Below are 72089 nucleotides of genomic sequence, written 5' to 3'. Positions count from 1 at the left end.
TCTCTGTTGCCCGTATCTTAACTCGCACCAAGTCCTGTTCGCTGATCTACAATGGCTACCCGATTCACCAATGTCCCAGTTTTAAAATTCTTACCCTCATGTTCAAATTTCCAAGGTTTCGCACTATAACCCTCCAAAAACTCTATGTTCCTCCAACTGTGGCCTCTTGTTCATCCCCCACTTCCTTTGCCCCGGCATTGGTGGCCATGCCTTCAGCCATCTAGGCCCTAAGCTCTGGGATTCCCTCTCTAAACCTCTCTGACTCCCCACCTCACCACCCTCCTTTAAGACATTCCTTAAAACCTATCTCTTTGACCAAACTTTTGGTCACCTGTCCTAATGTCTCACTTTTTGGTTCAGTGTCAAATTTTGTTTGATAATGCTCCTGTGAAGCACCTTGGAACTTTTACTACATTAAAGGCAGTATATAATTGCAAGTTGTTGTTGTATTTGGTGATTTTTGCAGTGCTATTGATTACATTTTATGCAGATTTAGCATTACCATAAGACCATAAGAGATAGGAGAAAGAGTAGGCCATTTGGCCCCACGAGCCTGCTCCGCCATTTAATGCGATCATGGCTGATCTGATTTTTACCTCAACTCCACTTTCCCGCCCTTTCCCCATATCCTTTGACTCCCTTGCTGATCAAAAATTTGTCTAACTCAGCCTTGAATGTATTCAATGACTCAGCCTCCACAGCTATTTGGGGTAAAGAATTCCAAAGATTCGCCACCCTCTGGGAGAAGAAATTCCTCCTCATTTCCGTCTTAAATGGTGGACCCCTTATTCGGAGACTATGCCCCCTAGTTTTAGATTCCCCCATGAGGGGTAACATCCTCTCAGCATCTACCCCATCGAGTCCCCTCAGAGTCTTTATTGTTTCAATAAGATCTCCTCTCATTCTTCTAAACTCCAATAAATATAGACCCACCCTGTTCAATCTTTCTTCATAAACATAATTTAATAGGACAAAGTCAGCATGGCTTTACGAAGGGGAAGTCATGTCTGACAAATTTGCTTGAGTTCTTTGAGGACATAACGTACAGGGTGGATAAAGGGGAACCAGTGGACGTAGTGTATTTAGACTTCCAGAAGGCATTCGACAAGGTGCCACATAAAAGATTATTGCTCAAGATAAAGAATCACTGGATTGGGGGTAATATTCTGGCATGGGTGGAGGATTCGTTATCTAACAGGAAGCAGAGAGTTGGGATAAATAGTTCATTCTCGGACTGGCAACCAGTAGCCAGTGGTGTTCCGCAGGGGTCGGTGCTGGGTCCCCAACTCTTTACAATCTATATTAACGATTTGGAGGAGGGGACCGAGTGTAACATATCAAAGTTTGCAGATGATACAAAGATGGGAGGGAAAGTAGAGAGTGAGGAGGACATAAAAAACCTACAAGGCGATATAGACAGGCTGGGTGAGTGGGTGGAGATTTGGCAGATGCAATACAATATTGGAAAATGTGAGGTTATGCACTTTGGCAGGAAAAATCAGAGAGCAAGTTATTATCTTAATGGCAAGAAACTGGAAAGTACAGCAGTACAAAGGGATCTGGGGGTCCTAATGAAGAAAATCAAAAAGTTAGTATGCAGGTGCAGCAGGTGATCAAGAAGGCCAATGGAATGTTGGCTTTTATTGCTAGGGGGATAGAATATAAAAACAGGCAGGTATTGCTGCAGTTATATAAGGTATTGGTGAGACCGCACCTGGAATACTGCATACAGTTTTGGTGTCCATAATTAAGAAAAGACATACTTGCTATTGAGGCAGTACAAAGAAGGTTCACTCGGTTAATCCCGGGGATGAAGGGGCAGACATATGAGGAGAGGTTGAGTAGATTGGGACTCTACTCATTGGAGTTCAGAAGAACGAGAGGCGATCTTATTGAAACATATAAGATTGTGAAGGGGCTTGATCGGGTGGATGCAGTAAGGATGTTCCCAAGGATGGGTGAAACTAGAACTAGGGGGCATAATCTTAGAATAAGGGGCCGCGCTTTCAAAACTGAGATGAGGAGAAACTTCTTCACTCAGAGGGTAGTAGGTCTGTGGAATTTGCTGCCCCAGGAAGCTGTGGAAGCTACATCATTAAATAAATTTAAAACAGAAATAGACAGTTTCCTAGAAGTAAAGGGAATTAGGGGTTACGGGGAGCGGGCAGGAAATTGGACATGAATTTAGATTTGAGGTTAGGATCAGATCAGCCATGATCTTGTTGAATGGCGGAGCAGGCTCGAGGGGCCGATTGGCCTACTCCTGCTCCTATTTCTTATGTTCTTATGTTCTTATGTAAGAGAACCCTTCCATATCCGGAATCAACCTAGTGAACCTTCTCTGAACTGCCTCCAATGCAAGTATGTCCTTCCTTAAATAAGGGCACCAGAACTGTATGCAGTACTCCAGATGTGGTCTCACCAGCACCCTGTACAGTTGTAGCATGACTTCCCTGCTTTTATACTCCATCCCCCTAGAAATAAAGGCCAATATTCCGTTTGCCTTCCGGATTACCTGCTGCACCTGTTTGTTGAATTTTTGTGTTTCATGTACAAGGACATCCAGATCCCTCTGTACCGCAGCATTTAGTAATATTTCTCCATTCAAATAATATTTTGCTTTTTTATTTTTCCTCCCAAAGTGGATGACTTCACATTTTCCCACATCATATTCCATCTGCCAAATGTTTGCCCATTCGCTTAACCTGTCAATATCCCTTTGCAGACACTTTGTGTCCTCATCTGCGGCACCCCACTAGTTACAGATTGCCATTTTGAAAATGACCCTTTTATCCCGACTCTTTGTTTTCTGTTAGTTAGCCAATCCTCTATCCATGCCAGTACATTACCCCCAACACCATGAGCTCTTATCTTTTGCAGTAATCTTTTATGTGGCACCTTATCGAATGCCTTTTGGAAATCCAAATATACTCCATCCATTGGTTCCCCTTTATCCACCCTGCTCGTTACTTCCTCAAAGAACTCTCATAAATTTGTCAGACATGATTTCCACTTCATAAAACCATGTTGACTCTCCTTGATTGTATTATGAGTCTCCAAATGTCCTGCTACTACTTCCTTAATAATGGATTCTAGCATTTTCCCAATGACAGATGTTAGGCTAACTGGTCTATAGTTACCTGCTTTCTGTCTCACTCCCTTCTTGAATAGGGGTGTTACGTTTGTGGTTTTCCAATCCGCTGGGACCTTTCCAGAATCTAGTGAATTCTGGAAGATTACAACCAATGCATCCACTATCTCTGTCGCCATTTCCTTTAAGACCCTCAGATGCAAGCCATCAGTTCCAGGGGACTTGTCAGCCTTTAGACCCATTAGTTTACCTAGTATTTTTTCTCTAGTGATAGTGATTGTTTTTAGTTCCTCCTTCCCCTTTGCCCCTTGATATTCTACTATTATTGGTATGTTATTAGTGTCTTACTGTGAAGACAGATACAAAATATCTGCTCAATTCCTCTGCTGTTTCCTTGTTTTCCATTATTATTTCCCCAGTCTCATCCTCTAAGGGACCAATGTTTACTTTAGCTACCCTCTTCCTTTTTATATACTTGTAGAAGCTTTTACTGTCAGTTTTTATATTTCTTGCTAGTTTACTCTCATCATTTATTTTCTCCCTCTTTATTATTCTTTTAGTCATCCTTTGCTGCTTTTTAAAGTTTTCCCAATCTTCGGGCTTGCCAGTAATCTTTGCCATGTTGTATGCTTTTTCTTTTAACCTGATACCATCCTTGACTTCCTTAGTTGGCCATGGTTGGTTCACCCTTTTTGTGGAGTCTTTTTTCCTCACAGGGATATATTTTTGTTGCGAGTCATAAAATATCTTTTTAAATGTTTGCCACTGCTGATCCACCATCATACCATCTAATCTGTTTACCCAGTCCACTTTAGCCAATTCCGCCCTCATTCCTTTATAATTGCCCTTATTTAAGTTTAATACAGTAGTTTCAGACCCAAGATCCTTGCCTTCAAACTGGATGTGAAATTCTATCATGTTATGATCACTGCTTCCCAAGGGATCCTTTACTTTGAGATCATTAATTAATCCTGTTTCATTACCCATTACCAGATCCAAAATGGCCTGTACCCTGGTTGGTTCCCCGACATATTGGTCTAAGAAACAGTCCCTAATACACTCTATCAACTCCTCCTCAGGGCTATCTTTGCCAATTTGACTTGTCCAATGCATGTGAAAGTTAAAATCGCCCATGATTATTGCATTATCTTTTTTACAAGCCCCCCTTATTTCCTGATTTATATTTTGCCCTACAGTGTAGCTACTGTTAGGGGGCCTATATACTACTCCCACCAGTGATTTCTTTCCCTTGCTATTTCTTACCTCCACCCAAATTGATTCGACATCTTGATCTTCTGAGCCAAGATCATTTCTCACTATTATACCAATTTCATCCTTTATTAACAGAGCTACCCCACCACCTGTACCTTTTTTCCTATCCTTCTGAAGTGTTAAATAACCCTGAATATTTAGCTCTCAACCTTGGTCACCTTGCAACCACGTCTCTGTAATGGTCACGAGATCATACACATTTGTTTCTATTTGTGCCGTCAATTCATCTATCTTATTACGAATGCTGCGCCCATTCAGATAAAGAACCTTTAATTTTGTCTTTTTACCATTCTTTCCTGCCCCGGCCCCATTTGCTAATGCACTCTTATGTTTGTAGGCTCTGTCCCTTCCTGACACACTCTGTTTATCATTACCCCCATCACTTTCCTGTACTACTTCCTTGTCTTTTCTCTTTATCAATCTAAACTTCGCCCCACCTAAGCCCTCCCTCCCTCTATTTAGTTTAAAGCCTTCTCTACCGCCCTAGTTATTCGGTTTGCCAGCACACTGGTCCCAGCATGGTTCAGGTGAAGCCCGTCCCAACGGAACAGCTCCCTCTTTCCCCAGTACTGGTGCCAGTGCCCCATGAATCGAAACCCACTTCTCCCACACCAATCTTTGAGCCACACATTCATCTCTCTGATCTGATTTACCCTTTGCCAATTTGCTCGTGGCTCAGGTAATAATGCAGAGATTATCACCTTTGTGGTTCTGCTTTTTAATTTAGTCCCTAGCTGCTAAAACTCCCTCAGCAGAACCTCTTAGTACCACCCATGTCGTTGGTACCGACGTGGACCACGACAACTGACAACTACACCAGCTTATTCGTGCAGGTGCTGTTGGGCACAATAGCATATATTTGATTGGCAAACCCCCTTCTGTGTTTGGTTTGCGTTTACACATCAACGGTTGACCTGGTCACATCGATAATAATCGCAATTAACAGAGTTTTGGTGGGAGGCCATAGGATAGTAAATTCTTTGGAGACATGGTGGCAGATCCCATTGAAGGATTGGAGATGTCCAAGGTGATCACAGATGATGCAACAAAGTGTTCAAGGGCAGAGTCATGGGGGTGCATAACACAACAAGTTCATCAGTGGAATGGCCATGCTGAGAACCACATTGATAATTTGGTCGGAATTTTAAAAGATTATGGATATTTTCAGAATTATCAGTAGCTTCCGTAACTTTAGGATGTACTGATGTCAACACAGAGCACTGATAAGCTTCCTGCTGCAAGTTCATTGCTCTACCTACTAAGGAATTATCTTGTAGGGATATCTAGAGCTGACTGGGAAGTCTCCCAGCCCCCTGTGACTGGTCTGGCCTGCCAGATTCCATCAATGTACTAGGTGAGGAACAGTGCCGGGCTCAGCTATCTGATGACAAAATCTGCCAGAGAGGATCAACTTGGCTCTAAACTCCCATTATCAGGTGTGCAATCTTGAACCCAACTTGACCTTTAACAGATCCCATTTACATTCCCCACAAAGGGGATAGCCACTACTTGCTCACTGGACAGGTGTGAGCTTGAGTCCTCGCTGGACAACGGCAGGCACCAGAAACTCCTTCTAATCCACATGGTGAACATAGTAAGGTGAGCGAGTGCACTGGCAATATCCTGTTAACCACAGCATGGGCACACACCATTCCCTGTTGAAAACTGACTACACTATTTGGAGGTATATATCAGCAGCAACTAATTGCCTCTCTTGGTTGGGGTGGAGTTTGGCCAGGACATATTAAGATGCGTTAAACAAATATTTTGTATCTGTCTTCACAGTAGAAGACACAATAAGCATTCCAAAAATATTAGGGAACCAAGGGGTAAATACATAGAAACATAGAAAATAGGAGCAGGAGTAGGCCATTCGGCCCTTCGAGCCTGCTCCACCATTCAATATGATCATGGCTGATCCTCTATCTCATTACCGTATTCCTGCTCTCTCCCCATACCCCTTGATGCCTTTTGTGTCTAGAAATCTATCTATCTCCTTCTTAAATATATTCAGTGACTTGGCCTCCACAGCCTTCTGTGGTAGAGAATTCCACAGGTTCACCACCCTCTGAATGAAGAAATTTCTCCTCATTTCAGTCCTAAATGTCCTACCCCGTACCCTGAGACTGTGTTCCCTCATTCTGGACCCCCCAGCCAGGGGAAACATCCTCCCTGCATCCGGTCTGTCTCGCCCTGTCAGAATTTTATATGTTTCAATGAGATCCCCTCTCATTCTTCTAAACTCGAGTGAACACAGGCCGAGTTGACCCAAATCTCACCTCATACGACAGCCCTGCCATCCCAGGAATCAGTCTGGTAAACCTTCGCTGCACTCCCTCTATGGCAAGAATATCCTTTCTTAGGTAAGGAGACCAAAACTGCACACAACACTCCAGGTGTGGTCTCACCAAGGCCCTGTATAACTGCAGTAAGACATCCTTGCTCCTGTACTCAAATCCTCTTGCAATGAAGGCCAACATACCATTTGCCTTCCTAACTGCTTGCTGTACCTGCATGTTTGCTTTCAGTGACTGGTGTACAAGGACACCCAGGTCCCTTTGTACATCAACATTTCCCAATCTATCACCATTTAAATAATACTCTGCCTTTCTGTTTTTCCTTCCGAAGTGGATAACTTCACATTTATCTACATTATACTGCATCAGCCATGTATATGCCCACTCACTCAACTTGTCTAAATCGCCTTGAAGCCTCCTTGCATCCTCCTCACAACTCACAATCCCACCTAGTTTTGTGTCGTCAGCAAACTTGGAAATATTACATTTGGTTCCCTCATCCAAATCATTGATATATATTGTGAATAGCTGGGGCCCAAGCACTGATCCCTTCGGTGCCCCACTAGTCACCGCCTGCCTTCCCGATAAAGACCCATTTATTCCTACTCTCTGTTTCCTGTCTGTTAACCAATTTTCAATCCATGCCAGTATATTACCCCAATCCCATGTGCTTTAATTTTGCACACTAACCTCTTATGTGGGATTTTATCAAAGGCCTTCTGAAAATCCAAATAAACCACATCTACTGGTTCTCCCTTATCTATTCTACCAGTTACATCCTCAAAAAACTCCAATAGGTTTGTCAAACATGATTTCCCTTTCATAAATCCATGTTGACTTTGTCTAATCCCACTGATATTTTCTAAGTGTCCTGTTATCACATCCTTTATAATAGACTCTAGCATTTTCTCCACTACTGATGTTAGGCTAACTGGTCTGCATTTCCCTGTTTTCTCTCTCCCTCCTTTTTTAAATAGTGGGGTTACATTTGCCACCCTCCAATCTGCAGGAACTGTTCCATAATTTATAGAATTTTGGAAGGTGACAACTAATGCATCCACTATTTCCATGGCTACCTCTTTTAGTACTCTGGGATGCAGATTATCAGGTCCTGGGGATATAATGGCTTTCAGTCCTGTTAATTTCTCCAGCACTATTTTTTTTACAAATACTAATTTCCTTTAATTCCTCCTTCTCACCCTTGGTTCCCTAGCATTTAGAGTCATAGAGTCATAGAGTTATACAGCACGGATAGAGGCCCTTCGGCCCATCGTGTCCGCGCCGGCCATCAGCCCTGTCTACTCTAATCCCATATTCCAGCATTTGGTCCGTAGCCTTGTATGCTATGGCATTTCAAGTGCTCATCCAAATTCTTCTTGAATGTTGTGAGGGTTCCTGCCTCCACAACCCTTTCAGGCAGTGAGTTCCAGACTCCAACCACCCTCTGGGTGAAAAAGTTCTTTCTCAAATCCCCTCTAAACCTCCCGCCTTTTCCCTTGAATCTATGTCCCCTTGTTATAGTACCCTCAACGAAGGGAAAAAGCTCCTTAGTATCCATCCTATCTGTGCCCCTCATAATTTTGTACACCTCAATCATGTCCCCCCTCAGCCTCCTCTGCTCCAAGGAAAACAAACCCAATCTTCCCAGTCTCTCTTCATAGCTGAAGCGCTCCAGCCCTGGTAACATCCTGGTGAATCTCCTCTGCACCCTCTCCAAAGCGATCACATCCTTCCTGTAGTGTGGCGACCAGAACTGCACACAGTACTCCAGCTGTGGCCTAACCAGTGTTTTATACAGCTCCATCATAACCTCCTTGCTCTTATATTCTATGCCTCGGCTAATAAAGGCAAGTATCCCATATGCCTTCTTTACCACCTTATCTACCTGTTCCGCCGCCTTCAGGGATCTGTGAACTTGCACACCAAGATCCCTCTGACCCTCTGTCTTGCCTAGGGTCCTCCCATTCATTGTGTATTCCCTTGCCTTGTTAGTCCCTCCAAAGTGCATCACCTCGCACTTTTCCGGGTTAAATTCCATTTGCCACTGTTCCGCCCATCTGACCAACCCATCTATATCGTCCTGCAGACTGAGGCTATCCTCCTCGCTATTTACCACCCTACCAATTTTTGTATCATCAGCGAACTTACTGATCATACCTTTTACATTCATATCCAAGTCATTAATGTAGGGAAGTTATTTGTGTCCTCTTCTGTGAAGACAGAACCAAAGTATTTGTTTAATTGTTCTGCCATTTCCTTGTTCCCCATTATAAATTCTCCCGTTTCTGACTCTAAGGGACCTACATTTGTCTTCACTAATCTTTTTCTTTTTACATACTTGTAGAAGCTTTTACAGTCCACTTTTATGTTCCTTGCAAGTTTACTCTCATACTCCATTTTTCCCCTCTTAATCAATCTCTTGGTCCTTTTTTGCTGAATTCTAAACTGCTCCCAATCCTCAGGCTTGCTACTTTTTCTGGCAACTCTATATGACTCTTCTTTGGATATAATGCTATCCTTAATTTCTTTTGTTAGCCATGGTTGGACCGCTTTTCCTTTTGTGTTTTTACGCCAGAAAGGAATGTATAATTGTTGCAATTCATGCATTCGTTCCTTAAAAATTAGCCATTGCCTATCCACCATCATGCCTTTTAATGAAGCTTCCCAATCTATCATAGCCAACTCACTCCCCATCCCTTCGTAGTTTCCTTTGTTTAGATTTAGGACCCTAGTTTCGGATTGGACTACTTCACTTTCTATCTTAATGAAGAATTCTATCATGTTTTGGTCACTCTTCCCTAAAGGACCCCACACAACAAGATTATTAATTAACCCTTTTCATTGCACAATACCCAATACCCAAATGAGAGTGAGGAACTTAAAACAATATCACTAGAGAAAAAGTACTGGACAAACTAATGGGGCTAAAAGCCAACTAATCCCCTAGACTTGATGGCCTACATCCTGGGGTTCTAAAAGAGGTGGCTACAGAGATAGTGGATGCATTGATTATGATCTTCCAAAATTCTCTAGATTCCAGAACAGTCCCAGTGGACTGGAAGGTAGTACATGTTACCCCGCTATTCAAGAAGGGAGGGAGAGAGAAAACAGGGAACTACAGGCCAGTTAGCCTGACATCAGTCGTCAGGAAAATACTGGAATCCATTATTAAGGAAGTGGTAACAGGGTACTTAGAAAATCATAATATGATTAGACAGAGTCAACATGTTTTTATGAAAAGGAAATCGTGTTTGAGAAATTTATTAGAGTTTTTTGAGGATGTAACCAGCAGGGTAGATAAAAAGGAACCAGTGGATGTAGTATATTTGGATTTTCAAAAGGCATTCGATTAGGTGCCACATAAAAGGTTGTTACACAAGGTAAGAGCTCATGGGGTTGGGGGTAATATATTCACATGGATAGAGGATTGGCTAAAGGACAGAAAACAGAGAATAGGGATAAACGAGTCATTCTCAGGTTGGCAGTCTGTAACTAGTGGGGTGCCGCAAGGATCAGTGCTTGGGCCTCAGCTATTTACAATCTATATGAATGACTTGGATGAAGGGACCGAGTGTAATGTATCCAAGTTTGCTGATGATACAAAGCTAGGTGGCAAAGCAAGCTGTGAGGAGGACACAAAGAGTCTGTAAAGGGATATAGACAGGTTAAGTGAGTGGGCAAGAAGGCGGCAGATGGAGTATAATGTGAGGAAATGTAAGCTTATTCACTTTGGTAGGAAGAATAGAAAAAGAGAATATTGTTTGAATGGTGAGAAACTATTAAATGTTGGCGTTCAGAGAGACTTGGGTGTCCTCGTACAAGAAACACAAAATGTTAGTATGCAGGTACAGCAGGCAATTTGGAAAGCAAATGGCATGTTGGCCTTTATTGCAAGGGGGTTGGAGTACAAGAGTAAGGAAGTCTTACTACAGTTGTATAGGGCTTTAGTGAGACCTCACCTGGAGTACTGCCTACAGTTTTGGTCTCCTTAACTAAGGAAAGACATACTTGCCTTAGAGGCAGTGCAACGAAGGTTCACTAGATTAATTCCTGGGATGAAAGGGTTGTTCTATGAAGAGAGGTTGAGTAGAATGGGCCTATACTCTCTGGAGTTTAGAAGAATGAGAGGTGATCTCATTGAAGCATATAAGATTATGAGGGGGCTTGATAGGGTAGATGCTGAGAGGTTGTTTCCCCTGGCGAGAGAGTCTAGAACTAGGGGCATAGTCTCAGGATAAGGTATCGGCCATTCAAGACTGAGATGAGGAGGAATTTCTTCACGCACAGGTTTGTGAATCTTTGGAATTCTCTACCCCAGAGGGCTATGGATGTTGAGTCATTGAATATATTCAAGGCTGAGATAGGTAGATTTTTGGGCTCTAGGGGAATCAAGGGATATGAGGATTGGGCGGGAAAGTGCAGTTGAGGTCGAAGATCAGCCATGATCTTATTGAATGGTGGAGCAGGCTCAAGGGGCCTTATGGCCTACTCCTGCTCTTATTTCTTATGTTCTTACGTCCCGCAGCCAGCAATGAGATGAATGGCCAATCACTCCGCCATTGATGGTTTTGGTTGGGAGGAATGTCAAAGGGTCAGAGATGTGCAAGGTAATCGCCCACTCCAGGGCTTGAAGACATAATTTAGCTGACACTTCAGTGCAGTTCTGAGGGAGTGCTGTATTGTTGGAGATGGAACATTAAACTATGGTCCCATCTACCTGTTCTGGTGATCCCGGTGGACGCTAAAAATCTCATGGTATTGTTTGAAGAAGAGCAGCGAGTTCTCCCAGTGTCCTGGCCAAGCTCCTTCCCAACCAACACCACCAAAGATAGATTAACTGGTTATTCATCTCATTGCTGTCTGTGTGACCTTCATGTGTCCAAAATGGCTGCTATAATTACCCACATAACTACAGTAGTTGCACAATTGCATTGATTTTTATGTGAAACATGGTGAAGAGGACTCCAAGTTTGAGCCACTGCTAGGGTCGCAGAGCCCCTCAGGTAAGTGTTGTCAGGGATTGGGGATCGGGATGGGGGCCTGGGATGGGGGCCTGGATCTGGGCTCAGGATGGGGGGGAGGTTGGAAGCGGCGGTGATGTGGGGGTGGGGGGGGGGGTGTCAGAAGTGCCGATCGGCTCCTTTAATGTGGGATTGCAAGGAGCACTTCTGCTCCTCCTAGCTCCACATTCAGGTAAGTTCTTTGTTGCAGGTGACCTCTAGGGCTGGTTTCCCATGCTGGCACCAGCTGCCGCAGGGCAAACCAATCTTGGAGAGGGGAGCCCAAACAGGTGATAGGTCCCTTTATTTGCAAATGCTTCAGGTGAAGGTAAAGGGCGCCTCTTGTTTGTCCTCATCTGAGCGGGAAAGCGGAGTTGAGGTCGAAGATCAGTCATGATCTTATTGAATGGCAGAGCAGACTCAAGGGACCGTATGGCCTACTCCTGCTCCTATTTCTTATGTTACCCAATATGCCGGGTAAACTATCCAGGAGCAATGCCACGAGAGATCTGCTAGCAGTTATTACATACAGGCTAAAACTCTTTCATCAACATTCTCTAACTTACTGTAATTTATATTGTAGAAATAATTAAAATAAAAAAAAAACCATGCTGAAACAAACAAGATCAGAGCATGTTGGAAATGCAGAACAGCGTTTGAAAGAGAAAATAAGTTAATGTTTGGGCTGGGATCTTCCATTGGTTGTGCTAATGACTCTGTGATGCAGCTCCAACATTTTCTGTTTCCAATTGTAGAAACAGAGGAGCTTTCATTGAGTGCAGGGCCCTCCTTCTCAACCTTGCTTCCTTCAGCTTTTGATGTGAATCGAATGTTATAAGTTAACTGCAGCTAGCTATCCAGGATCTATGCACATCCTACTGTAAGATACTGTAAATTCAGTGGTATGAGCTTAGCTTGAACACTCCATTTCAATGCAAGACGATTGCAAAGGCTTTTAACCCACAGAATGTTTACGGAAAAGAAAATGTGCTTGAATTAAAGTATTCATTTGGCACGTGGTGGTGTTTACCATCTGGGAACAGAACCCTACTGTTGAGACACTAGAGAGGTAAAACTTGGAACATTTCTAAATAAACAATGTACCCAAGGACATTCCATTTGTCCCAAAAATGTCAGGGCTGTCTCTTGTTAAACAGTATTTGGTTAGTAAAAAATGTTGAGTCAAAATTTCAAAATTCTTCCTGCACTTAAAAGGTATAAAAGATGGTGTGTGTTTTGTGTGTACATTTAGAAGGTTGCATTTAAGGTAGGCAGGCTCTGTATGTTATCAAAGCATGAATAATTGGCAACATTTAAAAACAGTTAAATCAAAACATCCGGATTCCTCAGTAAACTGGTCTAGGTCTGAATTTGATAGATTTTTGGAAATAACATATAAATATTTTGATTCTACGAGTCGTCACCTGGTGGTGTGTGATTTGTCCAGCAGCAGGTCTGGTTTTCAAGTCCTCGAGTATTTAATGCCTGGGTTGGGCTGTCCTTGATGTCAGTAGTTATGCGAGTTGCTTTTACCATGTCGCTGCCCTTGGACGTGGTCCTGTTGCTATCTGCTGTGCTGGTTGCCAATGCAGCTCCTCTAACTTGTTATTCGAGAATACTGGGCATGAGAAAAGAAATCAATAACAGCATTAAAAACCTGCAGAGAGAACAATTCACAGTGAGTATCTTGTCTGCATTATTTGGGGAAGGATGGGGTGGGGGGGTTCTTTTTAAAAAAAAACATTAAACTAACCTTATTTTGTCTTTTTCCCCAACCCCCTCAAGAAACATTGTGTCGCTAAGCTGCCCAACCTGCACATAGATGTCCATGTGAGTCAAGCATTAATTTCCCTCCTATTGATAGGATACATCACCGTAGATAATATATTTCGTTTGGAACAGTTATAGGTTCAGGGTTGAAGTGACATTGTACCATACTGGTGATGTATGAGCTAAATGCTTGTATGAAATGTCTTTGCTATTTTAATGAAGGGTGCTAACTCATTTAAAATAGACAGGTTAAGGGTTCCATTCAAATTTTTGATGCAGGATTTTCAAATCAAAACATTAACATGTTCATCAATATTGTACAGCACCATTGCACCCTTTTTATTACTTGCACTGTACGTAAAATGAACTTTTAACGGTGCAGTGAAATCCTTTTAAAAACGATGTTCCGTGAGATGGGATTGCTGCTGTGACTGATGTTTTCATTGCCCTGATTCTCCTTGTTTTTTCATGACCAGATCATAATTATGGAAGATAATTATCGAAGCTCTATAGAAGGGGGAGAGGTTTCATATTCCCAACAAATCACCGCAGAAACCTATTCTGTTTTATCATCTTCCCCAGATGACTAAAAGTCTCGACTCTAACAAGTACAGACTCCACGCAAATCAAATTCACATTGATTTAACCTTTCAATGAGCTCTCACTAGCAGTCTGATGAGTTCTTGGTAGTCAGGTTTGTACTAAGCCCTGATAATGTAGGATCCTAAAGCTGCATGGGTTATAACTTTTTTTTATCATTTGTTATTGTTGAAATAATAAATGGCCACCAAAAGGAGTAGCTCCAGAAAATGAGTTAAAAAAGTCAATTAGGGGATATGTGTGAGGTCAGGGGTTATTATGGGGTGAGCCTCAGTTTTTATGTAAAGGATATTCAAAGAAATGGACATCGGGGCATATTATGGAGCAGATTTCAGGTTTTAAAATGAATACTTATTTTCAATAATATTATGGAAATTGTGTGTTTTACATATTAGCATTAAACAGGTAAAGCACACTGTTTAAATTACTGATTCCGTTAATTTTAGATGCATCATGAAAGTCAGTCACTATAAGGATACAAAGGTTTGATCATTGCAGCTTGTATGTGTGCTATTGGATGAGTTGTGTGAGGGCCACTCTTTTTTATAGAGTAATTGTTTGTAAGTGTTGCAGTTGACATTTACAGTAAATGTACGGATTCACAGAACTCCTGCGTGATGTCTAAAATGCGGAATTACCTGCACGCAGTGGAGAAGGTGCCTGATCGACGCTGCCAGGATGCTCTGCAGCCAACAGTACAGTCAGTCAGACGCTTGTACATCATCATGGCTACGGCATGTCAGGCGGTATGTAACGATGAACTAAGATTCTCATTGTATTCTTTCTCAATATGCTAACTTAAAACCTAAAGTGGACAATCTTTCCAGATATTTTTAGACGCGTGTCACCTTTGTCGTGTTTGTATATTTTTGAAATTTATTGCATTTTATCGGCCAAACTTTTGACCTTCACAGCCAGCTGCTTACGGGGACTTGAACCTGTGTCAGCTGTTCATCACTCAGCTGGTTGGGTTTGATAGACCTCCATAGAGACTTTAACCCATTGCCGTTGCTCATCACTCAGCTGGCTGGGTTTGGTAGACGCTCGTAGTGACTTGAACCTGTTTCCATAGTTCATATAGCTAATTGACAATTATGGCAAGTGATTGCTTATTGCAAATGATTGGTTATTGCCCAAATTAATTTAGAAGCTGGCACTTTCACTCCCTCCCAGTACATTGTAGGTAAAGTTTTATTATGTCGGCAGTAAGTCACACTACATATAGCAAGTGTAGAAACTTGCAGCAAAAGGTAAAGTCAGCGTTCCAAGTGGCCAACTGTGTTCCAAAGGAGCATGAATCGGACATGGGGTTGCAACAGTATAGTGCTAATTCTCTGACCTCACTCCCTTCAAGTTAGGCCACCTGCTGGGATCACTGGAGCGCTGAATTTATCCTCAAATCACTTGTTCTATTGATAATAGCGTTCTTATGTACATATGGTGACTTGAACCCGAGTCAACAGTAACAGATAGCCCTTATCACTATACAACTGGAACGGTTAAGGAACTGACTATTTAGAACAATATTATCTTTAATCCTTGCAGAATGGACCCCCACCCTTTTTTGACCCTTGTTAAATGAACATATCGCAGCCTTTTCTGGACAGCAGTATTATTTGACACGTCGACATTTTTATTTCTTTTTCAGGAACTTGTCTTCTTGAAGAACAACTGCAGTGCATTACAGAGAAAAGCAAGCTCGACAACTTGAAGTGTCAAATAATGAAACGCCACCTTTTTTCAAAACACGTTCATGTATTTACTTTGGCTGTGTGATGAATTATATAAAGTTAAAAGTATTTTCACAATGCAAGCATGTTTAACATTATATTGCTTCCAGAGGCAGTAGATGGCAAATGCGATGTTCTATTATATTAGATGATTAAAGGGATCCTACTCTTATACTGCGAAATAGAGTCAATTTGTCCTGAGGGTAAGTTAGATCTTCAAACAAATCCTACTTTTCTTTCTCCCCTGATGTCTAGTTTTGGAATACTAAGTCGGAAGTTCCAGTTTTGATCGCTGGGCTGTGCTGAGTTAACTGATCGCAGCTGCGAGAGAAGTTAAGGCAAGCTGGAATTGGCCTCAGTGCCCTGCGCTGGGGGGGCGGGGGGGCGAATAATCAGCAAGCGTTCCTGCTCCTGACCACTCGTCAGTGCGTCTGCTGGAAAGCCTGTCTGTGTTGAGGCTAGGGTGAGGCAGGGGGAGGAACAGGATCAGGCTCCACTCTGATGCCCCTCCAGTCAAATAACCTGCTGACACTTGAAGAGGGGCAACTTGGGCAAGAAACTAGAGAGCAGCTCGTACCTACAGCAGAAACGTCACCGGCTTCAGGAGGGGAGGGGAGAAAAAAAATCAAAAAAGGAGAGAAAAGTTATTTTTAAATGAATGGAAGGAAAATCAGGCGGCCAGTCCTTCCCGCCCATTTATCCTTCCTGCGATCCGCCCGGGCGATAATTCACAACCAGGCGGTACTGACAAGAATCTACACCGAGATGCTGGAAACAAACAACAGCTGCGTCAGCATCGGAGGAGAAGAAAGGCTAACGGCTTAGCAAAGTCATTTGTTTTTAACTTAAGACAGAGAAAACTATATTCCAACTATCTGTGTGAGGTAGAATGTGAATAAGTACAGCAATGATTTAAAGCAAAACAATTTAAATCTTTGGATCTATTTCTATTGTACTATAACATGTTTCTGATAATTTGATATTTAATGTGCTCCTGCCATTCTTGTGGCTTGTATCAAACAAACTAGATAGTTACAATTCTAATCTATGCCAATGTATTGTTTGTAAGGATTGGACAGAATCGGGAAACCCATTTAATATTTTTATTGTTTTGCATGTGATATTTCCTTATCTTTTGCCGAAGGTTATTTACCTTTAAGTGAGACTTTAGAACAGTGTAACAATAAAAATATGTATAGACTACACTGGCTCTGATCATAGTCATGATGTGGAGATGCCGGTGATGGACTGGGGTTGACAATTGTAAACAATTTTACAACACCAAGTTATAGTCCAGCAATTTTATTTTAAATTCACAAGCTTTCGGAGGCTTCCTCCTTCCTCAGGTGAACGATATCGAAAATCGTTCACCTGAGGAAGGAGGAAGCCTCCGAAAGCTTCTGATCATAGTATCATAGTAGGTACACCGCAGGAGGAGGCCATTTGGCCCATCGTGCTTGTGCCGGTTCTTTGAAAGAGCTAGGCAATTAGTCCCATTCCACAGTTCTTTCTCCATATCCCTGTAATTGTTTTCCCTACAAGTATTTATCGAATTTCCTTTTGAAAGTTAGTATTGAATCTGCTTCCACTACTGTTCCAGGCAGTGCATTCCAGATCATTACACTTTATTGCGTAAAAAAATGTTCCCTCATGTCATCACTGGTTCTTTTGCCAATCACCTTAAATCTGTGTCCTCTGGTTACTGACCCTCCTGCCACTGAAAACAGTTTCTCCTTATCTACTCTATCAAAACCGTTCATGATCTTAAACACCTCTATCAAATCTCCCCTTAATCTTCTCTGTTCTAAAAAGACCAACCCCAGTTTCTCCAGTCTCCCCACATAACTGAAGTCCCTCGTCCCTGGTAAATTTAGTAAATCTCATCCCTGGTACCATGCTAGTAAATCTCTTCTACACCGTCTCTAAGGCCTTCACATCCTTCTTAAAGTGAGGTGCCCAGAATTTTTTTTTAATTCATTCATGGAACATGGGCATCACTGGCAAGGCCAGCATTTATTGCCCATCCCTAATTGCCCTGGAGAAGGTGGTGATGAAACGCTTTCTTGAACCACTGCAGTCCGTGAGGTGAAGGTACTCCAGCTTGAACACAATACTCCAGCTGAGGCCTAACCAGTGTTTTATAAAGGTTTAGCATAACTTCCTTGCTTTTGTACCCTATGCCTCTATTAATAAAGCCCAGGATCCGATTTGCTTTTTTAACAGCCTTCTCAATTTGTCCTGCCACCGTCAAAGATTTGTGTACATATACCCCCAGGTCTCTCTGTTCCTGCATCTGGACCAGGTGACTTTTCTACTTTGAGTACTGCCAATTTTTTAAGTACCTCCTCTTTATCTATTTTTATCCTATCCAATATTGCTTCGTTTACTGCTACAATGCTTGCATCTTACATCTCATTTAGTAAACCACTACACAACATGAATCATAATCCGAATTACTGTCTTAGACACATAGGGATGTGCAGAACTCAAAGAGATCATTGTGGCCCATCCATGCCAAAGTTCAATAAATTCATACATGACTATCCCTCATACCTCTCAACCCAGCCTTTTCTGCCAAATATCTATCCAGTTCCCTCTTGATTTTGCCTCCTCAGGCGTGAATCCAGGTCCCCTTGTTGCACTGTTCCCTTTAATGAAATGGAGATGCCGGTGATGGACTGGGGTGGACAAATGTAAGGAATCTTACAACACCAGGTTATAGTCCAACAAATTTATTTTAAAATCACAAGCTTTCGGAGATTATCCCCTTCGTCAGATGAATGAGTGAAAAGGTTCTCAAATCGCATATCTTATACTAGGCTGGGACAGCATCACACCAATCAAAAGGTGTTGTTGTTATTCAAACAGGCCAGTCACGGAGAACAGCACGTCCCAGTACACTGGATATACATTGTGTCAATTACACAGACAGGCAGAAAGAAACCCAAAATGGCAGAGAGAGAGAGAGAGAGAAAATATTAAAAAACATAATTTTTTTCCCCTTTTTGCTGGTGGGGTTACGTGTAGCGTGACATGAACCCAAGATCCCGGTTGAGGCCGTCCTCATGGGTGCGGAACTTGGCTATCAACTTCTGCTCGACGATTTTGCGTTGTCGTGTGTCTCGAAGGCCGCCTTGGAGAACGCTTACCCGAAGATCGGTGGCTGAATGTCCTTGACTGCTAAAGTGTTCCCCGACTGGGAGGGAACCCTCCTGTCTGGCGATTGTTGCGTGGTGTCCGTTCATCCGTTGTCGCAGTGTCTGCATGGTCTCGCCAATGTACCATGCTCCGGGGCATCCTTTCCTGCAACGTATGAGGTAGACAACGTTGGCCGAGTCACAGGAGTATGAACCATGTACCTGGTGGGTGGTGTCCTCTCGTGTGATGGTGGTATCCGTGTCGATGATCTGGCATGTCTTGCAGAGGTTGCCGTGGCAGGGTTGTGTGGTGTCGTGGACGCTGTTCTCCTGAAAACTGGGTAACTTGCTGCGAACGATGGTCTGTTTGAGGTTGGGTGGCTGTTTAAAGGCGAGCAGTGGAGGCGTGGGGATGGCCTTAGCGAGGTGTTCGTCATCATCGATGACATGTTGAAGGCTGCGGAGAACATGGTGTAGTTTCTCCGCTCCAGGGAAGTACTGGACGACGAAGGGTACTCTGTTGGTTGCGTCCCGTGTTTGTCTTCTGAGGAGGTCTATGCGATTCTTCGCTGTGGCCCGTCGGAACTGTCGATCGACAAGTCGAGCGTCATATCCCGTTCTTACGAGGGCGTCTTTCAGCGTCTGTAGGTGTCCATCGCGTTCCTCCTCGTCTGAGCAGATCCTGTGTATTCGTAGGGCCTGTCCATAGGGGATGGCCTCTTTGACGTGGTTAGGGTGGAAGCTGGAAAAGTGGAGCATCGTGAGGTTGTCCGTGGGCTTGCGGTAGAGTGAGGTGCTGAGGTGCCCGTCTTTGATGGAGATTTGTGTGTCCAAGAAAGAAACCGATTCTGAGGAGTAGTCCATGGTGAGTTTGATGGTGGGATGGAACTTGTTGATGTTATCGTGTAGTCTCTTCAGTGATTCTTCACCGTGGGTCCATAGGAAGAAAATGTCGTCGATGTATCTGGTGTATAGCGTTGGTTGGAGGTCCTGTGCAGTGAAGAAGTCGTGCTCGAACTTGTGCATGAAAATGTTGGCTTATTGGGGTGCGAATTTGGTCCCCATGGCTGTTCCGTGTGTTTGGGTAAAGAACTGGTTATCGAAGGTGAAGACATTGTGATCCAGGATGAAGCGGATGAGTTGTAGGATGGCGTCTGGAGATTGGCTGTTGTTGGTGTTGAGTACTGAGGCTGCTGCAGCGATGCCGTCATCGTGGGGGATACTGGTGTAGAGTGCCGAGACGTCCATCGTGGTGAGAAGTGTTCCTGGTTCAACTGGTCCGTGGGTGCTGAGTTTTTGTAGGAAGTCTGTAGTGTCGCGACAGAAGCTGGGGGTTCCCTGTACGATGGGTTTCAGGATGCCCTCGACGTATCCAGAGAGGTTCTCACACAGCGTTCCGTTGCCTGATCCGATAGGACGTCCGGGTGTGTTGGCTTTGTGTATCTTTGGGAGGCAGTAGAAGTCTCCCACGCAGGGAGTACGTGGGATGAGAGTGCGTAGGATGCTTTAAAGGTCTGGATCGAAGGTCTTGATCAGTTTGTTGAGCTGGTGGGTGTGTTCTTTGGTCGGATCTGCGGGTAACTGTCTGTAGTGTTCCTGGTTGTCCAGTTGTCGGTATGCTTCTTTGCAATAGTCCGTTCTGTTCTGTATGACAATGGCTCCTCCTTTGTCCGCTGGTTTGATGACGATGTTTCGGTTGGTCTTGAGAGCGTTGATGGCGTTGCGTTGTGCTCGGGTGACATTCTGGACTGTCTTCTGAGTGCGCCTGATGAATCTGGCATTGACGCATTTCCTGACAGCTTGGGCATACATGTCAAGCTGAGGGTAGCGACCCTCCGGAGGAGTCCAGTTTGACTCTTTCCTCTTCGGTTGCTGTACCGTGGATCCCTCTGTCTGCTGTTCTGGATCATTGATTGTCTCATTGGGTTCGCTGTTGAAATCTTGGGGTTTGTGGTAGAATTCCCGGAGCCTCATTCTCCTGATGAATTCCTCTGTGTCCGCCGCGAGACTAGTGGGGTCCATTTTGGTGGTGGGGCAGAAATTGAGCCCTCGGCTGAGAACCTCGATTTCGTCTGGTTGAAGGGTGTGGTCGGACAAATTGATGATAGACTTCCCTGTGGTTGTAACCGTGGTACCGGGGGAGGCTTGGTATTCTCTCTCTCTCTCTGCCATTTTGGGTTTCTTTCTGCCCGTCTGTGTAATTGACACAATGTATATCCAGTGTACTGGGACGTGCTGTTCTCCGTGACTGGCCTGTTTGAATAACAACGACAACTTTTGATTGGTGTGATGCTGTCCCAGCCTAGTATAAGATATGCGATTTGAGAACCTTTTCACTCATTCATCTGACGAAGGGGATAATCTCCGAAAGCTTGTGATTTTAAAATAAATTTGTTGGACTATAACCTGGTGTTGTAAGATTCCTCCCTTTAATGAAGATATAGGGCACAATTTTAAAAGAAATCTGCGGGTGCGTTGGGGGGGCCCGGGGTGGGGGGGTGCAAATAAGATCACGTTTTTGAGGAGTGGGCAGAAATCCCGGCTCCAAGACGCCGAAGAACGTACACGGCCCAGAGCCATCTGGGTGCGCACGCCATTCCCGCACAATTAAAGCCGGCGGGACGATATTTAAAGGAGCCATTCAACTATTTAAAGTAGTTAAAAAATCCATAAATACAATTAACTATGAAGGCAAGCAATTTCAACACGTGTTTCCCGTGCTGTGTGAAACACGGCACAGGAAAGTCAGCGGGTTGCAGCCGGCATTCATTTGGACATTTAAATCCCTGTTTGACAGATGGGGATAAAAGGTGAGTTATTGCAGCAGGGCACTCAGTTCTCTCAGACAAACTTTTCGTTGGGAGATCTTTGTGTTTAGACTGAGAATTCTTGGTTTACACTCAGAATTGTTCTGTTTATACATATTTACCAACTTTTTGGACCCCCTCAAACTGACACCATCAGGATGGGGGGGTGCGATGGCTGCATTCACCACGACATCCGAGGACGAGGAACATCACCATCCTCACCAGGCACGGCGTGCACTTCCGCCACTTGGAGCTCCACAACACAGAGGTGTACCACAGGGACCTGCACAAGAGCACAGAGGGCAACAACAGAGGGACCGACATTGCAGGAGGCACTACCCTCGTCAGAGGGTCTATAGACTGAGGCTCAGCTTCCTGGACCTCTCTGAGGAGCAGTGCATACGGAGGCTGAGAGTCAGTCGCCAGGTGGTCGCAGACATCTGCAGCCTCTTTCATGCCGAGCTGCTCCCGGCTGGGCCTGGCGGCATCTCATTACCCGTCACAATTAAAGTGACCACTGCCCTCAACTTCTTCGCCTCCAGATCATTCCAGGGTGCCACGGGTGACATCGCCGGGGTCTCTCAGTCACGTGCACACAAGTGCATAAGGCAGGTCACCGACAGTTTCTTTCGCAGGGCCTCGCAATACGCTAACTTCCCCGTGGACGACCTCAGCCAGACGGAGCGGGCAGTGGGATTCCACTCTGTGGCTGGCTTCCCATGTGTACAGGGTGAAATCCGAGCACCTCCACACGAGCCAGGACTGTTCATCAACAGAAAGGGTTATCACTCCATCAACACTCAGCTCGTTTGTGACCACCACAAAAGATTTCTTCACGTGTGTGCCAGATTCCCTGCCAGCTGCCACGATTCATTCATTCTGAGGGAATCCAACATCCCAGACCTCTTCCATGCACCAAATAGCCTTAAGGACTGGCTCCTCGGGGACAAGGGATACCCCCTGCACACGTGGCTCATGACGCCTCTGAGGAACCCCATCAATGAGCAACAGCGTCGATACAACGACAGCCACATCGCCACCAGGTCTGTAATTGAACAAGAGGTAGGACTGCTGAAGATGCGATTTCGGTGCCTCGATTGTTCTGGGGGAGCGCTTTAATACGCACCATCGAGAGTGGGTCGCATTATAGTAGTGTGTTGTGGCCTGCACGGGTACCAGTTGATGAGGCCCCGTGCCCTCATCCAGCATCCACATCTGCAATGAACATTGAGGAGGAGTATCAGCAGCAGCAGGAGGAGGAGGAGGAAGAGGAAGAGGACGAACCCATGGGCAGAACAGCGGCTCACCTGGCTGCTCGTGAGGCCAGGGAGTCACTCATATGTGAACGGTTCTCGTAAGATCACAAAGTGAGACTAGTCCAGTCCTCACACCACCTGGAAAAAGCAGCCGCCATCACCATCCCACCCCCCACCCCCTGCACAAAACAGTCCTGCAACTACACATACACCCACTGTAAAGTGACCCACTGAGTGGCATCAAGTGTCACCGTCCATGGTGAAGCTCATGAAAGGGCGCTATCACAAAAGGCAGTCAAGAATGGGCAAGACATGGCAGCAGTGGTGAGGGTGATAACATTTAATGTGACTTTATCAAAAAACAAACCTAAATGAAAAACATGACAGTCTGTCAGACACCCTTGTGCATACCCTTCGCCATCACAAAACCTTAGCCTTTCTCTTCCTACCGCTTCTACGTGGTGCATCCCCTGTGGCTGCAGCAGAGGTAGTGGCAGGTTGCTCGTGTCCATGCCCGGACTGCTTAGATGCTTTCGGCCTACGCCTTCTGGGTTTTGGAGCCCATGAGGGCCCCTCCAAAGACTGCTCCACCTGCACCTGTGCAGTGGCAGACTCGGCCACCTGGAGAGGGGGCAGCATGGCGGGTACTGGTTGAGAGGGGGGCAACAGGTGAGATGTGGGAGTGTTTTGCATCCCTATTTCCATGTCCCCTTTCGCCATCATCCCTCTCCTGGACCAGGCTGACATCACTCCTACCACCCTGCTGGAGAACAGTTTGGAGGACATGTATGATGCCTTGGAAGCTCAGTTGTAAAGTATCTGTCTGCCTGTTTAAGGCGGCCGAATGTTGTTCACCATGAGTCCGAACGGCCGTTGCTAGGGCCTGAATTTTTAAAAAATTCATTCATGGGATGTGGGCCACTGGCGAGGCCAGCATTTATTGCCCATCCCTAATTGCCCTTGAGAAGGTGGTGGTGAGCCGCCTTCTTGAACCGCTGCAGTCCGTGTTGTGAAGGTTCTCCCACAGTGCTGTTAGGAAGGGAGTTCCAGGATTTTGACCCAGCGATGATGAAGGAACGGCGATATATTTCCAAGTCGGGATGGTGTGTGGCTTGGAGGGGAACGTGCAGGTGGTGTTGTTCCCATGTGCCTGCTGCCCTTGTCCTTCTAGGTGGTAGAGGTCGCGGGTTTGGGAGGTGCTGTCGAAGAAGCCTCGGCGAGTTGCTGCAGTGCATCCTGTGGATGGTACACACTGCAGCCACTGTGCGCCGGTGATGAAGGGAGTGAATGTTTAGGGTGGTGGATGGGGTGCCAATCAAGCGGGGTGCTTTGTCCTGGATGGTGTCGAGCTTCTTGAGTGTTGTTGGAGCTGCATTCATCCAGGCAAGTGGAGAGTATTCCATTGCACTCTTGATTTGTGCCTTGTAGATGGTGGAAAGGCTTTGGGGAGTCAGGAGGTGAGTCACTCACCGCAGAATACCCAGCCTCTGACCTGGTCTTGTAGCCACAGTATTTATATGGCTGGTCCAGTTAAGATTCTGGTCAGTGGTGACCCCCAGGATGTTGATGGTGGGGGATTCAGCGATGGTAATGCCGTTGAATGTCAAGGGGAGGTGGTTAGACTCTCTCTTGTTTGAGATGGTCATTGCCTGGCACTTGTCTGGCATGAATGTTACTTGCCACTTATCAGCCCAAGCCTGGATGTTGTCCAGGTCTTGCTGCATGCGGGCACGGACTGCTTCATTATCTGAGGGGTTGCGAATGGAACTGAACACTGTGCAATCATCAGCGAACATTCCCATTTCTGGCCTTATGATGGAGGGAAGGTCATTGATGAAGCAGCTGAAGATGGTTGGGCCTGGGACACTGCCCTGAGGAACTCCTGCAGCAATGTCCTGGGGCTGAGATGATTGGCCTCCAACAACCACTACCATCTTCCTTTGTGCTAGGTATGACTCCAGCCACTGGAGAGTTTTCCCCCTGATTCCCATTGACTTCAATTTTACTAGGGCTCCTTGGTGCTACACTCAGTCAAATGCTGCCTTGATGGTCAAGGGCAGTCACTCTCACCTCATCTCTGGAATTCAGCTCTTTTGTCCATGTTTGGACCAAGGCTGTAATGAAGTCTGGCGCCGAGTGGTCCTGGTGGAACCCAAACTGAGCATCGGTGAGCAGGTTATTGGTGAGTAAGTGCCGCTTGATAGCACTGTCGACGACACCTTCCATCACTTTGCTGATGATTGAGAGTAGACTGATGGGGCGGTAATTGGCCGGATTGGACTCATTTGTGAGCCATGGTTGAAGCTCATGGAGGCTAGCCATCTCTCCATCGGAGATTTTCCCGCACTTACCTGCGACACTATCTCAAACATTTCCGCAGTTACCTGTGACACTATCTCAGATATTTCCGCAGTTACCTACGACACTATCTCAGACATTTCCGCAGTTACGTGCGACATTATCTCAGACAGTTGCTCACATCCCTGTGACACTATCTCAGAGATTCCCTCATGTACCTGTGCCACCATTCCACTAATGCAGGAGTTGGACTCCTCCAGCCTCTGCGCTATTGTGGAGAATGTGCTTGGCACCTGTTCCAGTACTTCGCAAATGTGCTGCTGTCCCTCGGTCATTCTCCTTTTAAAGGATGGCCCTCGGGTTTCAACATTTGCGTCCATCTGAGCGGAGCCTGGAGAGGAGTGCTCCCACCAACGTGGGCTCACCACAGCTGCTGCTGCCACTAGTGTCTGCTCATGCTCACTTGTGTGTGATGACTCACCAGGTGCCAACCCAACTAACTGACTACTAGGACCCACCAATGTGTGAGTATCTGGTGGATGGCTCACTAAGATGTGACAGTGCACCCTCAGAGACTGGGAGCTTGTCTGAGGAATTGCCCTCTGCCGTCACTGCGGTCGTTGAAGGGCCTGGAAGAGAACAGAAGGCAATATTAAGCATCATCACAGATGTGTCATGTTGCGATGAGCACACTGAGGTGTTCAACATGCCAATCATTGTTAACATCAATTCATGTGTGTGATGAATGTTAAAGTTGTGTCACCAGACGTTTATGGGATGTCAGTCTCGGCGTCCCTGACGGACAAGCACTCGAGGATGTGGCTGATCTCCCAGGCCTCCTCCTCTGCCTCTGTGAAGACCATTATTTGTTGTAGCCCCCCTCCAGTCCTTGCCCTCTCGCATGCATTTTACGCTCTCTTCCAAAAAGGGAGAAAGTAGAGACGTATGAGTGAGTCAGTGATGGTGAAGTGGCCAGCCGAAGAACGCATTGGTTTGGGTGTGGCTGACCGTGAAAGAGATTCATCAGAGGGTGAGTGTCAGATAGAGACGTCACATTGGATGAGGATTGGGGTGAGTGGTAGTGGTGGGGTGACTAATGGGGAGGTGAGGAAGTGCTGAGGAAGTGAAGGTAAGTTGAGGATGAGCCTTAAGTGGGTGTGAGGAGTGATGTGATGGAGTAGTCTTGGCAGCGCAGGATGAGTTGGGGGGGTGATGTGCAGCACGGAATGCAGGAGAATCAGTAAGTGTACTCACTATTGCTGACCCACTTAGGTCATTGAAATGCTTCCTGCACTGGACCCAAGTGCAGGAGATGTTGCTCCTGCTGGTGACCTCCTCTGCTACCTCGAGCCAGGCCTTCTCGGTGGCAGAGGCAGGCCACTTCCTCCTGTCGGCCGGGTAAAATAGTTCCCTCCTCCTCCTCACCCCGGCCAGCAGCACCACAAATGAGGAATCGCTGAATCTTGGAGCAGCCTTGCCCCTGTGCTGCTCCGTTGGGTCTTCTTGCTCTTTGCTCCAGCAAAATCCATTGGAGCAATGGCCCTTTAAACCCAGACGCTCCAGCTGACAGCCTGTCATGCGGGTGCGCAGTCCGCCCGCTGTGCAGCTTTTAGACGGCAAACCCAGAAACAAGACTAATGGCCACCAATTAAGTCACGATCGCGTGGGGAACGGTAAGCTTTTGTAATTCAGGTTTGCCGCTCGCCTATTGGCCAACCCCCCAACCTCCGCTGCCGTCCTGTCACCTTATTAAAATTGTGCCCATAGTTGCTCTTCCTGGTCTTTTTATGTCAATTTATTTTAGCACTATGTATCAATCCTTGACCTGTAAGTTGTTTAAGTGACCTGGATCCAGTGTCTTGAGCCTGGTCAGGAGAAGGAGAGCAGGGTGCATACCTCTCAACTGTCCCATTGTAATCAGGATGTTCTGATGTTAAACAGCACCACTGAGAGCAGTAGAAGCAGAGCACCATACCTCTAAGCTGGCAAAACCAACTGGCTGACTGGCTCTACACTGCACCCTGCACCTGATGACCACCATTTCAACATGTTGAAGGTTGTTTAGTACACCAGGTTACCATTTTTCTTAGGTTCTCTCTTTCCCTCCCTGCAAATTCCCCACCTCAGTAGCTCAGCTGAAATTGGGCACTCGCGTAAATTCACAGGACAAGCTCTTTGTGCTAAGTGCTGGACTCCAATTACATAGGAACAGGAGTAGGCCATTTAGCCCCTGTAGCCTGTTCCGCCTTTCAATCAGATCATGGCTGATCTGTATCCTAATTAGTTTACTTTCCAGAAACAGACATTTGGAGTTTGCAAGTAAGTCATATTTGTTCCTTGGGAAATTGGCATAACATTTCCGAATTCTATTCCTAGAATGAAAACCGCTCTTGCTATGGGGCAGTTTCTCTTCTGGCAGCATGATAGAACCATTCACACCATTTGACAGTGTACCTTTTGTAAAAATTAAGTTTTTATTTGGAGCGCTGCACATCCTAATAGTGTAGACAGCGCACAGATTAAGTGGTAATAGAATTACATCTTCAGCACAGCAATCTATAATATGCTGAAGTTTCCAGGCACAGCGAGTGCACAGATTAGTTATGGATGTGTGCACAGTGCATCAGCACAACCAGGTTAAGGCAAATTTCCAATAATGCAGCACCATATGCTAAGTGCCGGAACAGTGCACATTAAATGAACGGCATTGATTGTTTTTGTGACTTTTTCCTGCAAAGTTTGTGCTCAGTGGGTTAAAGGTGTTTGTCCTGGGAATGGACCACTTTTTTTTGGACATCTAAGCACTCTGAGATCAGGTATGGCAGGAGTGTCCATGCTTTTTCCTTTGTGCAATATATAATGGGGAGCCTCGGAGCCACACATGGGCCCAAAGTTTCTGCTTTGGGCGCAATCAGCATTTAGGCACAAATTGTGCCGCCAGATTTTCATGCCGAGTTTCCGCTAAAATGCATTAAAATAATTACAAATGTAAAATCTGCCATGAATCAGCGCAATTCGGCAACTTAAGAGAGAGTAATCATTTAATTTTTTCCAATAAAAAGTATTCATTGAAGTATTTAAGAGATGTATTTAAGAGTGGTAACTTGGTGCAGTTTTATTAATACTGCTGAAAGTGGGTGTATCACAAAAAATAAAGATTTTTATTAAGTGTCTGATCCTCCACCTGTGAGTAACCTGGTTTTAAATCATTGAAAATGACTCAAAAAAATATACTGAACCATTTACTACTTTCATTGGTGTACACTAGTCAGTTTCTTAGTAAATTAAATATTTTTTAATATTTAAAAACGTGTCTTTATGCCTAAGAAAACAAGCCTAATTTCAAGACCCTCCTCAAATGGCAGCAGGCGGAAACTCGTTATTTCAATCGGGGGCCGTGGCCAGTTCTGTGGGCGGAGCCGGCTTCAGCGAAATCATTTTTGAGCCAGCACAAGAGATCACGGAAACTCAAATTACGCTGGGCGTAAATTACACACAGTGTAAATTGAAATTCTGCAATGTTTTGCACTAATTCGGCCAGATTGTGCTGAAAAAGCCAGCGCAACCTAGTGAAAACTCATGGAGTTTAAATTCATGTTCCCATTAATTTGCAGATATTTCTATCTATATATAGATGTACAGATATCCATATCTCAAGTTGCTGATACTAACAGATCATGATGTTCTAACTGGGACACATTCATCATTAAAAAATAACCCTTACCAAACCTCCAGGCCCATAAAATTTTAATAGGGTAAACCAAAAAATAGGAATTATCTAAGTAGATAGAACACTAGTAGAACACTCCTCACTGCACCAGTTTGATTATTTTTCCTTATTGTTCTTCGCCAGTCATCTTGTAGCCTCTCAGAGTGAGATTTCCAATCTAGTGCCAATTGGTGCTGCGACAGTCAGCGTTATGCTGTTGCCTTTGCTCACTGCGAACAGGATTCCAAATGTCCAAATTCATATCACACGGGTGCATTATAGACAGAAGATAGAGGAGTTCTACCTGGGCAGGGGGTGAACAGTCTGGGGGGAGTATTGGTCTTGGACATTAGAGAAATGGTTTCAATGGAAAAGAAAATCGGAACAGGGCGTAAAACAGGCGGCCGATTTATTATTGCCCGTTTCGCCGCTGCTGCCCGAGACTGATCTCACCCCCAGTGTGTCTAATTGACTGCACAACCCAGTTCCCAGTTTGTACTGTTGAAGAGACCAGACTCTGAAGTGTGTTTTGACAGCTATTGTACAATTGATAAAATCTAGGTAATATGCAGCAAGTAAATGGACTGGGAAATTGGCTCTGTGCTGCTCAGTAAATCGGTGTCACTCAAAATGTAATGGTTTCAAAATATTTGCAATCACTCTTCAACATTGCAAAGAATGTTAAATTAAATTTGGGGATTTATAGTAGTTAACTGTTGGGCTATAAGGTGTCTAGGCAGTTTTTCACCTATAACTCTGGTTCAAGGCCATAGCATTGGGGACCAGCCAGGAGTTATATGGAGGACTAAAAGTGCACGCCAAAAAAAGACTGAATGTGAAAATGTATTACATGAGTACAGTAAAGGGAAGAATTATAAATTTGTTTAAGATAGGCATAGAGGTCTGTTGAGATACCACTGAGATGACTGGTCTGCGATTTCAGCTCCACGTGGTTTTAATTTAGCACAGAGATATATTAAATCATCCAGTAGCTGCTAAGCACTTCAACAAATAGGAAATTATGCTCCTTATGCTGGTGAGTACCAAGTGGTAACACTGCCACACAAATGCAAAGGTAACTGCAGTCGGGTCCTCCATTGGCACAGTCAGGTTGACAGGCTTCAGGCTAACACAGGTATTAAGGGCATTGCTGCAATTGATAAGTCCTGCCAGCAGGTGTCAGCCGTACTTAAATTCATTTCTTTTAAAAATTAAACATTTAGTAATTCTTTCAGTGCCTTTTGTCTATTAGCAGTAAACTGGGCTAAACCTAGATTGGAAAATGCAAATTGGTGTTAATCTTACTGCATAAAGGTGTTGCCTGTTGTGGTATTGAGCTGTACAGAGCAGGAAAGCCCCTGGTTTAATTCCTGCTCTGTATTCAGTTAGCTGATCCCAGCCAGGATCGTTACAATTGGCCTTTGTGACTCCACGTCAGGTGGGGGGGGGGGGGGGGGCAGTGAGGGAATAAATCAGCGAGGGTTCCTGGTGCAGTCCAATGTGACGCTTTGCCGAGAAGTGAGGAAGAAATGTCAGTGAGAACGACTCATAAAGGACATACCAGAGTTTGCAGAAGAAACGGGAATGGAGATAAATAGATTTTTTGAGTTTCCTCTTGATAGCTCAGTGATGCTGATCCACCACTTGCTGTCCATGAAAATCCCAGGTTTTCCCCCTCGTCTGCACTCAAGTGGGCACAGCGGTGAGGTGGTACACTGCCCTCAGCATTTCCCGCCAAGCGAGGGGAAAAAAAATAGTTCCTTATTCTAATCCCCGTCTTGTCACCTCTGCTGGAGTGTGCGCGGGGAAGGGCACATAAAGAATGAATGGACCTTTAGGTGAGACACTGGGAGGGGATGAACACTGGAGCACGTCAGCACCTTTAGGAGAGAAGGTGCAGAAAGAACAACAGACTCTAGTCCTGGAGAGAGATATGCAGAAACTACACTAAGATTACACACTCGATGTCTTCAACAGGTCAATAATTTGATATTTAATACAGCATCATCACCACAAGATGGCACTGCAAACAAGCTAGCTGGGAAAAGCCAGCACTGGAATTCTCAAGTTAATTAATTCTACTAAAGAAATTTAAGCAAATGTTCATCATCAACAACAACAACATCAGCCAATTTGCGCATAGCAAGGTCCAACAAACAGCAATGAAATAAATACCCAGACAATCTGTTTTATTTGTTAGTTGAGGAATAACTTTTGGCCAGGACACTGGGGATTACTCCCCTGCTCTTCTTCAAATAGTGCCATGGGATTTTTTTATGTCCACCTGAGAGGGCAGACTGGGCTTCGGTTTAATGTCTCATCCGAAAGTCAGCACCTCCGACAGAGCAGCACTCCCTCAGTACTGCACTGGAGGGTCAGCCTAGATTTTGTGGTCAAGTCTGTAGAGTGGGGCTTGAACCCACGGCCTTCGAACTCAGAGGCGATCTTCTGACTCAGAGGATGGAAAGGATGTCACTGTCGTACTGTGTTGGTGAGCCTTAACAGTTCAAGAGTTGGGTAACAGTAAACATCAGCCAGTTTACAGAACGAGAATTAGGGAGACCGAGTGAACAGTCTGCAAATGCGCTTTGAGGCATCCTCTCTCAGGAGAGTGAAAAACTGTCGTGAGCCACTGGCCTAACTGTGCTGACTCACGCAGTCCAGCTGCCTCTTGTTCTCACCTGGGGTTAAGTTGACCACCTGGTACCTTTGAAACAAACAGTCTGGCCTTGGTGGCAACCGTCCAGTAATTTTGATAACTGAAATGTAGACATTGAAAGTCCAGCTGGTTGCTGCCTTTTTTTAAAACCGATCCTGTGAATACGTCAATAGACCTTTCCGTGCGTGTTTACAACTCTCAGTTTAATTATCTGAGATGCACAAAATAAGAATTGCAGCCAAAATTCAATTTTTCAAGAGACTGTCCACACCAGTGGTCGTAATCTGATGATAGTGCCTGGCTACACCTGCCTTATGTAGAAGAAAAGGCTAGACTTCAAATCGAAAGCAAGCTGTTGGAGACTGGACATAGGCTACTGTAATGAAAACATTACATTTCAGAGGAAACATTTATATAGCACCAGTCACTGAGAAAGACAAACTACTAGATTGCCGCTAAACTTGAAACGCTTCTGATTTGAGGAAATGTATTTGTTTTAGCACATACTTAGACGCCTAGATGGGCTTTTAATTGTACCCCTGCCCAAATCCCTTCTACCTGTTCCACCTCTGGTTTTGGACTGGACAAACCTTCCAACCCTTCCAAGGTTGAGAAATAAGCTTGATGTGGAGATGCCGGTGATGGACTGGGGTGGACAAATGTAAGGAATCTTACAACACCAGGTTATAGTCCAACAAATTTATTTTAAAATCACAAGCTTTCGGAGATTATCCCCTTCGTCAGGTGAATGAGTGAAAGGTTCTCAAATCGCATATCTTATATTAGGCTGGGACAGCATCACACCAATCAAAAGGTGTCGTTGTTGTTCAAACAGGCCAGTCACGGAGAACAGCACGTCCCAGTACACTGGATATACATTGTGTCAATTATACAGACAGAAAGAAAGAGACCCAAATGGCAGAGAGAGAGAGAGAGAATATTAAAACACATAACTTTTTTCCCCTTTTTGCTGGTGGGGTTACATGTAGCGTGACATGAACCCAAGATCCCGGTTGAGGCCGTCCTCATGGGTGCGGAACTTGGCTATCAACTTCTGCTCGACGATTTTGCGTTGTCGTGTGTCTCGAAGGCTGCCTTGGAGAACGCTGACCCGAAGATCGGTGGCTGAATGTCCTTGACTGCTAAAGTGTTCCCCGACAGGGAGGGAACCCTCCTGTCTGGCGATTGTTGCGCGGTGTCCGTTCATCCGTTGTCGCAGCGTCTGCATGGTCTCGCCAATGTACCATGCTCCGGGGCATCCTTTCCTGCAACGTATGAGGTAGACAACGTTGGCAGAGTCACAGGAGTATGAACCATGTACCTGGTGGGTGGTGTCCTCTCCAGAAATAAGCTGTTAAATATCTCCTTATTCTCCTTATTCTCTTCTTTCTCTGACCCGGAACACAGAAAAAGGATGCTACAGGTCAGGATAAGCCTTAAGACTCCCGTGCTTCAGACAACATTAGCTTTAGCAAAGGTGCAGTAGTATTGTGGGGACCAACATAAGAGGTTGAAAATGGGATAATTCTGTTGAGCTCCCACCTGCTGAAAAGATGGTTGGGGATTGGACGGGGTATAGTTATCCAGGCAGCAACAACAACTTGCATTTGTATAGCACCTCTAACATAGTAAAATGTACCAAGGCATTTCACAGGAGTTTTGTTGAACAAAATTTGACACCGAGCCACATAAGGAGATATTAGGACAGGTGACTAAAAGCTTGGTCAAAAAGGTAGGTTTTAAGGAGTGACTTAAAGGAAGAGAAAGGTAGAGAGATGGAGGGGTTTAGGGAGGGAATTCCAGAGCTTAGGGCCTAGACAGTTGAAGGCACGGCCGCCAATGGTGGAGCGATTAAAATTGGGGATGCGCAAGAGGCCAGAGATCTCAGAGGGTTGTAGGGCTGGAGGAGGTAGGAGAGATAAGAAGGGACATTAATGCGTGCCAACACCAATTCAAAATATTCCCAAGGATAGTTCTGATAGAAGGCAGAGTACGCAGCAATATCCAGAGGGTGATACTTGCTTCTTCGGGATGGGCAGCTTCAACTCTCAGGTCAGTCCAAAGCGCTGGACCCGAGCAGTGAGTGGAGGCCCTCCGGCCTGCAGGTGGTCCCTCCCTGTAACTGACATAATTGGAGCAGCTGAGGCATGGAGAGCCTTGAAATGGTGTTGAGCAGCAAAGTCAGTGGGAGTTTTTAAACAGCCTTCTCGCAGGTGGGTTAATCAGAGTACCTTTGGAGTCAAGCTGGCTCCCAGATGACTTGACTAGCAATGGGAGATTGGAACTAAGTTGGTCCACAGTGACAGGCTCAGTGATCTAATACCAGAGCCAGATAGTTCTCTTGGGCACTGTTGATGATTGACTAGCCAGCTTGGCTCATTGATGGGACTTGAAGAGTGAATCTTCCACCAGGCCTGGAATTGTTTTCACTTGTCTTCAGATAATTATGCAAATTAATGGCCTAAATCGCGTATCTTGTAGCTGGACTAGCACGGGGAAGCGTATCAACGTTGTGTGTTGTTAAACTGAATGGTTTGAGCTAGTTAAACTCCAGCAGTACTCCTAAATGGCGCTTGTTGTGTATTTGAAGGGCATGGAATGCAATGTTCACGGTGCAGCAAATGCTACAAGTGCTTTCTGATTACTGAGCATCAGTGGAGAAAGCAACTCGCAAGCAACAGCAGCAGGACAAGCTGGGCTGGCCAACTCCTCGCCAGCACATGCACCAAACCACCTCTCAGCAGGAAGCAACTCACAGCTGGAAGAAAATGTCTCTTCCCCGACCATAGAGTACACAGGGAGAAACTCTTTCCACTGACAGGAGGGTCGGTAAACAGAGGACACAGATTTAAGATAATTAGCGAGAAAGCCAGGGGGGAGATGAGGGAAATTTTTTTTTTATTCGTTCATGAGGGCGTTGCTGGCAACGCCAGCATTTATTGCCCATCCCTAATAGCCCTTGAGAAGGTGGTGGTGAGCCGCCTTCTTGAACCGCTGCAGTCCGTGTGGTGACGGTTCTCCCACAGTGCTGTTAGGTAGGGAGTTCCAGGATTTTGACCCAGCGATGATGAAGGAACGGCGATATATTTCCAAGTCGGGATGGTGTGTGACTTGGAGGGGAACGTGCAGGTGGTGTTGTTCCCATGTGCTTGCTGCCCTTGTCCTTCTAGATGGTAGAGGTCGCGAGTTTGGGAGATGCTGTCGAAGAAGCCTTGACGAGTTGCTGCAGTGCATCCTGTGCATGGTACACACTGCAACCACGGTGCGTCGGTAGTGAAGGGAGTGAATGTTTAGGGTGGTGGATGGGGTGCCAATCAAGCGGGCTGCTCTGTCCTGGATGGTGTCGAGCTTCTTGTGTGTTGTTGGAGCTGCACTCATCCAGGCAAGTGGAGAGTATTCCATCACACTCCTGACTTGTGCCTTGTAGATGGTGGAAAGGCTTTGGGGAGTCAGGTGCTGAGTCATTCGCTGCAGAATACCCAGCATCTGACCTGCTCTTGCAGCCACAGTACTTATGTTCAGGTCTTGCTGTATGCGGGCACGGACTGCTTCATTATCTGAGGGATTGCGAATGGAACTGAACACTGTGCAATCATCAGCAAACATCCCCATTTCTGACCTTATGATGGTTGATGGTGGGGCCGAGGACACTGCCCTGAGGAACACCTCCAGCAATGTCCTCGGGCTGAGATGATTGGCCTCCACCAACCACTACCATCTTCCTTTGTGCTAGGTATGACTCCATCCATTGGAGACTTTTCCCTCTGATTCCCATTGACTTCAATTTTACGAGGGCTCCTTGGTGCCACACTCGGTCAAATGCTGCCTTGATGTCAAGGGCAGTCACTCTCACCTCACCACTGGAATTCAGCTCTTTTGTCCATGTTTGGACCAAGGCTGTAATGAGGTCTGGAGCCAAGTGGTCCTGGCGGAACTCCAACTGAGTTTCGGTGAGCAGGTTATTGGTGAGTAAATGCCGCTTGTTAGCAATGTCGACAATACCTTCCATCATTTTGCTGATGCTTGAGACTAGACTGATGGGGTGGTAATTAGCCGGATTGAATTTGTCCTGCTTTTTGTGGACAGGACAAACCTGGGCAATTTTCCACATTGTCAGTTACATAGGAACATAGGAACAGGAGTAGGCCATTCAGCCCCTCGTGCCTGCTCTGCCATTTGATAAGATCATGGCTGATCTGTGATCTAACTCCATATACCTGCCTTTGGCCCATATCCCTTAATACCTTTGGTTGCCAAAAAGCTATCTATCTCACATTTAAATTTAGCAATTGAGCTAGTATCAATTGCCGTTTGCGGAAGAGAGTTCCAAACTTCTACAACCCTTTGTGTGTAGAAATTTTTCCTAATCTCGCTCCTGAAAGGTCTGGCTCTAATTTTTAGACTGTGCCCCCTACTCCTAAAATCCCCAACCAGCGGAAATAGTTTCTCTCTATCCACCCTATCTGCTCCCCTTAATGTCTTATAAACTTCAATCAGATCACCCCTTAACCTTCGAAACTCTAGAGAATGCAACCCCAATTTGTGTAATCTCTCCTCGTAACTTAACCATTGAAGTCCGGGTATCATTCTAGTAAACCTACGCTGCACTCCCTCCAAGGCCAATATGTCCTTCCGAAGGTGCAGTGCCCAGAACTGCTCACAGTACTCCAGGTGCGGTCTAACCGGGGTTTTGTATAGCTGCAGCATAACTTCTGCCCCCTTGTACTCCAGTCCTCTAGATATAAAGGCCAACATTCCATTTGCCTTCTTGATTATTTTCTGCACCTGTTCATGACACTTCAATGATCTATGTACCTGAACCCCTAAGTCCCTTTGGACATCCACAGTTTTTAACTTTTTACCATTTAGAAAGTACCCTGTTCTATCCTTTTGTGATCCAAAGTGGATGACCTCACATTTGTCAACATTGAATTCCATTTGCCACAATTTTGCCCATTCACCTAATCTATCAATATCGCTTTGTAATTTTATGTTTTCATCTACACTGCTTACAATGCCACCAATCTTTGTGTCATCAGCAAACTTAGATATGAGACTTTCTATGCCTTCATCTAAGTCGTTAATAAATATTGTGAATAATTGAGGCCCCAAGACAGATCCCTGCGGGACTCCACTAGTCACATCCTGCCAATGTGAGTACCTTCCCATTATCCCTACTCTCTGTCGCCTTTCGCTCAGCCAACTTCCTAACCAAGTCCGTACTTTTCCCTCGATTCCATGGGCTTCTATCTTAGCTAACAGTCTCTTATGTGGGACCTTATCAAATGCCTTCTGGAAGTCCATATAAATAAGCGGTACTGGAACAGCTTGGCTAGAGGCCCGGCTAGTGGAGCACAAGTCTTCAGCACTACAGCCGGGATGTTGTCGGGGCCCATAGCCTTTGCTTTAACCAATGCACTCAGCCGTTTCTTGGTATCACGTGGAGTGAATTGAATTGGCTAAATATTGGCTTCTTCTTTTTACGTGGCGAGTTGTTATGATCTGGAATGCAATGCCTGAAAAGAAGATGGAAGCGGATTCAATGGTGACTTTCGAAAGGGATTTGGATAAATACTTGAACAGGAGAAATTTGCAGGGCTACTGGGGAAAGAGCAGGGTGATGGGATTAATTGGAAAGCTCTTTCAAAGAGCCGGTACAGGCACGATGGGCCGAATGGCCTCCTTCTGTGCTGTATTATTCTATGATTCTATATGCATCTCTTCGCTGAGCACCAAGCATGCACAGGATGACAGTTGAGAGGATGGAGCATACTGCCTTCCCCCCCATGCTCCATCCATTCACCCCTTCCAGTAAGAAATAGTACTGAATAATAAGAAGACTATTGAACAACTTTCAATGCCAAGTATTTACGCCAAGTATGCTTGCCGCAAAATGTTTCCTCACAACCTGTAACTCATTGTCTACTGCCCCATCCTAAGCATTCACACAAGCTTACACTGTGCAGTCCTACTACAAGGGAAGCAGCTTACTGTATGGCATAAATACAAGAAGCAACTTAGAATTGTAACTGTTGTTAGTCAGAAATATTAGTAGGCTCTTGACGCAGACAACCGCATGATGCACGTTCATTTCATGTCACACAGGATGGGCAAATGTACATTACCGACAGTGCTCCCCAACTTCGCAAAATCTGAAGACTGCTGATCTGATTGCAAAATGACACCTCACAGAAGACAGCAGACCAGAATTGGAAGAGATCCCAGGTACTACAAGCCCTTGATTCTATTTAAGGAGGAAACATAGACACTCTGGGCATCATTGGGCATGAGATATAGGAATAGCTAAAGGATTGTAGCAGCCTGCTCTTGTAATGCCCTCGCCTTCTATTCACTGACTGATATGTGGGCACATGCTGAGTCATAATAAAGAAAGTAAGAAAGACTTGCATTTATATGGAGCCTTTCACAACCTCAAGATGTCCCAAAGTGCTTCACACCCAATGAAGTACTTTTGAAGTGTAGTCACTGTTGTAACGTAGGAAATGCTGCAGCCAATTTGTACACAGCAAGATCCCATAAACGGCAATGAGATAATGACCAGATAATTTGTTTCTTTAGTGATGTTGGTTGTTGGAAAAATATTGGCCAGGACACCGGTGAGAATTCCCCGGTTCTTCTTTGAAATAGTGCCATGGGATTTTTTACGTCCACCTGAGTGGGTGGACGGGGCCTCGGTTTAACGTCTCATCCGAAAGACAGCACCTACGACAGTGCAGCGCTCCCCCAGTACCGGCACTGGGAGTGTCAGCCTACATTAGGTGCTCAAGTCTCTGGAGAAGGGCTCGAACCCACGACCGTCTGACTCAGAGATGAGAGACTGAGCCACGGATGGCAGTATGTTGCAATGCGAGCACTGCTCGAACTGTTACACATGTTCCTTCCTTGTTGTTGGAGACCTGGAGGAACAAAATACTAACACAACTAATGACCTTGAGCAAGCCAGCACCTCACAGCACCCTGCATCACTCTCATCAACTTTGACAAGCAACAGCATAGCTAAACACCCTGAGAGATAGCACTAGCTGAGTCCCAGTGCCCGGGTAAGGGGGAAGTAGCGGTGGTCACAGTTGAGGAGTAGGCACCTGCTGCCCAAAGGGATGGCACTGTTCCTTCCTCAGCTTGAGGGCCCTGGGATTCTGACCTCAAGGGCCTGCATTTAAAAGGGATTGCTGTTCGATCAGGACTGTCTGCAGGGCTCACTGGTGTCCAAGCAACATACCCAGAATGTAGCATAATAGAGGTCTTTAAAATTATAAAGGGGTCTGATAAGGTAGACGTAGAGAAGATGTTTCCACTTGTGGATGAGACCAAAACTAGGGGCCATAAATATAAGATAGTCATCAATAAATCCAATAAGGAATTCAGGAGAAGCTTCTTTAACCAAAGAGTGGTAAGGATGTGGAACTTGGAGTGTGGAATTGCATAGATGCACATAAGCAAATAAGAGAGAAAAGAATAGAAGGAAATGCTGATAGGGTTAGATGAAGGGGGTGGGAGGAGACTTGTGTGGAGCATAAATGCCGGCATTGACTGGTTGGGCCGAATGGCCTGTTTCTGTGCTGTAAATTCTATGTAATATGTAATTCTATTTAATAGTGCAAGGAGTGCGGAATAGTGCAAGGAATGTGTAATAGCCATGATTTGGCTAGGAGTATGGAAGAACAGTTGTCTGCACTGCAGCCCACCTTGGAACATGTAGCACCCACAAAATAATTTGCATTGGAACTCTCAGTAACACAGTCCTGGACTCAGTCTGAACGTTCAGATGGCTGTTATATAATCCTTGGGCTCCAATCTACAAAATGCTCTCTTGTTCGGCTTCAACAAGCAGATTGCGAGAACCTTGAAGTAGGGCTTTACAAATCTCTTGGCTGCTTGCTGGTCCACTGCCATGCATATGAATGGACATGCTGAGGGAGTGCCCAGCAGCAGGACGATGTCCAGAGACGGTACAGAGGAGGCTGCTGTCTCTTGTGGCAACACCATGTCCAAACCATTCAGCATCCCTGTGCAAGTGACAATAGATGTGCCAGAAAGCAGCAGACGTGGCTGAATAAGTTGCAGGACCATCGTATAAACAAGGAAGTCACACGTTGGCAGCTGAGACACTGAGCTGAATGTATCTCGGATGAGTGCCCAGCACCCCAGTCTTCCTAGCTGCACTGGTGTTTCTTTAGTTAGGTTCTCATGGTCAATGCATGCATCCTGCTCTAGACTTGATTCCTACTTGGCCTCCTCCTTCACCATGGTTAGACCTCACTATTGAGCAAAGCTACGGAGCATACAGCAGAAAACAATGACCTTAGGGGAGTGAAGGAGGGGGTGTACTGTAAGGTGCCCCCTGACCTGTCTAGACATGTGTCACACTGCTTCAAGATGTTAGTGTCATTCTCAGTAATGACATGGGTGGTTACAAGGGTCTCATCATACCTAGACTCTGCCTTTGCTCATGGGTGCTGCTAGGATGTAACCAGCCTGGGTTGAAGAACCTTGATCTCCAAGGAGCCATCCTTCCAATCTCCCGTCACCTACAAATAACCTGGTACAGATGACGGATATAGAATGAAAACATTGTGGCTGCTGCCTGGGCAATGGCTATTGACCTGCCTGATATGGTGTTGATGGTCACTGATCAGCTGCACATTGATGGAGTGGAACCCCTTTCTGCTCATGTAGGACATTGTATTGTGCCCAAGCACCCAGATGGCCACATAGATGCCATCAATCACCCCCTGTTCTTTTAGAAATTCAGTAGTCTGGTGAAATTGGGTTGTCTTGTCATGCTGCAGTTGTTGATCAGAGGGAAGTGAGACAATGGTCACTGCCAGCTGATTGAGGCACAGTTCACTTGCTCCATATATCCATCAACAGTAAATTGGCTGATACTGCTAATGTCCCCTGAGCTAGCCTGGAAGAAGCTGAAGGCATAAAAAATGAGTGTTGTGGTCATCTTGACAACCACTAGCAGTACAAACCTACTATCAGGTTATTTACAGGTCTTCTTGATGCCGATAACACAGCTTTGTAACTGCCTCCCTGCTAAATCTGAGTACCCGGACACAGTGCTCTTCAGTCATTGCCAGGTAGTTGTGCCTGGATCTGTAGATACAATGGATGGCATATTGGCAAATGTAGACAGTACATCTCTGTTGCCATCTGATATTCCTGACTGCCATTCTCTGCTCCTGCCCAATATCACCCATCAGAGCTCTAATATCCATTAGCACATTGCACGTGCATGGCGCAAATTAAAAATGTTCTTTCCTCTCCCTCTTAACAAGTTATAGTGCTCCAAGTTGCAAAATGAATAAGCCAAATGCAGTCTGAATATTACAGTGCACAGCCTCCTCAGCATCCCTGCAGAAATCTCATGAAGCAGATGAATGCGTGGCTGGAGAGATGGCGCAGGAGGAAGGGCTTTAGATTCCTGGGGCATTGGGACCGGTACTGGGGGAGGTGGCACCCGTACAAGGGTTGCACCTCAACAGGGCCGTGACCAATATCCTCACAGGGAGCTTTGCTAGTGCTGTTGGGGAGGGTTTAAACTAGCTTGGCAGGGGGATAGGAACCTGAGTGTAGATTCAGATGGGACAGAATCAGAACTGGAGATAGAAGGCAGAAAATTAGTAAGTGACTTAGGAAGGCAGAGGAAACAAAGGTTAGAAAATAAACAGCAAGGGAGTTTGGCAGTGCTTAAAGGTATATACCTCAATGCAGGGAGTATAGTGAATAAGGCAGATGAGCTGAGGGCACAGATAGACACATGGCAGTACGATATCTTAGCTAATACAGAAACATGGCTTAAAGGGGGGCAGGAATGGCTGGTTACAGGGTTTTCAGATGAGATGGAGCACGGGATAAAAAAGGAGGGGGGCTGGCAATCTTGGTTAATGAAACAATTATAGCTGTGAGGAGGGATGATATGTTAGAAGGATGATCAAATGAGGCCATATGGGTTGAGCGAAGGAACAAAAAAGGGGCAGTCACACTACTGGGAGTGTACTATAGACCCCCAAACAGCCAGAGGGAGATAGAAGAGCAAATATGTAGGCAAATTTCTGAGAAGTGCAATAACAGTAGGGCAGTAATAGTAGGGGATTTCAACTACCCTAATATTAACTGGGACACAAACAGTGTGAAGGGTATTGAGGGCTCAAAATTCTTAAATTGCATTCAGGAGAACTTTTTTAGCCAGAACAAGAGAGGGGCCAGTGCTGGATTTAGTTTTAGGGAATGAAGCTGGGCAGGTGGAAGGAGTATCTGTGGGAGAGCATTTTGGTTTTAGTGATCATAATTCAGTTAGTTTTAGCATAATTATAGAAAAGGCCAAAGATAGAACGGGAATTAAAGTTCTCAATTGGGGAAAGGCCAATTTTACTAAGCTAAGAAGTGATTTAGTAAAAGTGGACTGGAAACAGCTACTTGAAGTTAAATCAATGTCAGAGCAGTGGAAGGCATTCAAGGGGGAGATTCAAGGGGTTCAGAGTAAACATGTTCCCACAAAGAAAGAGTGAGGCTGCCAAATCTAGAGCCCCCTGGATGTCAAGGAGCATACAGGGTAAGAAAAGGCAGAAAAAAAAAACTTATGTCAGATACCGAGAACTCACTACTACAGAAAGTGCAGGGGTGAAATTAAAAATGAAATTAGGAAAGCAAAGAGAGGGCATGAATATGGCATACTGGCAAGTAAAATCAAGGAAAACCCAAAGATGTTTTATCAATACATTAACAAAGGAAAGCGTAGGGCCTATTAGAGACCAAAAAGGTAATGTATGTATGGAGGCGGAAGATGTTGGTATGGTTCTTAATGAATACTTTGCATCTGTCTTCACAAAAGAGGGGGACGATGCAGAGATTGTAGTTAAGGAGGAGGATTGTGAATTATTGGATTAGTGAGAGAGGAAGTATTAAGGGGATTAGCATTTTTGAAAGTAGATAAATCACCAGGCCCGGATGAAATGTATCCCAGGCTGTTAAAAGAAGCAAGGGAGGAAATATCGGAGGCTCTGATCATCATTTTCCAATCCTCACTGGATACAGGCGTGCTGCCGGAGGATTGGAGGACTGCTAACATGGTACCATTGTTTAAAAAGGGAGCGAGGGACAGACCGAGTAATTAGAGGCCGGTCAGTCTAGCCTCGGTGGTGGGCAAATTATTGGAATCAATTCTGAGGGACAGGATAAACCATCACTTAGAAAGGCACGGAGTAATCAAGGACAGTCAGCGTGGATTTGTTAAGGGATGGTCTTGTTAAGGAGGTAACAAGGCGGGTTGATGAGGGTAGTTCATTTGATGTAGTCTACATGGATTTTAGCAAGGCTTTTGACAAGGTCCCACATGGCAGACTGGTCAAAAAAGTACAAGCCCATGGGATCCAAGGTAGAGTGGCAAGTTGGATCCAAAATTGGTTCAGTGGCTGGAAGCAAAGGGTAATGGTCGACAGGTGTTTTTGTGACTGGAAGGCTGTTTCTAGTGGGGTTCCGCAGGGCTTAGTACTAGGTTCCTTGATTTTTGTGATATATATTAATAATTTGGACTTAAATGTAGGGGGTTTGATTAAGATGTTTGCAGATGATACAAAAATTGGCCGTGTGGTTGATAGTGAGGAGGAAAGCTGTAGACTGCAGGAAGATATCAATGGACTGGTCAGGTGGGCAGAAAAGTGGCAAATGGAATTCAATCCGGAGAAGTGTGAGGTGATGCATTTGGGGAGGGGAAACAAGGCAAGGGAGTACACAATAAATGGGAGGATACTGAAGGGTGTAGAGGAACAAAGGGACCTTGGAGTGCATGTCCACAGATCCCTGAAGGTAGCAGGACAGGTAGATAAGGTGGTTAAGAAGACATATGGGATACTTTCCTTTATTAGCCGAGGCATAGACTATAAAAGCAGGGAGGTTATGCTGGAACTGTATAAAACACTGGTTAGGCCACAGCTTGAGTGCTGTGTACAGTTCTGGTCACCACATTACAGGAAGGATGTAATTACACGAGAGGGTACAGTGGAGATTTACGAGGATGTTGCCAGGACTGGAGAATTTTAACTATGAGGAAAGATTGGATAGGCTAGGGTTGATCTCTTTGAAACAGAAGAGGCTGAGGGGTAATTTAATTGAGGCGTACAAAATTATGAGGTGCCTAGATAGAGTGGATAGGAAAGACCTATTTCCCTTAGCAGAGAGGTCAATAACCAGGGGGCATAGATTTAAAGTGATTGGTAGGAGGATTAGAGGGGAGCTACAGAAAAATCTTTTCATCCAGAGGTTGGTAGGGGTTTGAAACTCACTGCCTGAAAGGATAATAGAGGCAGAAACTCTCAACTCATTTAAAAAGTACCTGGATGTGCACCTGAAGTGCCGTGACCTACAAGGCTACGGACATAGTGCTGGAAAGTGGGATAAGGCTGGGTGACTAATTTTCGGCCAGTGCTGACACGATGGGCCGAATGGCCTCCTTCTGTGTCGTAAATTTTCTAAGATTCTATAATTCTATGACAGGTGCGCAGCATGCCAGAAATGAACTCCCAAAATTGTTGGCCAGTACCATACAAAGTACCACCAGGGTAAGATTTCACACTGACAGCATTTTCTAGGCTCATATACCTTAATAATCTTACTTCCCTGGTTAGTATCTACTTCCCTAGTAAGCTTCTGTCTCCCTTTCAAACATCTCAACTGAGTGTCAATCATCACTTTTCATATGTTAATAGAAGTGCAATTGTTTTATCATTATTATAATGCATGAAATGCCTACCCAGGAGGATTGGAAATGGTCTGTAGGTGGGGCAGGGGGAGAGAAGGGAGCAATAGATCAGCTGGTGTGTACAAGCTTCATATTTCGAGCTGCACCCCCAGGAGACGGTGCCTGATATGATCTGTAGTGTCTTCTCTTGTCTCCTCTCTAGGACATTATATAAAATAAAATAATATTTATACAGCATAAAGTAACAGATAACAATGTAAAATTCTCCATAAAAGTTCAATTCCCCTCCCTGATTTTCACACAGAAAAAGTAGCACTCAGTTTTTTTTGCATATATTTCAGCTGGATTTAATTTTCTAAAAACTAGATAGCGCCCATCCAGTTCCCTCAGAGCAGGAACATGTCTTGTAGACAATTTTAATACAACAGATGTAGCAAAGTAAACGACGACTATTCTCATCCTTTCTTGCCCCAGCACCATTTTAGGTCCCTTGTCACAATTGCTCAACCGCAGCTCCTCCTGCAGCTGAGAGGGTGGGATGGGCAGGGGTGTGGATCTATCTGTGCCAAGGATCGCTAACCCTCAGTAACAGGCCATGTAATCCTAAAGTGTCTTACTGCAGTTTGTTTTAAGTTGTGTCTGCTGGAAAACTGCTGAAAAGAGTCAGGGAGGAACAAAATGCAAGCATGTCCATATATGGGTTAAATGGGCTGCAGTGTCACTGATTGGCTGAGGGTGGGTGATGTCATGGTCACGTGGATATCCCTGGAGTTCTTATCTCTGATTTTAATTGCTCCACCATTGGCGGCAATGCCTTCAGCTGCCTCGGCCCTCAGCTCTGAAATTCCCTCTCTAAACCTCTCCACATCTCTACCTCTTTCCCCTCCTTTAAGACGCTCCTTAAAACCTACCTCTTTGACTAAGCTTTAGATCACCTGTCCTAATATCTCCTTTTGTGGCTCAGTGTTAAATTTTGTTTGATAATCGCTCCTGTGACGTGCCTTGGTATTTTTTACTACATTAAAGGTGTTATATAAATGCAAGTTATGGCTGTATATAAAGAACTGCCTTAAGGGGGAAGAGCAGAACAGGAGCAAAGAACAAATGGACAGACAGTTTTAAGACATGATCACCTGTTCTCCGAAGGATTGGGATAATATCCACCTTTGGTACTTACTGCCTCGTTACTGTGTGTAATTGTACTTGATCATTAAAATTGTTGATGGCACCATATTGGTTGTCTTGTCGAACTGATCTACAGCCGACAGGATGCCTGATCATGGGCTCAATTTTACAATGGTGGTGGGTTGGCAATGGGGGGGGTGGAGGTGTGCGTGGCAAACCCGCATGAACAAAATTCACCGTTTCCGACGCGATTGCATGTTGATTGATGACGATTAACGTCCTCTCCGGGTTTCGCACCCGGCAGCCAGCCTGATTGACAGACTGGCTGCCGTCAGAAGCTGCAACGCAAGGCGGGGGCGAGAAAGAGAGAGAGCAAGACATCATCCGGCGCTGGATTGGAAGAGCGGGGGGGGGGGGGGGTTGAGGGGAGAATGGAAGATCCGGCGCTGGGCTGGGCTGGAAGACTGGGGGGGGGGAAGAGGGGAAGATCGGGGGGGGGAGGGGAAGATCGGGGGGGGAGGGGGGAGATCAGGGGGACATCAGGGGGGTGAAGAGGGGGACATTGGGGAGCAAAGAGAGGGACATTGGGGGAAGATCGGGGGGATGAAGAGGGGGACATCGGACGGGAGACATCGGGGGGTGAAGGGGGGACATCGGAGCAGGGTGCAAAGGTCGGTTTATTTAGTGTTTTCACTTCCTTCCATGGTTGTTTATTTAATTCATTTAGTTTCTTGTTCCCTGATCCGGCCCTTCAGGAGTGAATCAGAAGCGGTGGGCAAGTCGCCCAGGTAAGTTAAAAATCTTTCTAGCTACTTAATCTGTCACAGGTAAAGTGCCTTAAGTACCTCAATGAGGTACATTTGGCTCTTTAACTGTCATCCCGCCGGCTTTAATTCTGGTCGCCCGCGCGCACACAGGTGGGTCCCTGGGAAACTCGGAAGTCGGCGAGTTGGAGCCGGCTTCCAAACCCGAACGGCATTTCCCTGATTTTCAGAGCCTCCCTGCCCCCCCAACGCACCGCAATTGCCTCCTAAAATCAACCTCCCATGTGTCTCAACACACTTGCGCAAATAAATCATACCCGAATTTGGCCCATTGCTCAACGCTAACCCAATGCTCTGACCAAGCAGAGACTTGTTTGCCAAAATCTCATTCACATTGGTGGCTACATCTAGCTGGTAAGAGCTTAGGTTTTTTAAAAAAATGTTGTAGCTGTAACTTTCCATTAGAATTCATGGGCTTAATTACCCAGCTCCACTCCAGTCTGAAGTAAATAACATGTTTACTTGGTCTGCTGATGACATAATCCTCACATCTGTACAACAGAAATATGCCACATCTGCCAAGGGCAGAATTAAAGTTTTTTTTTCAGACTTACAATTGGATTTTGACATCAAAACACAGCAGCAGAGGAACTTTGTAAAACACCAAACATAAGGCAACTTGAGCACATATTTGCCTACACAACATTCACTAAGCTCCAGAAGCTGTTCTGACAATGTGACAGAGCTATATTTCTTCCTGTGTAGTTGATTGGGCGGGATACCAGCAGCGGAGAAAAGAACATATTGTGACTGTTGATGTCCAATGTCGCAAACACACACAGATTGGGTGTAGCATGGGTGAGATACAGAGCAAAGCTCCCTCCATTCTGCCCTGAAAATGTACCTTACCCCAGACCTGAGTGTTAGCTTGGCACACCTCTGAGTAGCACTTCACCCCTGAGTCAGAAGGATGTGGATGTGGATTAAAGCCTCACTACAGAACTTGGGCACATAATATTAACTGACACTTCAGTGCAGTACTGAAGGAGTGCTGTAGTGTTGGAGGTGCCAACATCTATCAGATGAGATGTTAAATGAAAGTCTTTCTGTCTGTTCAAGTTGAATTGAAGGATTTCATTATTCATCCCTCAACCAGCAAAACAGATTAACTCGCCATTCATCTCAGTGCTGCTTGTGGGATCTTGCTGTGTTCAAATTGGCTGCCACATTTGCCTGCCATAGAACAGTGACGATACTTCAAAAGTAATTAATTGGCTGGGAAGCATTTTGGGATGTCCTGAGGAAATGAAAGATACTATATAAATACAAAATAAAAGTAGAAAATGTTGGAAACACTCAACAGGTCAGTCAGAATCCGTGGAGAGAACAGACAAGTTAACGTTTCGGGTATAACTGCTTTATCAGAACTACTTTTTAAATGCAAATTGTTCATAGAGATCACAACATGGAAACAGGCTATTTAGCCCAACCAATCCATGTTGGCGTTTACTCTTCATGTGAGCAAATAGTTCTAATTTACCGGCCCTGTTCCCATATCCCTTCAACCTCTTTTCCTTCATCCACCTATGCAACCTAATCTTGAATGGTTTCTGCCTCAAACCCTAACCTTGGAAGTGAATTCCACATCCTCGCAACTCTCTGTGTGAAGAAGTTCCTCCTGTCCTCTGTTGTAATCCTCTTGCATTTAATCTTCAGTCATTAGAACAGCTTTTACTGCACCAATGAGTTTTTCCATACCCCACACTGATCATGTGACATCTTTGAGTGAGGCTTCTAACATAAGGCCAACTAACGTCAAATAAGGGCAAGTTTTGTGCTGTGAACACAGGAACTGTTTACGGTAAGTCTCTTGCACCTGACACAGGGAATAGAAGAAAATTTTGTTTATCTGGACTGGATTTGACTCCAGCTCCAAGATTTGAAAGGACAAGACTGAAAGGCTGGGGCTCTTCTCTCTAGAAAAGAGAAGGCTGAGGGGTGACCTGATTGAGTCCCCTATGAAAGGATTTGATAGGGTAGATGTAGAGACAATGTTTCCACTTGTGGGGGAGTCCAAAACTAGGGGCCATAAATATAAGATAGTCACTAATAAATCCAATAGGGAATTTAGGAGAAACTCCTTTACCCAGAGAATGGTAAGAATATGGATCTCGCTACCACAAGGAGTAGTTGAGGTGAATAGCGTAGATGCATTTAAGGGGAAGATAGATAAACACATGAGGGAGAAAGGAATAGAAGGTTATGATGATAGGGTTAGATGAAGAGGGATGGAAGGAGGCCCGTGTGGAGCATAAACACCAGCACGCACCAGTTGGACCTGTTTCTGTGCTGTAAATTCTATGTAATTCTATGTAATCCTATGTAATCCATCTGCACCTTACAGAGAAAACATAGACGACCAATTCATCTCAGAGTTTTAGCATTAGTGCATTCTATCGCAATCCAAAGAGCCCATACAGAATAATACTTCACACGCTGCTCCTCTACCTGTGGAAATCTCTCCCAAACATTATCATTGCCTGGGACACTGTCCTTTATATGCAGAAGTACAAATGTAGAGCTAACCAGCATATGGCAAACTGGGTTACTGAAGGATATATACAGTTTATATCTAAGGGATTGGGCCCCCTTTGTTCTCAGAGATTATCCTTGAAGAGCTCCTTTAAAATAAATGGTCCTCCTATAGATACCTTGCATTCATTAGGCATGATGTGCCACCTTTTTCCTTTGCATGCTTTTTTCAGGTCACCTCTTAGGTCAGTTACCTCCTCCGCCTAGTATCTAATGGGCTTCTTTGAGTATCCACAGCACTGTGATAAATTTTTACAGCCAAGTCCCTACAAAATTCAACAGATTCCTCCAGTGCCATGTTGCTAGCAGTCTGTGCCAAAACACTTATCGGAAACCAGCTCCAACAAATTAAATCAGGCTCCCTTACATAAAGAGTGTTATATAATGTAAGATATCATCACAAAAAAAAACCCAACTCTAATAAACTAAATCAGGCTGCCTTACATAAAGCAGAATACAAATACAAAATTGGAGCTTTGGTTTTTTGCATTCAGCAGAAACAACAGCACGTTTGCAGCTTGGAGCAAAGTAAGAGTTGTGAGCTCCATACCATCCAGTTCCTTAACATTCTGTTTCAGCGCAAGTGCAGATCAGGAGATCATACTAGAAATTTAGTAATATTCAAGAACAAAAATGCAATACAAACTCTAGCCGCCAAGTATCTGCTGAGAATTGCTAAATGTCAGTAAATAACATGCCCTGACAGTTGATCTCGCTGTCATGATAGATGAACAAGTTCACAAAATCACAACTCAATGCATAGCTATACCTTTAAAGAGACTGTGAGCCAATGCCATGCTGGTAGAATAGGGACAGAAGCTGATGGCGATGAGCTTCAGAGAAGAGTCATAAAAAAAAATGAAATTTTTGGAAAATCCACACTTTAAGAAGAAGGAAAATGAGAAGTAGCATAAAAATAACATCTGACAAGTACAGGGTGCGTTAAAGTATGGCACAGGCTGGCTTGGCGTATTGGTCAAGTGAGGTATGGGCCTTCTGAACACAAGCCCAGAAATGAATGCTGCTTGAGGACACAGCTGAGTGTGGGTGGGCTGCTGCACAACAACGGGGGTTGGCAAGTGACACTGATTAGAATGAAAAAGGAATTTGGAAACATATGCAAACCAGGGAAGTACAGCAGAAGAGAGACAGATGGAGACACGTCAAGATTCTGTGATTTGGCACAGGAAGTTTCAACTTTTCAGGAATATAGAATGTTGTCAACATATGATGTTATTCTGTTGAAGGTAGAATTCTTTCCTGGGGCTGAGGGAACAAAAGGGCAATGGATAGTGAATTATCCAGCATCCATTTCCAAGCCTTATTTGCAATGCAATGAAATCATACTCTGAGATATTAGCATTTGAACACTTAATGGGCTTATATGAAATTCATTTAATCGTTATTTTAGTGGAGGCATTACTCATTTAAAATTTGATTGACAAGTTGGATGAAAAACATATTAAGCCATATTGCTTTACCTGAAAGACAGACGACCTTGCATTTATAAAGTGTTTTATCACAACACTCAGAAATGTCCATTGCTTCACATAATGAAACACAGTCAGCCATTTTGCACACAGCAATGTCCTGCAGACAGCAATGAGATGGCTGAACTGAAATGTGACTGCAATACCAAGGAAAGGTAAGAGGGACTACAAAATTCCCCGCTGAGTTGTAAATCTGTACGGTGAAACAGATAGTAACTCATGTAGAATGGGTTCTTTAGAAGCTTAACACTAAAGGACACTCCCATAGTAAATAGTTATAGGGAGTCAGAAATCCTGATCAGTACTTGATGGCATTTATCCAATATTTATATCTGTTGTGGGTTCCCCATGCTGTGGAGAGATTTGAATGTCTCTCAAGCACAAAGTATACCCAATATAACTCTTAGTCTCAGCAGCCTGAATCACAAGCTATAACTAGATGTATCTGTGATTGGGGCCAGGGAAGAGCAGTCAATATAACCTGCAGCAAATACACAATTAGAGGCTCAATGCAAGCTGGAACAAAATGATTGCAATTATACTTGCCCTATTCTGGAGACCTTTCTCTTACTGGTTTCATATGTTAGCAGAATTACTGGGTTCTGGAGAAAATAATATAGAGCTGTATTAGAATTATTTTAAAAGAAGAAAGGTTTGGAAGATTATTGGCTCCACCAGTTAATCAATATTGAACTTTCCACATGAATTGGTCAGGCCACCTCATATTTTCATTATAAATAAAATACCCAAGTTGTTACTAGAAAGGTTGTATGAAGCATTGGATCTCTTCATAATCAAGTTTAATACTAAAGTAATTCATATAATAATCAATGAACAAGAAAGCAAAAAGTAGGCCGGCTAATTCAGGACAGGTAATGAGTTTCTGACTACTGGAGCACATTATTCAGCTTGCCCAGCACCAGTTTGAGGCGGCCAAGGATTTAATTGAACTCTGATGAATTCTTGTTCAGACAAATTGTGAAGACCAAAAAGGCAAGAATATATACAATGCTTACAAACAAGCTTGTGGATTATACAGCCATTGGAGAAGTCTATCTTTCCTAAACAGAAGAGGTAGGATCAGGGAAAAAGGGTAATTAGTATTCCTTTAGAGACACCAGCACTACAATCGCAGCAAACAGCCCAGTGAATAATCACAACTCGAAAAGGAATTGAAGAGTTCATGTGTATGGCACAAGACAGCAGTCTCAAAAAGCTTAGCAGCCCATTTATATTACAGTATTGTCTCTGGGATTAATTCAACAGCATACACAGAATACCACCTCATGATGCAAAGTGCTATCAGCACTAAGCGATCGCCACCAGCTCTGTTTGCCGTCAGGCTGCTATTTTGTTCTGGCATTGGAGAAGTAAATCTTGTGCATGTTCGGTTCCGGTGCCTCTGCCACTCTCTGAATCAGTAGAAAGGAAGAACATTTGTAACACTGAGAATTGGAATGAATAAGGTGCCAGCTGTGACTCAGTTGGTAGCACTCTCACCTGTGAATCAGAAAGGTTGTGGGTTCAAGTCCCACTCCAGAAACCTAAGCACATAATCCAGGCTGACACTGCATTGCAGTGCTGCACTGTTGAAGGTGCCGTCTTTTAGATGAGACGTTAAACTGAGGCCCGATCTGCCCTCTCAGGTGGACGTAAAAGATCCTATGGTATTATTTCAAAGGAGAGCCCGTGTCCTGGCAAACATTTATCCCTCAACCAACATCACCAAAACAGATTATCTGGTCGTTATCTTTTATTGTTTATGGGGTCTTGCTGTGTGCAAATTGGCTGCCGCATTTGCCTACATAACAACAGTGCCTACTCTTCAAAAGTAATGTATTGGCTGTGAAGTGTTTTGGGACGTACTAAGGATGTGAATGGTGCTCTATAAAGGCAAGTTCTTTCTTTCTTCGTGTGAGTGAATTGTTCAAGGACATTCATTTAGCTGGGAGACCTTGTCTGGAAAAAAAGATTTCTGACACTATTTGAGACAAGTAGTTAGTGCAACAAAATGTAAAGGCTTCATTTTGGGGACCACTTAAAGAAAGAAAGATTGCATATAAAGCGCCTTTCACATCCTCAGGACATCCCAAAACTTTACAAGTGTAGACACTGTTGTAATGTAGGAAACACAGCAGCCAATTTGCAGTTAATGTTTGTTTTTTGGTGTTGGCTGTGGGATAAATGTTGGCCATAACAACACTCCTGCATTTCTTCAAGTAGTGCCAAGGGATCTCTTACATTCACCTGAAAAGTAGAAAGAGCCTCAAATTAACGTCTCATCCAAAAGATCGCACCTCCAATAACGTGGAACTCCCTCAACACTGCACTCAAATGTCAGCCTAGATTATGTGCATTACTCCTACAATGGGACTCGGTAGCACCCTCGCCTCTGAGTCAGAAGGTTGTGGGTTCAAATCAAACTCCAGATACTTGAGCACCTAATCTAAACTGACACTTCAATGCATGACTGTAGGAGTGGATAGCCCTCTCAGAGAGCTGGCACAGATGCAATAAGCTGATTGGAGAAAGGGCAGGGGAATGGGACCAAGTAGACAGCCCTTTCAGAGAGCCGACACAAGAGAAATAGGCTGAATGGCCTCTTTCTTGTGCTGTAAATTCTAATTCTATGATTCCGCTAGCTCAGGAGCATTGAGATCAATTGCAGCGCTCGCACTGCCAGCCCAGCTGAGGTCAGCAAAATCATCATAAACCGGCAGTCAAACCTGGGATCAAACTAGTACCATTTAGCACAACACTGACAGTGCACTTATCCAGTGAGCCATGTGGGACACCATTTCAAAAATATTGACTTTGACTAGGTTTGAGATGTGTCATTTAACTACTCTGTTTGCCAGCTTCCTTTTTTTAATCTTACTGCAATTGCCTGCCTGAAAGAATGACTGGAGAGCTGGTCTCAGGCCTCTGCCAATACTGCCCTATAAACCAACTGCTAACAGCCCTTTATGCATTGCAATTTGAGTCCTCCATGCATTGCACTCCCAATTTTATTTTTAAATCACCCTTCTACCCATTCAAGGCTGATTGGGGAAAGAGAGACCACTTCTGTGATGCACATGCAGAGGATTCTGTCCACACATGGGACAGAGTGCCTCAACGTGACAACACAAGGCTGTACACGGCAGACCTGAGAACTGAAACCAAATTGGTTCTGTGCGCCTGCACACTTGCGTCGTGGCAGAAGCACAGAATCAGTTCACGGAAGAGACATTCCATAAAATAAAAGTCACTTAAGAGGTATGCAGTAGAGTGACCCAGGGTTAGCAAATGCTCCATTTTACCTCTGTCCCTCTGGGAAGCATCTTCCTCTTCACTGGTCTGTAATTCACAAAGGGATTTACATAGAATTACATAGAATGTACAGCACAGAAACAGGTCATTCGGCCCAACTGGCCCATGTCGGTGTTTATGCTCCACACGAGCCTCCTCCCACCCCTCTTCATCTAACCCTATCAACATAACCTCCTATTCCTTTTTCTCTCATATGCTTCTCCTTAAATGCATCTATACTATTCGCCTCAAGTACTACTTGTGTAGCGAGTTCTAAATTCTAACCACTCTCTGAGTAAAGAGGTTTCTCCTGAATTCCCTATTGGATTTATTGGTGACTATCTTATATTTATGGCCTCTAGTTTTGGTCTCCCCCACAAGTGGAAACATCTTCTCTACATCTACCCTGTCAAACCCCTTCATAATTTTAAAGACCTCTATTAGGTCATCCCTCAGTCTTTCCTAGAGAAAAGAGCCCCAGCCTGTTCAACCTTTTCCTTGGCAGTGCATTCTAGGATTCTTCGACTGCATTAAAATACCGCACAAAGGTATTTTACCTTTGTGCGGTATTTTAATGCAGTCGAAGAATCCTAGAATTCTACAGCCCAGAAGGCCACCATGCCTGTGATCGCTCTCCAAAGGAGCTATCCATTTAGTCCCTATTGTCCTGCCTCTTCCTCCAGCAGCACACAAGTTAATGAGTATGCATCAAATCCTTTTGTACACTATTTTAATGGACTCGTTAACCTGTTTATTTTAAAAGGGTTAATGACTCCATTTAAAAGAGTTCTTTCGGAATATTATACAAACACATTAACCAATGTGCTACCAGAGGAAATTAAACCCTCAAATAGGAACTGTACCTTCCAACTGGAGTTCACAAGTTAATTTTAATTGATATTAATAATTTATTTTTGTAGCACCTTCAAGATGTGTCAAAGTGCTTCAAGTCATAAATTGCCTTTGAGCTGCATGTGACTGTCATGCGAATTCTGCTAGAGTAACTCATGACTAGCTTTTTACAAGGCCTTAACGGCTATATTTTTTTCGAATAGCTCATTTATGTTAATATATTTTAGCATAGGAATAAGATTGACACTGCTTTAATGCTGTGCGAGACCCATATTAGTGCTGCTGGGTGCTGACACATAGGTCTTGCATGGCTGGCAACAATCCCACCAGATGCACTTAGGGTTGCCAACCCTCCAGGAATGCTCTGAAGTCTCCCAGAATTGAAGATTAAACTCCTGGACACTGCTGTAAGCAACCGCGGGAGAAAAATCATAGGGGCATTAAAAAAATTGCTTGTTTTTTTTCAATTTCTTTTAACACTTTCATTTATTGGTTATAAAAATATTGGAGATAGAGAAAAAGGCTGTTTGACTGGGCGGGGCAGATGGAAGCGGGAGGTCATGTGATGAAACCTCCAGGAATACAACTGGCCAGAGTTGGCAACCCTAGGTGCACCATGGATGCCTGTCGCCAGCCGCCAGCCTTAGCAAAGACGGCTGTGCAAGACTTCTGTGTTGGGAATGAGCAGCAGCACGGTACTTACCCCAATATAAAAGCAGCTTCAGAGGAGCAGAACAAACAGGCTAAGTCTGTTATTGCTTTCTATGGTCAGCCATGGCTCAGTGGGTAGCACTCTCGCGTCTGAGTAACAAGGTTGTGGGTTCAAGTCCCCACTCCAGACACTTGAGTACAAAATCTAGACTGACACTTCAATGCAGTACTGAGGGAGTGTTCCACTGTTGGAGGTGCCGCCTTTTGGATGAGGCACCGTCTGCCCTCTCAGGTGGACGTAAAAGATCCCATAGCATTATTCGAAGAAGAGCAGAGGAGTTCTCTCGTGGTTTTGGCCAATATTTATCCCTTAGCCAACATCACTAAAACAGATTATCTGGTCATTTATCTCATTGCTGTTTGTGGGAACCTCATGTGAACAAATTGGCTGCTGCATTTCCTACATTATAGCAGTGACCACACTTCAATGATTGTAAAGCGCTTTGGGATGTCCTAAGATTGTGAAAGGCACTATATAATTGCAAGTCTTTCTTTCTTTTGTTCCCATTCACTCACATCCACTTTTACGCTAAACTTAACAGCCAGATAAAAATGTGGCCCTAAGACTTTTATTTTTAAACAAAATGTATTACCCTCACTTCCTGTGTGCCTTTACAGTATATGATAATTTGTATAGAATACGCCCCTCATTTTTCACCAATACTGAAGAGGCACAACACCTTCACACTCCAAACATCAAACTAGACAAACACGATCTTATTACTGACATCCAAAATACATAACAGTGAGGGACAAAAAACACAGAATAAAATCTGGTTGTACAGCAGCTATGTGTATGTCTGAGCTGCCAAATTACAAGGCAAAAATAGGTCCTCGGGCTCTCATAAGTGACTCACTCTGCAGTTTTATCATTTATTCAAGGAGAGAACTGTGCCTTGTAAATCTGCTAGGTCCAACGTATAGTGTTTTAAAGGACCCAGGCAGGGGAAGCACTTTGTGTTTTATGTCTGTGAGTTCGGATGTGGGAGTCTTTTTTAAAAGTGCACAGCACAACTAAATGTTTTGAAGAAGTGTCTACACCTGAGACATTAACTGGTCTGTTCTCTCCACAGATGCTGCCTGACCTGCTGAGTGTTTACAGCCTTTACTTTATCTTTTGCTTCAGATTTCTAGCAACTTGATTTTTTTTTTGCCTTTTTGCAACTAAGATTTCATTGCCTGAAGAGCAAAGGAAAGAAGATGGATTCCTCATTATCTGATCTGAAGTGGGTGGCTCCGCTTTCCACTCAGTTAGGTAAAGCTTTGCAGTTGGCTGCTACCTGGAATCTGATGCATCTCTCAATTAATCTTGCTGCAAGATTACTTTGTATTACAAAGTACATTGTAGAAATCTGAGCTGTGCAAAATAAACTTGTTACCTATGAAAAACTAAGAACTACAATAGGAAAGTAGGTTCTGCAGCATGCGGCCAATAGGTTGTCAAATTCGCGTACATGTCAAAGTAAGATCCTAGTTAGACTTCAATGTTTTTAAATTCATTCATGGGATGTGGCGTCGCTGGCAACGCCAGCATTTATTACCCATCCCTAATTGCCCTTGAGAAGGTGATGGTGAGCTGCCTTCTTGAACCGTTGCAGTCCGTGTGGTGAAGGTTCTCCCACAGTACTGTTAGGTAGGGAGTTCCAGGATTTTGACCCAGTGACGATGAAGGAACGGCAATATATTTCCAAGTCGGGATGGTGTGTGACTTGGAGGGGAACATGCAGGTGGTGTTGTTCCCATGTGCCTGCTACCCTTGTCCTTCTAGGTGGAAGAGGTCATGGGTTTGGGAGGTGCTGTCGAAGAAGCCTCGGCGAGTTGCTGCAGTGCATCCTGTAGATGGTACACACTGCAGCCACAGTGCACCGGTGGTGAAGGGAGTGAGTGTTTAGCGTGGTGGATGGGGTGCCAATCAAGCGGGCTGCTATGTCCTGGATGGTGTCGAGCTTCTTGAGTGTTGTTGGAGCTGCACTCATCTAGGCAAGTGGAGAGTATTCTATCACACTACTGGCTTGTGCCTTGTGGATGGTGGAAAGGCTTTGGGGAGTCAGGAGGTGAGTCACTCACCGCAGAATACCCAGCCTCTGACCTGCTTTGTAGCCACAGTATTTATGTGGCTGGTCCAGTTAAGTTTCTGGTCAATGGTGACCCCCCGGATGTTGATTGTGGGGGATTCGGCGATGGTAATGCCGTTGAATGTCAAGGGGAGGTGGTTAGACTCTCTCTTGTTGGAGATGGTCATTGTCTGGCACTTGTCTGGCGTGAATGTTACTTGCCACTTATCAGCCCAAGCCTGAATATTGTCCAGTTCTTGCTGCATGCGGGCACGGACTGCTTCAGTATCTGAGGGGTTGCGAATGGAACTGAACACTGTGCAATCATCAGCTAACATCCCCACTTCTGACCTTACGATGGAGGGAGGGTCATTGATGAAGCAGCTGAAGATGGTTGGGCCTAGGACACTGCCCTGAGGAACTCCTGCAGCAATGACCTGGGGCTGAGATGATTGGCCTCCAACAACCACTACCATCTTCCTTTGTGCTAGGTATGACTCCAACCACCGGAGAGTTTTCCCCGATTCCCATTGACATCAATTTTACTTGGGCTCCTTGGTGCCACACTCGGTCAAATGCTGCCTTGATGTCAGTGAGTTTGGAACTTCAGATGTAAAGATAAAGGATGGTAAACATTTTGTGGTTCATACGGCAATGAAACACTGGAAAAGCTTGCCCAATCGAAATGTAAATAGAATACCAGACTTAAAAAGAAAACTCCAGGATACAATCTCCACAATGTGGATCTCTTATATATTGGAGAGATTTCTTTCTCCTCACACATGTAGATTAAAAAAGAAAGAAATATTAGAAATTAGAGTTTCAAAAAGAGAGCAAAACAAAATTATAATGTTGCAACATGTATCCTACTCTGGGATATCATCTTGACTGTATTTCTGAGTGTTCGGGCTGATACAGGAGCCTATTCTCGGCACCAAGCACCTTCCACCCCAACTCTACACTACCCAAAACTCCACTGAGAGCTGTGAGCTGTGATAGGTGATGGGCGCTGAAACCAACCAAAAATAGATCTTTTCAAAGCCTAGCCATGGAAATGCAGTTAAAATGGAAATACCAATCAGAGCCTAAGACCTTTGGAATAATTTAAGAAACATCTGGATGCTACAATGTTAGGATTTCTCTAGATGGATGAAATAAGATGGGCTGAATGGTCTTCCTGAAATTATACCCAGGGTCGTCTTTATTCTGGAGACTTCCTCTGTCAGTGATTATTTATGAGTGTGGAACTTCACTTAATATAAGTAGAAATTTTGAAAATCTTTACATCCTTTCTATATGTGAGCAGCTTTTTAAAGGGTAGCTTGTGCCTCATCACAAAGGCCCTTCTCACAGTAGTGCTGTACAGAGGTGCTAATAGTAATCATAGAATCCTAGAAAGTTACTGCTCAGAAGGAGGCCATTCGGCCCATCATGTCTGTGCCAGCCGAAAAACAGCTATCCAGCTTAATTTCACTTTCCAGCACTTGGTCCGTAGCCCTGTAGGTTAGGGCACTTGAAGTACACATCCAAGTACCTTTTAAATGAGTTGAGGGTTTCTGCCTCTACCACCCTTTCAGGCAGTGAGTTCCAGACCCCCACCACCCTCTGGGTGAAAAGATTTCTCCTCAGCTCCCCTCTAATCCTTCTACCAATTACATTAAATCTATGCCCCCTGGTCACTGACCCTTCTGCTAAGGGAAATAGGTAAGCGTCTTTATAGCACAGCTTATGGGCCCAGAGGAGCAGGAGTGCTTCCCCCAGGCCCAACAAGCCTACCTGCAGCAACCACTCCCACGATCTCTGACCCCCCTTCGCGATCTCTGACCCTCCCCCCAAGATCTCCAACTCCGCCCACGATCTCCGACCCCTGTGATGACCCCCAACACTCCAATGATTAACCCCCCAACGACTCCCGATGACTGGGCCCCCCCGATGACTCAGCCCCCCCCCAATGATCCTCCATGACTGACCGCCCTGATGACAGACCTCCCCCCCCAATGACTAAGCCACCCCGATGACCCTGGGTGACTGATGCCCCCCTAATAACTGAGCCTCCCAATGACTGATGCCCCCCGATGACTGACCCTCCCCCCAAATGACACCCCCGATGACTGAGCTCCCCCAATGACTGACCCCCAATGACCGAGCCCCTCCATCCGATGAACCCCCACCCCTCCAAGACTCACCTACTCGCATTCTCTTCCTCTTCTCCCGTCTGAACTTCCGGGTTTCCCGTCAGGAACTCCACCCCCACGCCCCCTTCCTGGCTCCCCGATAAAATCATGCTCCATGAATCAGAAATAACCTTTTCTTACAAACTATAGCTAAAAAGATTAGAAGTGGGTTTTTGCATATATTCAGGGAGTTGTAAAGGAAATAATACAAATGATTATGTATAACTTCCTGAATTTTAATTTTTGTTTTTTTTGTACCTCAACACACCATACTTCCTCAGTAGTTTCATATAGCCACACAGCTTGGATCAAAAGTTTCATTGATTCCTTACTCATCTCGGTGGACTCTCACGCATCCTCACCCTGGCCTCGACAGAGTTGAAAAGAGGAAGTCAGTCACTTCTCTATCGGGTCAGTCACGCTAGGCTATTCACACAAACTATGTGGCAACTGGATCAGAGAGAACAGCAGGAGCTAGAGGCCTGTGGGGAAGCTGCCTACTTCCTACTTGTCACTCTTTGAATAGGGAATGGTGTGTTGGATTAGGGGGGGAAGGAAGAACCTAAGTGATGCTCCAGAAATCCGTCCTCAGCTGCTGTCAACAAAGTAAATGCACAACCCACCAATCTACATAATTGCAAAGTACCGCATAACAGATACTTAAAGTACGTATTTAAAGGACTCTGCAAATAACAAGTGTTATAAAAAGAAGCTTACGTATATAGTGTTGCTATACTTGACAGCATAGAACAGACTAACCTCATACAACAATAGAGCACAAGATCATAAGAGTATTTTCAGAACAGGCAATAAGCTAAGCCTCTAGCATGTATAATGCCACCTCTCTTTCATTTAAAAAAAAGTCAATGTCACCTCATCATGACCTATTTAAAAAAAAGTTACAAAAGAAACACAATTCATGTTAACGTCCTGGGCTTCCTCAATGGCTTTATTGACCAAGTCAGTGAGTAGTTAACCTAAACAGACCAAGAAAGTCCGAGGTTTAATCCCTAGGCCAAGCTGATTTAACTCTCAGCCAGGGCACTGGGTGATGAAAAATTAGCTTGGGTTCCCGCTCCTGATTGCTGTCTCGGGATCCCTGCTTTAAGCGGAACAAGCAAGAATGGGATCAGGCTCAGCTGTGATAACCCACAAGGTCAAATAGCCTGCCGATACTCACTATCAAGGCTCACATATGAAAAACAGCCATTTGGGAAAGGGACCATACGACAGCCAGCAATCAAAGTCCAACAATAAGACCATGCCTTCAGGAGAAGAGGAGAAAGTGGGAGAAGAAAAAAATCAAACATCCTTTTATTTTTCTTTTGGAATACTGAATTCTTGGAACAAATAGTTGATCAAGGACAGTGCAGTTCAGTTATGTTGGGTTCACCGCCCTGCTGCTGTTGCTAGGCTAAGGTAATGGACATTCAATTCCTATTATAGAACCAGATATTTACCCGAGATCATAGAAAATTTATGGCACAGAAGGAGGCCATTCGGCCCATCATGTCCGCACCGGCCGAAAATGAGCCACCCAGCACTTGATCCGTAGCCCTGTAGGTCACGGCACGTCAGGTGCATATCCAAGTACTTTTTAAATGTGATGAGGGTTTCAGCCTCGACTACCCTTTTAGGCAGTGAGTTCCAGACCCCCACCACCATTTTTAGGTGAAAAGAATTTTCCTCAGCTCCCCTCTAACCCTTCTACCAATCACTTTAAATCTATGCCCCCTGGTTATTGACCTCTCTGCTAAGGGAAATAGGTCCTTCCTAACCCTTCTATCTGGGCCCCTCATAATTTTGTACACCTCAATTAAATCACCCCTCTGTTCCAAAGAGGCGTATCCAGTCTTTCCACAAAGCTAAAATTCTCCAGTTCTGGCAGCATCCTCGTTAATCTCCTCTGTACCCTCTCTAGTGCAATTACATCTTTCCTGTAATGTGGTGACCAGAACTGTACGCAGTACCCAAGCTGTGGCCTAACTGGTGTTTTATACAGTTCCAGCATGGCCTCCCTGCTTTTATATTCGACGCCTCAGCTAATAAAGGAAAGTATCCCGTATGCCTTCTTAACCACCTTATCTACGTGTCCTGCTACCTTCAGGAATCTATGGACATGCACTCCAAGGGCCCTCACTTCCTCTGCACCTCTCAGTATCCTCCCATTTACTGTGTATTCCCTTGCCTTGTTCGCATTACCTCACACTTCACCAGATTGAATTCCATTGCTACTTTGCTGCCCACCTGACCAATACATTGATATCTCCCTGCAGTCCACAGCTTTCCTCCTCACTATCAACCACATGGCCAATTTTTGTATCTTCTGCAAACTTCTTAATCATGCCCCCAACATTTAAGTCCAAATCATTAATATCTATCACAAAAAGCAAGATATACTGGACTTTAAAACCTTTTTTCACAAAAATGACTGGCATGTTATCTTTTGCCTGTCGATGCAGCACCATGTCATCAGATGCTATTGGACATTGTGCTAAAATGAACAGCAGCTACCACATCACCAGCATAAGAGATCTTCCAAAACAGCTGTCTATATTTTATTGGCCTACGATCAGGACTGGAATCCATCGGTTATTACATAGAATTACATTGAAAATATAGGACAGAATCAGGTCATTCGGCCCAACTGGCCCATGCCAGTGTTTTTTTTATTCGTTCATGGGATGTGGGCTGGCAAGACCAGCATTTATTGCCGTTCATAATTGCCCTTGAAAAGGTGGTGGTGAGCCGCCTTCTTGAACCGCTGCAGTCCGTTTGGTGAAGGTTCCCCCACAGTGCTGTTAGGTAGGGAGTTCCAGAATTTTAACCCAGCGACGATGAAGAAACAGTGATATATTTCCAAGTCAGGATGGTGTGTGACTTGGAGGGAAACGTGCAGGTGGTATTGTTCCCATGTGCCTGCTGCCCTTGTCCTTCTAGGTGGTAGACCTCATGGGTTTGGGAGGTGCTGTTGAAGAAGCCTTGGTGAGTTGCTGCAGTGCATCCTGTGGATGGTACACACTGCAGCCATGGTGCGCCGGTGGTGAAGGGAGTGAATATTTAGGGTGGTGGATGGGGTGCCAATCAAGCGGGCTGCTTTGTCCTGGATGGTGTCGAGGTTCTTGAGTATTGTTGAAGCTGCACTCATCCAGGCAAGTGGACAGTATTCATCACACCCCTGACTTGTGCCTTGTAGATGGTGGAAAGGCTTTGGGGAGTCAGGAGGTGAGTCACTCGCCGCAGAATACCCAGCCTCTGACCTGCTCTTGTTAACACAGTATTTATGTGGCTGGTCCAGTTATGTTTCTGGTCAATTGTGACCCCCAGGATGTTGATGGTGGGGATGCGGCGATGGTAATGCCATTGAATGTCATGGGGAGGTGGTTAGACTCTTTCTTGTTGGAGATGGTCATTGTCTGGCACTTGTCTGGCGTAAATGTTCCTTGCCACTTATCAGCCCAAGCCTGGATATTGTCCAAGTCTTGCTGCATGCGGGCATGGATTGCTTCCTTATCTGACGGGTTGCGAATGGAACTGGACACCGTACAATCATCAGCGAACATCCCCATTTCCCTTATGATGGAGGGAAGGTCATTGATGAAGCAGCTGAAGATGGTTGGGCCGAGGACACTGCCCTGAGGATCTCCTGCAGCAATGTCCTGGGGCTGAGATGATCGGCCTCCAACAACCACTACCATCTTCCTTTGTGTTCGGTATGACTCCAGCCACTAGAGAGTTTTCCCCTGATTCTGATTGACTTCAATTTTACGAGGGCTCCTTGGTGCCACATTCGGTCAAATGCTGCTTTGACGGCAAGGGCAGTCACTCTCACCTCACCTCTAGAATTCAGCTCTTTTGTCCATGTTTGGACCAAGGCAGTAATGAGGTCTGGAGCCGAGTGGTCCTGGCGGAACCCAAACTGAGCATCGGTGGGGAGGTTATTGGTGAGCAAGTGCCGCTTGATAGCACTGTCGACAACACGTTCCATCACTTTGCTAATGATTGAGAGTAGGGTACGGTAGCATAGTGGTTGTGTTACTGGACTAGTAATCCAGAGTCACGAGTTCAAATCCTGCTACGGCAACTGGAGAATTTAAATTCAATTGGTTAAATAAAATCTGGAATTAAAAAACTAGTATTAGTGACCATGAAAATCATCAGATTGTCGTAAAAACCCATCTGGTTCATTAATGCCCTTTAGGGAAGGAAACCTGCCGTCCTTATCCGGTCTGGCCTATATGTGACTCCAGACCCACAGCAATGTGGTTGATTCTTAATTGCCCTCTGAAATGGCCTAACAAGCCATTCAGTTGTACAATCTTGCTGAAAAAAAGTCATAATAAGAATAAAATGGGACGGACCACTAGGCACCGGACACAACAAAGGCAAACCAAGCCCAGTCGACCCTGCAAAGTCCTCCTCACCAACATCTGGGGACTTGTGCCAAAATTGGGAGAGCTGTCCCACAGACTAGTCAAGCAACAGCCTGACATAGCCATGCTCACAGAATCATACCTTTCAGCCACCATCCCTGGGTATGTCCTGTCCCACCGGCAGGACAGACCCACCAGAGGTGGCAGTACAGTGATATACAGTCAGGAGGGAGTGGCCCTGGGAGTCCTCAACATTGACTCTGGACCCCATGAAATCTCATGGCATCAGGTCAAACATGGGCAGGGAAACCTCCTGCTGATTACCACCTACCGTCCTCCCTCAGCTGACGAATCAGTCCTCCTCCATATTGAGAAGCACTGAGGGTAGCAAGGGCACAGAATGTACTCTGGGTGGGAGACTTCAATGTCCATCACCAAGAGTGGCTCGGTAGTACCATACTGACCAAGCTGGCTGAGTCTTGAAGGACGTAGCTGCCAGACTGGGCCTGCGGCAGGTGGTGAGCGAACCAACAAGAGGGAAAAACCTACTTGACCTCGTCCTCACCAATCTACCTGTTGCAGATGCATCTGTCCATGACAGTATTGGTAGGAGTGACCACTGCACAGTCCTTGTGGAGACGAAGTCCCATGTTCACACTAGGACACCATCCAACATGTTGTGTGGCACTACCACGTGTTAAATGGGATAGATTTAGAACAGATCTAGCAGCTCAAAATTGGGCATCGATGAGGCGCTGTGGGCCATCAGCAGCAGCAGAATTGTATTCCACCACAATCTGTAACCTCATGGCCTGGCATATTCCTCACTCTACCATTACCAACAAGCCAGGGGATCAACCCTGGTTCAATGAGGAGTGTAGAAGAGCATGCCAGGAGCAGCAACAGGCGTACCTAAAAATGAGGTGCCAACCTGGTGAAGCTACAACTCAGGACTACATGGATGCTAAACAGCAGAAGCAACATGCTTTGGACAGAGCTAAGCGATTCCACAACCAACGGACCAGATCAAAGCTCTGCAGTCCTGCCACATCCAGTCGTGAATGGTGGTGGACAGTCAAACAACTAATGGAAGGAGGAGGCTCTGTAAACATCCCCATCCTCAATGATGGCAGAAATCCAGCACATGAGTGCAAAAGACAAGGCTGAAGTTTTTGCAACAATCTTCAGCCAGAAGTGCCAAATGGATGATCCATCTCAGCCTCCTCCCGATATCCCCACCATCACAGAAACCAGTCTTCAGCCAATTCGATGCACTCCACGTGATATCGAGAAACGGCTGAGTGCACTGGATACAGCAAAGGCTATGGGCCCCGACAACATCCCGGCTGTAGTGCTGAAGACTTGTGTTCCAGAACTAGCCGCACCTCTAGCCAAACTGTTCCAGTACAGCTACAACACTGGTATCAACCTGACAATGTGGAAAATTGCCCAGGTATGTCCTTCCGCAAATAGCAGGACAAATCCAATCCGGCTAATTACCACCCCATCAGTCCACTCTCAATCATCAGCAAAGTGATGGAAGTTGTCGTCGACAGCGCTATCAAGCGGCACTTACTCACCTGCTCACCAATGTTCAGTTTGGGTTCCGCCAGGACCACTCGGCTCCAGACCTCATTACAGTCTTGGTCCAAACATGGACAAAAGAGCTGAATTCCAGAGGTGAGGTGAGAGTGACTGCCCTTGATATCAAGGCAGCATTTGACTGAATGTGGCACCAAGGAGCCCTAGTAAAATTGAAGTCAATGGGAAATAGGGGGAAAACTCTCCAGTGGCTGAAGTCATACCTAGCACAAAGGAAGATGGTAGTGGTTGTTGGAGGCCAATCATCTCAGCCCCAGGGCATTGCTGCAGGAGTTCCTCAGGGCAGTGTCCCAGGCCCAACCATCTTCAGCTGCTTCATCAATGACCTTCCCTCCATCATAAGGTCAGAAATGGGAATGGTCGCTGATGATTGCACAGTGTTCAGTTCCATTCGCAACCCCTCAGATAATGAAGCTGTCCGCGCCCGCATGCAGCACGACCTGGACAACATCCAAGCTTGGGCTCATAAGTGGCAAGTAACATTCGCGCCAGTCAAGTGCCAGGCAATGACTATCTCCAGCAAGAGAGAGTCTAACCATCTCCCCTTGACATTCAATGGCATTACCATCGCAGAATCCCCCACCATCAACATCTTGGGGGTCACCAGTGACCAGAAACTTAACTGGACCAGCCATATAAATACTGTGGCTACAAGAGGTCAGAGGCTGGGTATTCAGCGGTGAGTGACTCACCACCTGACTCTCCAAATCCTTTCCACCATCTACAAGGCACAAGTCAGGAGTGTGATGGAATATTCTCCACTTGCCTGGATGAGTGCAGCTCCAACAACACTCAAGAAACTCAACACCATCCAGGACGAAGCAGCCCGCTTGATTGGCACCCCATCCAGCACCCGAAACATTCACTCCCTTTACCACCGGCGCAATGTGGCTGCAGTGTGTACCATCCACAGGATGCACCGCAGCAACTCGCCAAGGCTTCTTCGACAGCACCTCCCAAACCCACGACCTCCACCACCTAGAAGGACAAGGGCAGCAGGCACATGGGAACAACACCACCTGCACGTTCCCCTCCAAGTCACGCACTATCCCGACTTGGAAATATATCGCTGTTCCTTTATCGTTGCTGGGTCAAAATCCTGGAACTCCTAACAGCACTGTGGGAGAACCTTCACCACACGGATTACAGTGGTTCAAGAAGGCGGCTCACCACCACCTTCTTAAGGGCAATTAGGGATGGGCAATAAATACTGGCCTTGCCAGCAGCGCCCACATCCCATGAATGAATAAAAAAAAAGACTGACGGGGCGATAATTGGCTGGATTGGATTTGTCCTGCTTTTTGTGGACAGGACATACCTGGGCAATTTTCCACATTTTATGCTCCACACGAGCCTTCTCCCTCTCTACTTCATCTAACCCTATCAGGATATCCTTCTATTCCTTTCACCATCATGTGTTTATCTAGCTTCCGCTTAAATGCAGCTATGCTAGTCGCCTCAACTAATCCTTGTGGTAGTGAGTTCCACTTTCTAACCACTCTCTGGATAAATAAGTTTCTCCTGACTTCTCTATTGGGTTTATTAGTGGCTATCTTATATTTATGGCCCCTAGTTCTAGTCTCCCCCGCAAGTGGAAACATCTTTTCTACATCTACCCTATCAAATCCTTTCACAATCTTAAAGACCTCTGTCAGGTCACCCCTCAGTCTTCTGCTCCAATGGAAGAGCATTACGCAAAGGTGCCTCATACACTGCCATCAGAGTTCATTCAATGCTGATCCTTTTACTGATGGACGCCAGTGAAAGACAACAATTGTTGACCCACTGAATCAATTACTATTGGTGCCGCAAGGCTTGGTGCACACCTCCTCTCAGTAATATTAACCTCCCTGCTCTGTATCAGAGCCCTTGAACCTCCTCAGCCTGATTTTGCACACACCATCTATAGCTGGCCTCAGTCCATAACTGGTGCTAGTTTTCCCCTTTGCTCATTGCCATCGATGCCTACTCCACATCTAAACCTGCCTCACTGAGAGTCTGTGAATGTGATGTTTGCCACAGAGAACAGGCCTGATCATACAAATACCTAACATCGGGACCCAGGATCTGGCTATACAGCTGAGGATGCTAAATAAAATGGGAAGACCTAGAAAAAAGGAAGAAAATACCTTTATTTTTTAAATAAAAAAATGTAATTGTCACTTTCTCGTGTTTTGCAAGAGATTTCACAAGGACACAGATTTAAGATAATTGGCTAAAGTGCCAGAGGTGAAATGAGGAGAATTTTTTTTACTCAGCGAGTTGTAATGATCTGGAATGCACTGCCCTGAAAGGGTGGTAGAAACAGATTCAATAGTAACTTTCAAAAGGGAATACTTGATAAATACTTGAAGGGAAGAAAATTACAGGGCTATGAGGAAAGAGCAGGGGAGTGGGATTAATTGGATAGCTCTTTCAAAGAGCCGGCACAGGCACAATGGGCCGAATGGCCTCCTTTTGTGCTGTATGATTCTATAATACAAATGAGTCACAAAATGCAATTGGTGAGATGATTTCAACTTTAAAAAAATCACCAAATTTTGTACCCCAAAAGGTACAACCACTTCAGTGTGCCAGCATTATAACTGTGGAGACTCCTCCCACCATACACCCGACCCAGATACAGGCAGAAAAGATGATGGAGAGTCAAAAAAAGACATCCAGAACTGCAAAGTCTCATTCATTTTGGGTAAAGGTGCCATACTTCCATGGCAGTTCAATCATTTTGGCTACAGTTGTTTTCCTTACTACTAGCTGTGAGTTGTTATGATCTACCCATGGCTAGCCCATGAAGTGTATCATTCACAAAAGACATGAGATTTCCAAAGTAATTTTTTTTCCCTTTGCCTTTTATTGTTCGAGTGTAATTGAATTGCAATAAAGAGTGTGGCCTTCGATCCTGCTACTTAAAGTAATTTCCCACCCCCAAGACAATACCTGGGGACATTCTTTATTACTTAATTATGAACAATTGATCTTAGGTTAACAGTTTCACAGAAATGATATACTACCTAAGTTTTAATGATCAGATTAACAGTCTCTGGAGTAAACTGAGTAGCTGTTTCATTAAATTCCCTTTATGTGCAGGTTAATGATCAGGAAACTGAGTTTATATTTATATTCAGGACTGCTATTAAAAGTACCTGGGATGGATAACAGCCTCGGGCTCCATTAATAGTGTAGACCATCCACTCAATGGGGTGATTAGCCACCCTTAAACTTCCAAAATCATCTCAGATTTAACCCATGTGTCATGTGTTCCTAACAGCCTCGTCAGTGAATTGTTCTGAATTTTGTTTGATGAGAAAAAGGCCCAACTATGCTTCATCAATGACCTTCGCTCCATCATAAGGTCAGAAGTGAGCCTGTTCGCTGATGATTGCACAATGTTCAACTCCGTTCACAATTCCTCAGATCATAAAGCAGTCCATGCCTGCATACAGCAAGCCCTGGACAATACTGGGGCTTGGGGTGATAAGTGGCAAGTATCATTCGTGCCACACAAGTGCCGGAGCAATGACCATTTCCAACAAGAGAGAGCTCAACTACCTCCCCTTGACATTCAAAAGCATTACCATCGTCGAGTCCTCCACCATCAACATCCTGGGGGTAACTATGGACCAGAAATTCAACTGGGCCAATTGCATAAATGGCATGGCTATTGGAGCAGGTCAGAGGCTGGGTATCCTGCTGCGAGTGACTCACCTCCCGACTCCCCAAAGCCTTTCCACCACTTACAAGGCACATGTCAGCGGTGTGATGGAATACTCTCCTTTTGCCTGGATGGGTGCAGCTGCACTAAAAAGTTCGACACCATCCTCTGACAATGCAACACCCCTTCAGCATTGCACTAGAGTGTCAGCCTAGATCATATGCTCCGGTCCATAGTAGGCCTTGAGCTGATGATCTTATGACTCAGAGGTAAGGAGTGCTACCAACTGAGCCAAGCTGACACTTGATATCATTTTACCGGCATTTTGCCATGGTAGTCAAATAATAAGGAAGTAGGGTTCAACTATCTGCGAAGGGAGAGAACTAAGAACCCACTGTAAGTAAGCTGTAGATTTGTTTCATAAAATGGAAATTAAGAATTTAACATGTTAATTCCCTTTTCAGAGGTGCTACTTTTCTCTTATGCTGTCCTTCCTTTTAAAAAAAAATTCCATCCTCGATACCTATGAGGTGAAATCATGCTGTGCAATATTAGCACATGTATGCTTACCATGTCCATATGACATTCCTTCTTCAAAAGCAAGATACTGTGGATGCTGGAAATCTGAAATAAAAACAGAAAATTCTGGAAATACTCAGCAAGTCCAGCAGCATCTGTGGAGAAAGAAGCAGAACTGGAAGAAGTTGAAGATTTAACAGTTTTTAAGCAAGTACAGAACCAGGCAAAGTGGGGGAGGAAGGGAAGAAGAGGAAAGAACAAAGGTCATCGACCTGAAATGTTAACTCTGTTTCTTTCTCCATAGATGCTGCCTGACTTGCTGAGTATTTCCAACATTTTCTGTTGACATTCCTTCTTCTACTGTTTCATTAAAGGTGTTAACCTATTTCAAATAAATTAGTTAATGTTACATTAAAATAGAGGAAGAAGGAATTTCATATCTTAAACATTTGTATGCCAACATCCCACAGTGCGATTTCACCCCACTAAGCCTCACAAGGTGTCGTATTATCAATATGACAGAGTATACAGGAAGAAATAATGGGGGCTTGTGAGAAAGGAACAGCGATAATCATGAGTGATTTTAATCTACATATAGATTGGAAGAATCTGATTGGCAAAGGTGGCTTGGAAGATGAGTTCATAGAGTGCTTTTGGGACAGTTTCTTAGAGCAGCACGTTCTAGAGCCAACCAGAGAGCAGGCTATTCTAGATCTGGTAATGTGTAATGAAACAGGATTAATTAATGACCTCATTGTAAAGGAGCCTCTAGGTCGCAGTGATCACAATATGATTGAATTTCGCATTCAGTTTGAGGGAGAGAAGAATGGGTCTAAGACTAGTGTTTTAAACTTAAATAAGGGCAATTATGAGGGCATGAGCTGGCTAAAGTGAACTGGGAACTTAGATTAAGGGATATGTTAGTAGAGATGCAGTGGCAGACATTTAATAAGATATTTCATAGCACTCAGCAAAGATACATTCCAGTGAGAAAGAAAGACTCTAGGGGAAGGATGTACCATCTGTGGCTAACTAAGGAAGTTAAAGATAGTATCAAATTGAAAGAAAAAGCATACAATTCCGCGAAGATTAGTGGCAGGTCAGAAGATTGGTCAGAATATAAAAAACAGCAAAGAATGGCTAAAAGAATAATAAGGAGGGAGAAATTAGAGTACGAGAGAAAGCTAGCTAGAAATATAAAAACAGATAGTAAGAGTTTCTACAGGTATTTAAAAAGGAAAAGAGTAAGTAAAGTGAGCCTTGGTCCTCTGGAGAGTGAGTCTGGGGAATTAATAATGGAGAATAAGGAAATGGCGGATGAATTGAACAGATATTTTGCATCCGTCTTCACTGTAGAGGATACAAATAACATGCCAGAAATAATTGTGAATCAAGAGGTGAAAGGGAGGGAGGAACTTAAAACATTTACAATAACCAGGGAACGGGTTTTGAAAAGAATTATTGGAACTAAAAGCTGACAAGTCCCCAGGGTCCTGACTGACTTCATCCTAGGGTCTTAAAAGAAGTGGCTGCAGAGATAATAGATGCATTGGTATTAATTTTCCAAAATTCCCTGGATTCCGGAAGGGTCCCATCAGATTGGAAAATAGTGAATGTAACTCTTCTGTTCAAGAAAGGGGGAGACAGAAAGCAGGAAACTACAGGCCAGTTAGCTTGACATCTGTCATAGGGAAAAGACTAGAATTTATTATTAAGGAGGTTATAGCAGGGCACTTAGAAAATCTCAATGCAATCAGGCAGAGTCAACACGGCTTTGTTAAAGGGAAATCGTGTTTGATTAATTTATTAGAGTTCTTTGAAGAAGTAACAAGCAATGTGGATAAAGGGGATCCTGTGGATGCGGTGTACTTGGATTTCCAGAAGGCTTTTGACAAGATGCCAAATCAAAGGCTACTACACAAAATAAGAGTTCATGGTGTAGGGGGTAATATATTAGCATGGATAAAGAATTTGTTAGCTTACAGGAAGTAGGCATAAATGGGTCATTTTCAGGTTGGCAAGATGTAACGAGTGGAGTGCCACAGGGATCAGCACTTGGGCCTCAACTATTTACAATCTATATCAATGATTTGGATGAAGGTACCGAATGTATGGTTGCTAAATTTGCTGATGACACAAAGGTAGGAAGGAAAGTAAGTTGTGAAGAGGACATAAGGAGTCTGCAAAGGGATAGGTTAAGTGAGTGGGCAAAAATTTGGCAGTTGGAGTATAATGTGGGAGAATGGAACTTGTCCACTTTGGCAGGAGGAATAGAAAAGCAGTATATTATTTAAATGGAGAAAGATTGCAGAACTCTGAGGTATAGAGGGATCTGGGTGTCCTGGTACATGAAACACAAAAAGTTAGTACGTGGGTACAGCAAGTGATTAGGAAATGGAATGTTGTCATTTATTGCAAGGGGAATGGAATATAAAAGTAGAGATGTTTTGCTACAGTTGTACAGGGCATCGGAGAGACCACATCTCGAATACTGTGTGCAGTTTTGGTCTCCTTACTTAAGAAAGGACATAATTGCTTTG

This window comes from Heptranchias perlo, chromosome 14 (assembly GCF_035084215.1).
Source record: "Heptranchias perlo isolate sHepPer1 chromosome 14, sHepPer1.hap1, whole genome shotgun sequence".
NCBI lineage: Eukaryota > Metazoa > Chordata > Chondrichthyes > Hexanchiformes > Hexanchidae > Heptranchias > Heptranchias perlo.
This window is presented reverse-complemented; position numbering follows the sequence as displayed.